Source organism: Ictidomys tridecemlineatus, chromosome 2, assembly GCF_052094955.1.
Source record: "Ictidomys tridecemlineatus isolate mIctTri1 chromosome 2, mIctTri1.hap1, whole genome shotgun sequence".
NCBI lineage: Eukaryota > Metazoa > Chordata > Mammalia > Rodentia > Sciuridae > Ictidomys > Ictidomys tridecemlineatus.
This window is the reverse complement of record NC_135478.1, coordinates 121280132-121352220: the sequence shown is the minus strand read 5'-3', so window position 1 is coordinate 121352220 and position 72089 is coordinate 121280132. Positions and strand designations below refer to the sequence as shown.

Here is a 72089-nt window from a genome sequence, read left to right as displayed (position 1 = left end):
TGGTCACTTGCAGTTGCCTGTCATGTCTCACCTCTGGTCTCCTTGGGAAAAATTGCCAGAGCTGTCAGGACCCAGCAGTGACCCAGCACTCAGGAACGGCCCCGATTCAGGGCTTTTCTGAGACTTGAGCATCCACAGATCAGTAGACAGGAACTCTTAGCACTGCGCTTGCTGTCTCAACACCAGTGAGCAGACTGGGACTGTGTCTGATTGTTGGTGCCTAGCTACTAGGGTTGCAAGTTCTATATGTTTTGTGACTAAAAAGTGAGGTCACTTCCTTGGGGATTCCTTAGCTGAGTCCTATTCTCACATAAGATGGTTCCAAAGGCCCCCTGGGATGTGGGCTGCTCCCATATTCTCATGACACATGCACCAGTGGACACAGTTACACCAACACACCCTGGATCAGGTCCACAGATAAGCCAGGAATAGGCAGCTCCTCTGGTTTGGAACAGAACGTGGTCCACACCCACCTCCTCCTTCAGGTTATGTGTGTGACCCTGAAAAAGTCATTGTGGCTTGCAAGACCTCTATGGCTCCCCAATGTGTCCATCAAGGATTATTAGACCACCTGCTTTTCAGGTGGTCATCAGGGGGAATGAACCCATACATACATGTACTCCCTGAGATACCCTAATGCTAAAGTTTTGAGTCTGTAATACACAAATCTACAGATGACACAGCATTGGAAGGTGAGGAAAAAAGGATGACATGGAACTCTACCATGACCTGAGTCCCACAATGAGAGAGAGAAAGTCAAATCCTGTCTTGGCCATGGTCCCCTCTCTGCACCACTGGAAGGCTATAGTGACTGATATTCAGACATAGCCTTCCCTTTGTCAGAGACCTGCCAATGGCTTCCTGTGAGATTTAGAATTGTCCCAAGTTCTCTTCCCATTGTATTATGTGGGTACATTACAGGGGATTGAAAAGACCATATTATAGCATTCTGGTGCCCAAGGCCTGTAGCTCCCTTCCCTCCAAGTGGATCCACATCAGCATCTGGTTTCTAAGAAACAGAAATCAGCCAGGTCATAAAGATCACTTCTAAGTTTGAGTCAAGGGAAGTCTCATTTCTGTCTGGCTCCATAGCCCCACAGCTGGGGGCACTGCTGGGATTCTAGAGCTCTGGGAGAAAAGTTTGTGTGGTAGCAGGCAGAGAGATCCAGGGATCCCATGAAATGGCAAGGGGATGGTATTTCTGTGCTTCCCTTTCTGAGTGCCTCAAAGAAGAGAAAATTTGTGGGTTGTAAAATTCACTGATGCACAAAACATATCAAGAAGCAAGAATGGTGTGAAGTGGCCAAGATTTTGTCCAACAGCATGGTCCTAACCACAGGAGTGGACACGCTATCTTCATGACTTTAGGGAAAGGCTACGTTGCTTCTTTCAGGGAGGCAGCAAGGCACTACCCTTTGTTTTGTGTGCCATTCAGGACAATTTACTCCTATTCTTTCAACTAAAATATTGAAACAAGGCCCCAGAAATATGAACAAAGAAGTATCTTAGGAGGCAATATTGACTCAATAGCTAAGGATACTGGAGCCGAGAGAAGGACAGACAGTTCAGTTTTGAGGACTGGACAGAAAAGAGGAGACCATTTCCTGCAGGGAACGCTCACTAAACTAATACATGACCACTGAGCACCCTGTGCTCACTCTTGAATAAAACTCAAGGAGCTGACAACTCTCCCCCCCTCCTAAGGAACCTCAAGAATTAGCTAACTATTTCAGGAGACTCAGGATCATCTTCCTTGTACACAGGGAGCAAAGTGGCTGCTCATTACCTTCCTACCAGAGGTGACAAGCACATGATTCTAAATTCTTTTAAACTATACCAAACTTAAAAAATTGTTTATGCTCTCCCAAAAATAGCAGTAGAATCATCAACTCAGAATACCATAAGAAAAACTAAATGGGAGAGGATTACTTAAGCAGGTTAAGAAATGATCAGGATTCAACTTCCAAAAGACCTAAATGCCCTTGCAGCTCCTAGTCCCTTTGCTGTGGCTTCCAATGGACAGCAGACTCCTTATGTGCTGATTTTGCCTTACTGACACATGACCTAACAGGAAAGGCTTTATGTACACAAGAGCTGCTTCACCCAAGCATATGGACATACACAGCTGCAAATGTTGAAAGTAGCACTAAATAGTGTCTTTCAAGATAAATAGGTTCTCTTTTCAACATACTAAAATGAGATAAAATGCTACTAGAATACAAAAATGTAGACACTAAGCTGACCTAACACAATATTTATTAAGCATATTACTTACTGACCCAAAAATTATATCCTAAAGCATTTCTAAAAGACATGATTTTTATTCTTTCTTGAATTGTTTCTGTTCATCTGAAAGATCCCACATCCTCAATTACTGGTTGATTTAGTGCCTTCACATTGGAATTTACTCAAAAGTGAATTAAATGTCTTAAATTGAGAAGCCAAATCACAAATTTCCACCAAATCATTTATAAGAAGGTAAAATGGCCTTTTCCACTCAATTCTACACAATGTGCCTGAAAAATACCCCAACAAAACCAGAAACACACTGAAAAGTTTCCATAAGAATTGTGGAATGATACAGCACCTTCCAAGAATTGAAGAGAGCAGCTTCTGTGTAGTAAGTGTCTGTACATTTGTTTTAGTAGCACCATCTACCACTGCGTTTCTGGCCCACGCTCAGGGTCATGGTTTCTTCAATTCTTCATAGTAACTCAATGAGATGGGTACAACCCTCCCTGTATAGTTGAGGAAATTGAGTCATAGACAGATTAAATGACTTGCAACAGAATACTCAGCATGAAGTGCCAGGGTGGGAATTCAATTCAAGCCTGTCCCACAGCAAGTCTGGAACAGAGTGCACTTATTCACTCATTCAACAAACCCCTATGGGTGCCTCCTGGAAGTTAGTGCTTACCGTGTAAGCCCAAAGATTCATAGCACTATGCAATGTAGGTGTCTCTTTTAGCATTCCCAAATTCCCTATGAGGCTGCTGACCTGGAGAGGCAAGGCCCATCAGGCCTGTGAAGAGACTTCACTTTGCATCAGTGAAGCCCCACATAGCTTCAGGTTGCTCTGTTCAGGTGGCTAACATATCTGCTTCCTCAGCTCACTGCCAGTAAACATCATGGTCATGGCCAAAGGCAGGTTCATGTCATTCTACAACTTCCAAGCCCTAGAATGTGCATCAGCAAGAGGAAAGATTAAGGTAAGCCCAAGATTCTAGGTGACAATGATGTGGGTTTCTGAACTAGAACAAATGTGTTCTTCTGTTGGGCAGTGGTGGTGACAGAAGCTGAGGCTGTGCAGGGACAGGGGCATTCAGAAAATCTCTGTCCTTCCTCTCAATTTTGAGCTTAAAAGTGCTCTAAAAAGTTATCAAGTAAAAAAACAAGAAGAGAAAGAAGTGTGATTTGTCACTCTGCACTGGGGAAGCTGAGGGCAGACAGCCAGAGCTCGGGGCAAACAGACCCAGCACCTCCTTCCCAACTTGCCTCTCTCCAAGCTCAGCACAGCATGGCCTTCAAGGGGCTTTGGGGTCTTTACAGAAAAGGTGTATGATGGTCACAGATCAGAAGTCCTGCCTGCAATCTCCTCAGGAGGAGGCCATGGGGGAAGACTCAGATTTAGGGTGGCCCACCTCTCCCTCTCTGTCCCTGGGCTGTCCCTACTTATCTCCATGTCACCCCTGCCCCCTCAGAGGCTGCCAGCTGCTTGCTGCCTGAGCGCCTTTGTGCTGCACTTCCCACTTCTTGGCCCAGCAGCTCCTGTCCATCAATAAATTCTCAGCTCCCACAACACCTCCTCTGAGAAGCCCATTCTGACTACCACCCAGGAACACCCTGACGCTCTCTTCCCCCTGAATTCTGAATTCTACCTATTTCTTCAGCAGTTTGCTTTTACTTTCTAGGGCCCTTCTTCTAGACCATGGAATCCAGGAGGGTAGGGGCCTTTCTGGTGCTCACTGTGGTTTCCCCAGCTCCCCCAGGACTGGAGAGGAGGGCTTGGAAGCTGTGGAAAAGGCACAGGGTGAGGATATAATGAGAAGTGTGCAGGCTGCCACCTGGGAGAGGGCCCGTACAGACCCTGCCATCCTGGCCCCCTGATCTTGGCCTGCCAGCCTCCAGATCTGTGAGAAATCAGTTTCTGTTGTTTCAAAGCCACACTGGATGGTTCTTAGGTACACCTGCCTTCACTGATTCAGACCTGGGCAATGTGAGCCAGATTTGGGTAATGCACTCTGGACACTTGGAGGTACCCAGGCAAGCTGGGGATGCTTTCTTCATGCAGCATGTAGGTGTCTCTGTGCACAATATCAGGGTCTTCTCACCTGATCCAGTGGACACCTGGCAAACCTTAAGCCTGCAGGCAGCACTTAGGACCAAAGACAGGCACAGGGGCAAAATCAGCCACCTCTACTGCAAGGGGCTGTGTTCTAAATGCAGCTGCTCTCACCCCTTCAGTGAGGACATCTGTGGCTTGCCTGCTTGGCTTTCATCTCCCTGTCTCATCATTTAACCTTGAATATTTTTGGTGACAATTTCTTTCTCTTATATGGTGACTCAGTCCCTTGAGGCTTGATCACTGAGATCAATCCATTCCACCATGATGGGCACAAAGAAGCAGTGACCCAGGCTGGCCCAGCCACACTAATCCCATGACTTTCATTATCATCATTAGGCAGGGGATACTGTCTTTTCCTCCAATGTCAAACTAGCAGATTGTGCCCCTAAAGCTGCTTGGCAACATGCCACCACCCCACTGAGAGAGGGTGAGCAGGAGAAAGCAGAGCAGGGAGATGGAGAGAGGTAGTGTCATGATGACATCACTGCAACCTCTGGATAAAGCTGTGCCTGAATTTGTATTCACCCCATACTTCCCACACACGTGAACCAAAACAATCCACTTTGCAGCCTTTTTTTCTCTTGTAAAGTTATGCTGGTTTACTTATTGTTCTGGCTAATTTTGTTAGGGTTTATCCAATTTGAAAGATGGACCCATTTTGCTGCTTCACAGCTGTGTGGCCTTGCCTCAGTCCTTAAAGCCTCAGGGCTTCAACTTCCTTGCTTGTAAAGAGGAGTTGCTACCTCCACCTCCACAAGAGGAAGTCAGCCTTGTAGATTATATGAGACAAAGCAAAGCACTTAGGATTGAGGTTTGATGAACGGAAGATTCTATAATTCTAATCTACTAATTAAGCATAATTTACTGAAGAATAACTATAGGGAATGCTTTCAAAGGCCAATGTATCACTGAGTGTCTGACTCCGAGGGCCTCAGCTATCTGATTTTTCATTGTGGCCTCAGTGTGGAAGCAACTGTTGCATCCCTAAGAACACCCACAATCTGAGCTCCTAAAACATCAGCACAGAAAAAGCATAAAAATATGGATCTTCTATTTTCTCATATCACTGAAGGAAAAACACAGTGACCCATCTAAATTTAGAACTCGGAAACCCCTCACCCAAGGGCTCAGGACAAGTTCACAGCAGGGCTAGAGGCTCCCCCCAAAGGGCTTATCCCTTTGGACATCAAGAAATACCCCTTGCATTCAACATCTAGCACAGCTCTGGGGCCTGCAGCACCCCTACCAAGGGCTTATCCAGGTGATCAAGCTCATGCTCTGAGAGCATCTGCAAAGTCATCTGTGAGCAGAGGGCAGAAACTGACCCCCTGAAGCTGAGTCCATCTTGCTCCCACTGGAGTGAGCCAAGCACACCTTCCTGCATACAGATGGTGCCACTAGGACAGGTCAGCAACACTGCTGCATAAGGGGAAAGAGACTGTCATCCCAGAGGTTCAGGTGCTACTAATTGGGCAGGACCACAGTTTGAACCCAGGACTGTCTGATTCCAAAGTCTGGCTCTTTGCCAACTCCCAGCATAGGTCACAACCACCTATGGGCTATTGGTTCCAGCTGCAGATCAATGGAAAGCAGGGTTTGCAGCCAGACCCCTGGGTGAACCAGTCACCATCTCTGGGACCTTAGGCTAGTTACCTGCCATCTCCTTGTCCCAGCCTCCTAATTTATAAGTGAAGGTGTGTTCTTCACTGCACAGAGCATGGAGGTGGTTAAATTAGATTCTCTATAGAACAGGCTCAGTATCATATGGTGATTTTTGTTTTGTTTGTTTGCTTTTATGCCTTTATTTACTAAGGATATCTTTAACTGAGCCCTGGGCTTCCTGGCAGGGAGCAAGCCTTATCAGCTACTGTTTTATTATATCTTAAGTGCATCTTTGGCAAATTCCACGGAGGGCCTGGTCACAGAGGGTGGTTCCAGGCAGTGGCTAGACCCTAGGGTCAGCTCAAGAACCTCTTCTGCTTAGAAAGCAGGAACAGGGTGATATGAGCAGGGACTTTCTAGGAGTCACATAATTTTTAGGGACAGAGGCCTGGGAACAAGGACTCAGGCCTTTTCCTGTTCCATCAAGTGTCTGCAGCCTTAGCAATTGCAGGCCCATGGGGGTAACAAAAGTGCCCTTTTCTACTTGTTAACCCATGACAAAATGCTCTCCCCAACTACTACAGCACCCCATGAGGCTTTGGCAGGGAAACCCAACAGGATGGCACAGGAGACACAAGCAAACAAGAAAGTCAGGCCCCTCTTGCTACCCTCACTACTAAGAACCATGGAGATCAAAGCTACCAGACACCCATCAATATCCAAAGCACCCAGGAGCTGTGCTGCCAGAGGCATGAAACAGCCTCAAAACACATCCTGTGGGTGGGACTACATTATTCATGAGAAGTTCTGCCCCATGAGCTGACACACAGGCTCAACTGAGTGAATCCTACAGGACTCAGGGGACCCAGAAATGTCCTTCTTGGAAGTTCTGCACCCATTCAATGGACAAGAATTTTGCAACACCTCCTCCGCATGCTGGAAAGTGGAGGCTGGGCCTGGGGTTCCCAGCCCAGAGTCAAAATTCTACAAAGAACAGGCAGAAGTTTCCTCTCTAGCCTGACACCCTGGGGACCGTGCTTGCTCCCCACTGGTCCCTGATACTTGCATGTTCCTCCTCTGGTCCAAACTCCCCCAGGGCTGTCATGTTACCCAGAGTGAGGACCAAAGACTTCAACAGCCAAGAGGCTCGGCATGGTGGGCCCTGTTCTTTCTCTGACCTCATCATCACTCTCCTTCACTCTGCTCTGGTTTCATTGGCCACCTTGTTACTCTGTCTTCCCAGCTCAAGGTCTTTGCAGGTGTTGATAATTCTGCCAGGAACTTCCTGCAGAAGTATATGTCCTCCCTTCCTTCAATGCTCTGCTCAAACATTATCCCCTCAAGAGGCCAAGCTGACCACCACCACCGGTGAGTCCTTTCCCTTTCTCTGACCTTCATTTCTGCCATGGAACTTATGTATCTACCTGTCCTCAGACTGGATTGTACTTTTAATGAAAGCATGTGAGTAAGTGCTCAATCTGCATCTGAATGGGAAGGAGCTCCTCAGTGGTGCTTAGTGCATCCACCACATGATGCCACCCCTAACACACACACACACACACACACACACACACACACACACACACACACCAGGCTGGCCCAAAATGTCTACACCATGCAAGATCTCAGGCTGACAGCTCACAAGATGCAAACATGACAGCAAAGTGGTGCCAGGATGAGCGATGGTGGGGGGTGACAAGAGAAGGGCAAGTCACACACACAGACACACACACACACACACACACAATCATAGCCTTATTTATTCATATATACTCATGCATTACACAAACACAGACTCATAAAAACAGTTCACACAGATTCACATACAATGCCTGGAAATGAACTTGGACATCTGCAGACAGGTGCACATACATTCTCATACAGAAACACTCCAGCCACAACTCCACACACATACACACACAAATGCACACAAACACACACACACACCACACACACACACACACACAGCCATGTTTGCACCCATGCACACTCAGTCCAGGCATGCAGATGCCATTATTAGCCCCCAGAACTCTAAATATTCCCCACCTCTACAGAGACCTCAGAAGTGACTGGCTATAAATCCAGAGGCTGGACTAATCTCCAGGGTGGCCCAAGGGACAGTAAAAGGGCAGCAGGACAGCAGGAGTCTGTCTGTCATTCTCCTGTGTAAGGTCGTTAGGATGAGGGGACCCTGCCTGCCAAAGTAGGAGTCCATAGACCCTGACCTGTGACCCCCAAAAAGTGGTCTCTGTCTCCTGGTGGTGGCTCTGGGGACTAGGAATGTGTGGGTGCAGGAGGGAGTCTTTTTGTCCCTAAACTGAACCTCTCTCCTTTGCTGAAGGCTGGGCCCTCCTTGGCAGACTCACTCAACATCAACCTACCCAAACAGACCTGCCTGTCCCCAAGAGCATGTCTTTCATTTTAGGCCCCCTCACTGAGACACACACAGCTGTTCCTACAGAAGATGGGGTCCCAACCAGACACCTCAAGGTATGCCCCCAACCTGGAGGATCCTCACACTGCATCCACCCCTGCCACTCCCAGAACCCTAAACTCATGGGTAACACCTCCAGCACTCCATCCTGGGTGAGCCTACCTATAGTGTGGCAGGGCCTGTCACCAGGGAGCACCCCTCCAGGAGCCATTGCCACTCACCCAAGTTGGCTGTGCTTTCCAGATATGCATCCTGCACCTACATATTTCTTCAAGGTCTGCAGAATCTTCACTAGTCTTCAGCATCTTCTGCCTTGTGCCAGGTCTTCACCCCTGGGGGACAAGCAGGTGGGCATGGGTGAGCACATGTAGGGGTAGCCAGGGTTGTCCTGCCCCCAGCCCACCTGAACCTTTCTTACCTGTGAGAGCAGCAGCCATGACTCTCACAGCTTCCTCTGAACAGAAAGGGATGGGAGACCCTTGAGAATATATGCCTGGTAAAGGCAGTGTGGTTGGTGTGCTACCACTCAGGTGGGCATGGGTAGAGCCAGGGACTGCCAAGTTCTGAACTCAGAGTCAGTACCTTCCACTACAGTTGGACCACTCACAAGGAGGGCATCATCACCTAAGATCAGCTTGGAAAGTGTTGGAAATTTTTCTGGAGACCAAAGCCTTCCTCAGGATCTGAGGATCTCCTCACCTGATCCACACTGCCCTCACATGGACTCATACAAGCATCACAGAGCAATGGTGCAGAAGCTTAACCACAGAGGCCTCTGCTTCCTGCAGTGTAACTTCAGCGCCCTCTACTGAGGAAGCCCCCATCGTGCACCGTGTAAATGGGAAATGGTGTAAAAGCCAGGCTATGGTGGAGGAGCAAACACTGAAGGAAGGAAGGAAATAAGATCAGAGCCAACATTAATGAACTTGAGAATAAAAAATAACAACATTAAGGACCAATGAAACAGTATTTCTTTGAAAAAGTAAACAAGATTGATAAGCTCCCATGCTAACATAACCAAGAGAAAAGGAGAGAAAATCCAAGTTTATAAAATTAGAGATTAAAAAATTGAAATCACCATAGATATCACAGAAATTCAGCAGATGATTAGAGACTACTTTGAAACTTGTACGCCAATACATTGGAAAACCTAGAATAAATGAATACTTATCTAGATAAATAGGATCTACCAAAACTGAATTAAGAGCAAATGAAAACCCAAACAGATCAATGAGTTGTAATGAGATGGAAGGCTTTTTATTACTGTCTCTAGCAAAGAAAAACCCAGGGCTGAATGGACTCCCAGCTGAGGTCTACCAAAAACCTTTAAAGGAGAGCTGATGCCAAAACTCCTCAAATTACTCCATGAAATATAAAGGGATGAACACATTCCAAATTTATAAAGCCAGCATTGCACACATACCAAAACCAGATGAGGAAACATCAAGAAAAAACCTACACACCAACATCCACAAAGAACTGAGATGCACAAATATGGCATGTATGCTTCCTCTGATATGCAAAAAAAAGAACAAAAAAGAAAAGAAATGTGGGAAAGATGAGTGGAGAAAAGGGACCAAGGGATAGGGATTGGAGGGAGGGGGAGCTGAGACATACTGCAGCAGTAAAAATCTGGGGAAATGATAAAGATTTTCAGGAAATCTCATTTTGATCCTAACCCCAACAACTGAGACAACCAGTCATTAAGGGAATGGAACAGCTTTCAAAAACTGTTCCATATCATATTTCACATGAAACCAATGTTTTTTGTTTGTTTGTTTGTTTTGGTAAGGGGGGCTTGTCAATAAGCCTACCCTTTAATATAGAAAAATGGCCACAAGGTATTTGTATGATGAAATAGGAGGAAGAACTAGAAGAAACTCCAACATTAGTCTTTACAAGGATCAGCCTTCTGGGGCAGGCAACATGGCTCTCGGTAAATTAAGTAGAAATGGGAAGAGATGGAAGTCAAGCTAAAGGAGAACTGGAATCCTAGAGGTGATGACACAATCAAGAGCTGCTCCTTGGCACTGCATTCCCCCCACCCCCACTTTTGGTAGTAGTATTAATTTTCCCTCATGGAATTTATAAAATAGGTGCAGAATAATCATCTTAGTGTATTCTGTGGTGACTGAGGGAAAAGGACAGGTATTTAGGAAGCCAGCTTACATATTCCATTGTAAAACATGTCACCACTCTTCTGAATGTTGTTGTAGTCTGTTTCTCCTTTTAAAAGGAGGCTTTTTAGCCATGGTTGGCACACGTGGGTCCAGAAGGCTGTTCTTACTGCTCATCAGTTGCTTTATGGACTTTGAGATCAGGCTCATTTTTTTTTCAGGTATTTTGTCCTTCAGATCACTTATAGTCATTAGAGGGACTTTGGCAAGAAGTCATTAAGGATGTAGCATCTTTCTGATGGACACAAGCAGATTATTAAAGAGTAAGAGAACTCTGTTGTAGAAATTGTTTAGCATGCATGTTTTGTGTCAATGATTTTGCTAATGTAACATGCATATGGTTCTAATGATCGTGAAGACTTTCTACTTTGTTTTCCACATTGAAATATGGCCAGTTTATTCACTACTGTTCTTATACTCTGGTAGTTTCAGTGTAGTTTTAACATTTGCTGAAAAGAGAACCTATTTATTGTAAGAGATGGCCCTTCATGTTGCTTCCCCATGTCTCCTACTCTGTTTTTCTTTATTCCTACTTCATTTTCTTCCTCTGTTTCTCCTCTCTTAGGTGTTTAATGTGTTGGAGCTCATGGTTATTCCCTCTGGGCAATCAATTCTGCTAGGAGGCTCTGTATGTTTGGGAGCTCATTCACTGTAATTCTCAGGGGCAGAATTCTGGAGTGATTGGGAAACTTAGTGCAATCCCTTGCTCACCTGCTCTGGCAGGTTTCTGTATTGCTTCTCTGTATTCTCAGAGTTTGTTCAGTTCACTTCAAATGACTCTTTTGAATCCTTGGCCACTGCCCAGTCTATGCAGAAGCCCATGTATGGAAGGCCCTCTCCTGTGAGGAGATTTTTAACAACTAACCTTCATGTTTGTATTCTCACTAGAGTTTTCCCTGTCCCCTTTCCATCCCTCATCAGTTCTTCCACGCTGTCTTTCACTTTGGATCAAGGCATATATTGATCATAGTGATTTTAAAGTCCTGGCCTTACCATTGCAATATTTCTGCCAAATCAGAACCTGGTTCCCAGGCTTGCTCTATCCACACTGCACATTCTCTCTGTTCATATCACATGTACCCTATGTGTCCTTTAGAGCCCTAGCATATTAACCATAGTTGTTTCTCTTTCTCAATTGTCCAAGGCTCTCTTCACTGCATGTTCCAGGATGGTTCTAGTGCTGCCTCTGTCTCTTCAAATGATGCCCTTTTGTTAGTACACTATTCACATTTAGTCCTGCTGTGGACATGATGTACTGGGGAAAAGGAACTGAGGCCTGTAGGCCTCTAGAGCTGCTTTATATTTTATTGGCTCAGAGTTGTGGTGTGATGATGAGCTGTATTTTTTAAGGGCTTGTGACTTTGGTTTTCCTAGTGATATCTTGAAAAGGTCTGAGTCTTACAATTCTTTCTTGTGAAAACTGCCATTAGTATATTAAGGTCCTAGAGTTGCAGGGTGAGGTATGGAGGGAGGAAGTTTTCTTTCATTCTGAAACCAGTCAGTAATTGAGCCTGAGGCCCTGGGCTGTGACTTTCTCAAGTCCTTGTCATTCCACCTCTTCAGATGTGACTGGAAGTGCAGAGGGAACTGGAGGTAGATATTTCTATTCTCCCCAATAAAAGGCCAGACGGGACTAGATTTGGAGCCTTCCCCTCCCCCAGGCCACAGAGACTCTGTGGGAACCCAGGGTGATTAGGCTCTGCTCAGATGGTTTCTTCCAAGGGAATATGTTGTATTAATGAAAGAAGAATGGATCCAGGTAGACCTAGAAGCCAATGCCTCCGTTTCCTCTATCCCCAGTGGAAACATGAGGAAAGCTTTGTCTGACCTTCCTCCTGGGCAGCTTGTGTGGTAACTGGAGGGAGATGTGTGAGGTGTGAGGAGCTCCAGGAGATTGGTTCTTCCCTTGGGGCCTTTTAGTTATATAGTGGGACCACACTGCACCTCCAGCCATTCAGCAGTGACAGTGTCAGCTTTCCTACCCAGCTACAGTCTCCAGCAGAGGCTCCTGCTCAGTTAAGCTGATGGTATGAATTTCCAATGACCCAATTTCAGGAGCAGTGGTTGGCCCTTGGACCTCCATCTACTCTGGGGGCTGAGAGCTATAGTCATTTTCAGTTTAGACTTCCCTGGGAGGACTATGAGCATGGGGATAATGACCACAGAGCTCCACATGCATTGGTCCACATATTGAAAACCTTTCAATATTTTCCTTAACACTAACATTGGATTAACTTTTATTTTTTTTTTTTTTGTTCACACAGAAAACACTCTACTACCATCCCAATTCCAGAAAGTGGGAAGATGTACTCAGGGAGCACTCCTCCTTTGTCAAAGAAGAATGACACAAATGCCTCAAGAATATGTTACACCCTTGAATTAATTTTTCCCTAGGTTCAAAAAAAGAGTGAGTTTTCTTTTCTTGTTCTTCCTGGCCCAGGTGTTCTGATGCCAGGCCTGCACTCTCTGTGGAAGATGTTTTGATGGTGATTGGCCCAAGACTCACAAACTGCACAAAGGATCAAAAAGAAGAGGCCACCCTCAGAAAGGGAAAAATGTGGGCAGTGTGGCCCCTGGTGGATGTGACAGATGATGTAGACCCTTCAAGACCAAGGAAGTGGGTGACAGGTGGCAGCTCATACAGCAAGTGTGAGTCTTTCCTTTACACTTCCAGTTGGGGCACTAGATCAGGGACCAGCATCCCTTCAACTCAAAAAACATTTTGAATAGGCCAGAAAAGGAGATTCTTCATTTCCCAAGAATGCATCTATAGGCCAAGGCACATGGTCTCCTTTGGAGTGATGGTTGCATTCTACATCTTTTGGAGAGCCCAATCTACTCGGTGGGGAGTCCCACAAAAGTCATGTAGTGCACAGTACATGAGGTGGATCTCTCACCCATTCAGCTTGTCCTGCCAATAGCCATCTGGCTCCATCACCTACTAATGACCTTTGTCTGGAGTGGTGTCAAATCCTTCTCTTTCTAGAAGAGACAGGTTTTCTCTTCTCAGCCTTGAGTTTGAACATCTCAGGACTCTCCTGGTTAGAAGGGGCAAGGAGGCATTTTTGGTTGAGCATGGCAGCATTCCCCCTTGATCTGAGCCAGTTAGGAACCTGCTGCCATGTACTTTGATTGGCTGCCTGAATTTTCCAAATTAGTTAATCAGTGTCCAGCAGAGGGAGCTCTCCACAGTCCCAACCATCCACCTGATGATGGAGATCAGAAACTGAGAGCCCAATCTGTAACCAGTTGGAAAAGACTCTGACCTGGTTTTAGGGAGGGACAGAGAAGGTCAAGAGGAACAATCATTGAACACATGAAAGCTTGATATATTCCATCTAGGGTTGTCTCCTGAGCAGACATGTGAGATTTATAGAGGGGTTGTCAGCTAACCAGGGACCGTGGGTTCCCAGGATGAGAAGGGCAAATCATCTTCTGCTGGTGATTTTTCCTCCTCAGATGTGGTGAATGAGGGTTAGAAATGTCTGAGCGATGAGGAGGACTTCATGAGGGCCTGTCCATTTATCCATGATTTCTGCTTCTGATCTCTAGTTTTTCTACATCATAAGCAGGATTGAGTCTGTTGTCTAGAAAGTATGGGAAGGGCACTGAGGAGAGGGTGTTGTCCTAGAAGAAGGAAATTCCTGCAGGGACGTCAGAATTAGTTTCAGCAGCTGTACAGAATATTGGGTGCTGCCTTCATATTTTCAAGGTGGAGAATGCATTCTTCTTAGTGAGATCTGAAAGGGTCTTCCCTGTGTGATCTCATAAGGGTTCAACTGCAGCCCCATTCTGGGGACAGACAGGATGTGGAGATGGGCAGTAGGTAATATCACTTCCCACATCAGACTAGTTTCCTGACATAATTAGTCTACAGTTATTTTGTAACACACACCACGAAGTTGAGTGGGTTATTTGCCTTTTTAATCCATTAAAAGAATTTCAGACATAAATAGTGGAAGAGTGAGGGCAAAGTGTCAGAATTTACAAAAACAATATAAAAAGGCAGAACTCCTGCATGGGTGGGGTCCCAAGAGAGGATTGCCAGTGAGTGGCAGTTGTCTCAGGTTTTATAAGGATCTAAGGGTTAAGAAAATTAGCCCCCAGCCCACTCCTGGGTAAGGCATTCAGTGACAATGTGCTCTTCACGTGCCCTTTCTTCCATTCAGGTTAAGGTCACTGTGTTGAAGTTTGTCCCTTTTCAGAAAGGTCTGGTCTCTGGATAACAGATGTCTCACCCTTTGTTTGAAGCTCAGCCTTGCATCTGTGGTCTTTGTATTCTGTTCCACGGTGGTCTTTCTGTTAGGAGAAACATGACCTTGGTGATCCCAAGTCTTTCATCTGCTTACCCAGCTCTTTCCCTACCTCCATTTTAGAGTGTGAGTCATTTTTGTGTGTGTGTGTGTTCCATGTTGATTGAGGTCTCCAGGCATCACAAGTCTCTAAAGTTCTCAAGATTAAATCACATGGTGAATAAATCTTATTTGGAGACAAAGGTGAGAACATAATTACATTGAAAGGAGTCACCTATACTCTACCTGGGGAAGCTTTCTCCCAATAGTTACCCTCAAGGTGCTTCTGAGCCCCTTTTTATTCAATTTTCTACCAGTCTTGGATATTTAGGTGAAGTTCATTGCCAATCCTCAAAACAATATGGCCCTCAAATTGGGCCCACTATTTTTGGCAGTTTTTTTTAATTTTCAGTCTTTTTTGTGCACAGAATTGGCATCTTGAGTCACCTCTTTTATTTTCTGTCATAAGCATTCCAATTTCACAGAGGAGTGGTCTGGATAATTGCTTACACATACATGGCCCAAAATGAGATTTTAAGGGACAAAACCAATGTCATCAGAGCTCAAGGAAACCTCATCTGGTGGTAGGCCCTTCCCTACCAACTGCAGAAGAAAATAGAGAGGCATAACTCACACACCCTTCTGTCTGCATCACACCACAGGAATACTAGAGGCTCCCCACCCTCTCGACAAGCAGAGAATTTCACTCCTTCACACTGTGGAACTTGAGGCCCAGGGTCAGGCCTCATATTCACAGCTAGAGATGCAACAGGGAAAAGAGGCAATGGAGTACATCTGGAGTGAAACTCAACACCACACAACAAACCATTCCTAGCTGACTGCACCAGGAGAAGGCAGTTGATAATAATGGATCCAAAACAAGAGTGAGACACATCTGGGCAGTGCCTGCCTTTAATCCAAGCAGATGGGAGTCTGAGGTAGGAGGACTGAAATTTCAAACCCAGCGTCTGTAACACAGTGGTGCCCTATGCAATTTAATGATAGCTTCTCTCCAAATGAAAATTTAAAAAAAGGACTGAAGATGTGGCTGTCTCAGTGCTTAAGCTCCTCTGTTCCATCCTAGATTAAAAAAAAAAAACAGAGACATATCCATCCCATTGGCAGTACAAGTGTCAATGCAAATATGAGAAATTTCACAATGCAAGGCAACCTGATGCCACCTATGTTCCACAATTTTCTTGGCACTGATGCAAAATATTTAAACATGCCAGACAAACTATGCAAAACATTAATCTTAAAAATATCAGTGGAATTTGAGAGAATGCAACTGAAAGAATGAAGGGGGTTAAGGCAGAACATGAACTCAGAGAGAGAGAGTGTTTGAAAAAGAACCAGACTTAAACAATGAGTCACAATGGCCCCCAGAAGGAACTTTTGATTTGAAACCCTCACTGAATTGGACCATTTCTGTCTCTAAACAGGTAAATGGGCAAAATGTTCAGGATTTTTGAGATATGCTCCAGTCCTTCCCTCTGCCCTCTGCTCCCGTCCTCTCTGTTCTATCTGTTCTCCTGCTCCATGGAGTCTTCCTTGGTAGGAAAATCCCAAACTCTTTCCCTCTCTTTCCACATTCTCAGAACCACCCGAGCTGCTCTCAGCCCTATCTTACCCATCTTCCTCCTCCCAAAACACACCAATCTGCTCCTGCTACCACTCCCACCCCTCCACCCCTCCTCCTGCCACCACAGCTCCTCCTCCCTCACTCCCCACAACTCCCTCTTCTCCTGCATCCATGGCTTCCCTGCCTACCTCTTCTACTGACACAACCTTTCCCCTCCTCCTCCATCTCTCTCCCCCTTCTCTCCTTCCTCCTCTCCTGCAGCCATGATCACCTCCACCCACTCATCCCTCATTTCTCCTGTCAGTGCCCACACCCAGTCCCACTAGACCCTCTTACCAGATAACCCAAAGTTCCTTTGTCCTTTCAGGGAAGTGGCTGATGCTGAAGGAATTGGCCAAGTACCTGTCCCATTCTCACTTCAAGATCTTTCCTAGATTGAAAAGCACCTTAGGTCCTTCTCTGCTGACACTTCTACTTATATTAAGGAATGTCAATACCTCTCCCAGACTTATGATCTTATCTGACATGATGTCTATTTTGTTCTGTCCTTCCTCCTTACCCAGGATGAGCAAGCCCACATCCAGCAGGCTCAATCAATCTATGATATTAGAAAAAAGCTCAAACAGCTGAGGAGGGCCCTCAGACTCCTATCCAAGATCTGGTGAAAATGGTCTTTAAAGTTTATAATGCCCAGGAGGAGTCAGCTGAACTATCCAGGCAGGCTCAATTAAAGAAAAATGTAACACTCCAAATCCAGGCCTTACCAGTGGCCCTGAGGCCTAGAGCTCAAGCAAGAGCTTCATGGGGGATTCAGTATTCCTCTCTGCCAGGGACTTGCTTCAAATGTGGATGTGAAGGTCACTGGGCTCACAAATGCCCAAGTCCACACCCTCCTTCCAGGCCATGCCCCATCTGTAAGCAGACAGAATATTTGAAATGTGACTGCCCCATGGCTGGCCCTTCCTTAGTGACTCTACATGGGGGTATGACCAGCTAAGTGGTCCCTTCTCTTGAACTATAGGTGTTCAGACTATAAGCCCAGACTCAAGGATCCCAATTTCACACATGGAGCCCAGGATAATGGTCCATGTAGTTTTTAAGTCTACAACCTTTCTTGTGCACACAGGGGCTACCAATTCTGTCTTGCTTGCTCACTCTGGGCCTCTGTTTTCTTCCCAGGTCTCAGTTATGAAGATTGACAGCAAACCTTTCTACCCAAACTGAACTGCTCAGTTGACCTGTGCCCTGAAGCGATACCCATTCACAAACTCTTTTCTGGTCATTCCATCCTGTCCAGTTTCTCTCCTAGACAGAGATGTTCTCCAATTGCTAGGAGCCATAGTCCAAATATACCACAAAATACTACCTCCCATGTCATTCTCTGCTAATCCTTACCCTCTCTAATAACCTGAAGTACCTACTGTGCCATTGCCCCCTGACCTAGTCGATCCCCAGGTCTGGGACATCTCCAAGCTGGTCATAGCCTCCCACCAGTCCATACTTGGCTAAAACTGCAAACTAAACTTCCTTTATGTCCCCAATTTTCCATCTCCAAAACCCATAGGAAGGAACTTAGACCCATCATAGACTGGTTACTTGCCCAGGGACCCCTTCCTACTGACTCCCCCTGCAACACTTCCATATTGCCAGGATGCAAACCCTCAGGAATCTATTGCTTAGTTCAGAATCTCCACTTAACTAAAGAGACAGTTATTCCCATCCACCTGGTGGTTCCCAACCCTGACACTCTTCTCATGTCCCCCGTTTGAACACTCACTTTAATGTCCTGGATCTTAAAGATGCATTCTTTACAGTGGCCCTCCATCCTGACACTTATTAGCCCTTTGCCTTCACATGGGTAGACCCTACATCCTTTAGGTCTCAACAGATGACATGTACAGTCCTACCTAAAGGCTTCAGGGACAGTCCCTATGTATTTGAGAAATGAGAACTAACTGCTTGTGACTTGGGGGACAGCACGCTCTTAAAGTATGTGGATGACCTTCTCCTACACAGTTCATCACTCAAGGCTTCCCGAACTCACACCGCTCAGCTCCTCAATTTCTTGGGGTCTCTGGACTACCTGGTCTCTCCAGCCAAAGCCCAGCTTACTACCTCTTCAGTTATCTCTTTAGGTATATTTCTCACTCCAACTTCTAAAAGCCTGACAACGGACAGAATTGAAGCTCCTTGTGACCTACAGCCACCCAAAATAGTGAACTACATCCTCTCCTTCCTGGGTATGGCAGGCTTTTTCTGGCATTGGGTTCCCCACTTTGCACTTCTTGCCAACCCCTTATACAAGGCTGCTAAGGAGACCCCTCACAGGCCCCTCACCTCCCCTATCCTAGTAGCCAATTCCTTTCACAAGCTCAGGGATGCTCTTATATCTCCTCACACTCTCTCTCTTCCTAACCCTAACCATCCTTTCTACCTCTTTATGGATTAAAGACAGGGTATCACCAATGGTCTCCTCACTCAACCAACTGGACACTCCTATAAGCCAATTGGATACCTCTCCAAGCATCTTGACTCTATGGTTCATGGATGACTACTGAGAAATGTTATAAAATTTTATATTCCTTTTTACTGAGAAGTCAACTTAAATATATTTCTAAAAGACAACAAAGAGAGCCTAGCTTATTTAAAGGTTAAAAATATGGGATATAAAAATATTTTACCACTTTCCCTTAAAGTGGAATTAAAACTACTCTTATCTGTTTCATGTTTCATATATAATGACAAATTATTTTCACTAATTCATATTACTTCAAAAATTATATATATATAAATTTCTATAAAATAATATTCATGCAAAAAAACTAAGATTATTTCAAAATCAAAACATCTTGCCCAAGGTTGACCAAGAGGCCACCTTACCTAAGTTAAAATTCTTTCATCTTATTCCAAGGTAAGATAATTATTCAAGTTATCCTTACAAGTTTTAAAACTATTATCTGTTAAAGCCTTACACAAGTACAAATTTTAATGTAACAACTGAAGTTAATTTATAATAATAAGGTCATTACCTATAAGACAAACAAGTTGTAAAACTGTATTTCAGTATCTATACTGGCCCCATTTTATAATTTTATTGCTTAGCCCATTAATAGACACACAAAAATTATAAAACTCATAAAAACAACAAAAATCTCCTGTGGTGCCCTCTTTGGCTTGACAGCATGGACTTTAACAATCCTCACATGCATCACAGGTCACTTTTGCTAATTTTCCTGGCCAAATAAAAATATTTATTGTCACTTCTTGCTGTTTAAATACTTGTAAAGTCCTGGGATATTCTCTAATTTAAGCTAAGTATGCTCCAGCTTATATCAAATTTTTCTACAATTTTAAAAATAAAAAGGAGGAAAAAAAACTCATGTAACCCCACTAAATCTCACAATTATTTTACAAAGTTTCAAAATTGTGATATTAAAATCTCACTCCTGCTGAGTAACACATGGAGCACTAGAATAAATCAGATTCAGTAATAACATAGGGTAGAGGCTATGCCTGTATGTTTCCAGAAAACCCAACCTGTCATTGGGGAGACAACTGAAGGACCTGGCCTTTCAGGCTGAGCAGATAATTTAACAGCAAGGAGGTAATAAGTCTCAACCACAATGTTTGTGGCTATGCTGGTTCTGTTGAGTGTCCAGGTGAGTGGAGGCTATGAAGAAACTTATTGGACCTATTTCCCAGATCTACCTTTGTGGACTGGAGAATCCATCCCAGTATCTATTAATGATATTCACATAATGGGAGGTTTCACAGATGAATGCATGTGCCTGGATTGAATTGCATTGGCTACAGTGGGAATCCACCTATGTTAGTCCCATGATAAACATGGTGGCTGTTTTAAGGAAAAGAGAGCATACTGGCCCCTGGGACTTAAGGTCAAATGGATGGACAGTTATTAAAATGGGAGTTGCCCATAAAAAGCCAGCCATTCCCATGGAAAATTCACCAATAACTTACTGCCCTAATTATTCTGCAATAGAATTTGGCACCTGTCCTAAATCCACAGAGTTTGTTAATGTCTTGCCATCACAACATAATGCTTCTAGAAATGTGGATATACTTTGGATTGGTCTCCAAGAAATGATAACAACCACATCAGGATGCTATGACCCCTGCAGGTTACCTTGGTAATATTTTAACTTTCAAAAGGGTGGTATTCCCAAAGATCTCTGACATTTATTTGCTGCCTCAGATTTTCTCAATTTTACTGATGGCTCCATGTCTGACTTTATAGAAAACAATTGCAAAGAGGGCTCCTATTACAGACTAGGAGCCTGAGTTCAATCTCCTTAGGCTTTAATTACTGGAAATGTAAGAATGAGGAGAAAAGGTGATAAATATCATGGAACTTTTTAAGAAATGTAATCTAATGAAGCTCATTGCTTCAATAATTTGGCTCAAAATACTTCCAAAGCCCTTGCAATTGGGAGACTATTGAAGAAAAGATTAAGACTAAATTAATGCTTTGAAAATTTATGTAGGAAATGAACTTTCCACACTCAAATTTGAAGAAATGCTTAGATGCCATGCTGGCTATAAGCATATCTGTCCTAACTGCAGACAAATAATATGGTTTCCAATGGGGTTGGGAAAAATTATCTAATGGTATTTGGCATAGCAATAATAATAGCTTGGACCTTATGAACCTTAGCTCACAGCCCTAGGATCAAACACCACCACCCAGAGATAATAAAAACCTGTGAAGCTTCAAACAATTTGTTTTACCCACTCTTATACTGTTTTTCTTATTTTCTTGCTCCTCACTGAATACCTTTGGTTTGTTTCATTATAAAGGAAGCATTCCCAGGCTTTTCTCCTTGTTAGCATCAGACCCATCAGTTCTCTTCTACTTGTCAAGCCACTGCTTCCAATATTGTCCTACATCTTTTGTTTTTAGTTCTTAATATTACTATCCCGGCCTTTATTTTCAGCCAGCCCACACTTCAGTGGTTACCTCCTCCATCCCCATTCAGGTCCCTAGCAGGAGTGATGTATTTCAAGCACTGAAAAGAACAGAGGTGCCAACCTAGATTACTGCACCCAGGAACATAGTACTAGCCTTCAGAACTGGAAGAGAATTAGAGACCTTCCAAGATGAGAAGGTCCTAACAGAATTCATGGGCACTAAACCAGATGGACAGATACTTAAAGGAATCTTACACACAGAAGAGGCAGAAAGATGAACACAACTGTGAAAGCTCAGGAAGTGTCTCTAGGAGAATAGATACACAATTGAGAAATGAGAGTGTCACATGTTATCAATTTAGAAAACCCTGAAACATCTGAGCATTCCATGTTTCCTTCTTCACCAAAATGACAAGCAAAAAAAGAAAGAAAGAAAGAAAGAAAGCCAACAAAAAATAAGAAACATACTATACCTTTCAGAATAACCTCGAGTACACATGGTCTTTATTTTTCAATTTAAAGATAGACGGATAGATTGAATTTTTCAAAAAATCTACTTCCCACAAGAAACTCCTCTCCCCTGCAATAGTGAGCAAGAGTGAAAATGGAAAGATGGAAAATAATTTCCACGCAAGTGGAGTGTGGAGGCAGGGAGAAGTCACGATGCTTATATATGACAAATACACTGAAGCCAAAGGCAGGCACAAGAGGCAAACAAGGTTAATCTATGTTCATCAAGGGAAACACAGCAAGAAGGTATCACAATGTTATATATATATATATATATATATATATATATATATATATATATACCAATGTTGGAGCACCTAATTTTATCAGACACTATAGACAAAAAGGAAGCCATAGGCTCAAAAAAAAAAAAAAAAAAAAAAAAAAAAACCAAAACTGGGGGACTTCAGAGCCCTTTTCTCCAGGAGGTAGATTTTCCAGATGAACAATCAGCAAGGGAATGTCAGAGTTAAGTGGCACTATGGGACAAGTGGACTTAACAGACATTGATAGAATAGGCCATGCAACAGCTGTGGGGTACACATGCCACTCACCAGCACAAGGAACATTCCCCAAGGTATATTATGTATTAGGCCATAAAACAAGTTTTTAAAAATCTTATATGCTTTCCAATCATGATGAAATGAAACCAGAAACTAAGAGCAGAAGAACCTACAGAAACCTCACAAACACTTGAAGATTATGCCTCACACCATCAAACAAGTGAAAAATCCCTAGAATCAAAAGAATATGGAAAGACAACATATCAGAACTTGTGGGATCCAGAAACAGCACTATGAAAAGGAAAGACTACAGGAAACTGTACCTAAAGACAGAAGAGAGAGACCTCAAGTAAATTTCCTGGTGATGGCTCAGGAAAACAAAAACCAGTCTAAAGTCAGGAGAAGGAAAGAAATAATCAAGATTAGGGTGAAAAAATGCAATAGAAAATAGAGAAGCACCAACAAAGTTCAAGGGAACAAAGAGTAGTTCTTTGAAAGCATAAAGCAAAGGTGGCAAAACTCTAGCTAAATTAACAAAAGAAAAAGAGATTAGACCCAAACCAATACCAGTTTCATGTTACCCAAAATATTCCAAAGTCTAGAAGTGGAAGGAACTTGTCTAAACTCAGCCTCCAAGTTCACTGTGTTCCTGATTTAAAACCTGACCAGGACAGAACCACAACGACTATGAGCAGAACAATGTGAGGGGGACATTCCTGCCCAGGAATGAGACCATGTGTTGTGGGGGATGGAGACATTGGTAGTGCAGTGCAGATCTACTAAGTGGTTTTAGAGGCTGCAGGGGAACCTGCTCCTGGGGCTTTTCTGCTGCTCCTGTAACAGGCACAGTCTAATTAGATTTCTGTTGGACTGGGGAGTATTGGGGTGTCAGCCTGGTGAAGGACGAGAGCCTCCACTGGGCTTTCTGAAGAGATGACTCTTGTCTGCAGTTTGTGAGCTATTATTACGACAGCATTAGACAAAGATGTGCCAAAACTATTCCATCATTTTCAGGGTCATCATGGTTAAGAAAGTTAAAATTCTTTGTGTTTAGAGACAAGAAGAGGAGAGGGAGTGTAGGTTGAGACAGAGCAAGTGCCTAACCTTGGGATTGCTCCCATGGGTTGTTGTCTTAGGGGACATGTCACTGCCCCACTGAGGTGGGTGCCCTGGCCAAAGTGTCCTCACAAGTCTTCAAGGGGCAGAGCATGCCAGACTCACCATCCTATGGTGGAGGTGATAGGATGCCCAGTGACCCCATGGAGTGGAGGCAGCTGAGGCCAGCTGAGGCCAGCTGAGGGAAGTGGAGGACTGTTGGCATCTAGGCAGTGTCAGTCCTTGAAGCAGTTAGCATCACCCTATCTGGGTAATTGCGGCTGAAGGTGTTAAAGCCCAAGTGTGCTCTTAGCACTTTCTCAGGCTTCTTGTTTCTCCACTGGGGCTGATGACCATGGCTCCAAAGGCAGAGATCAGATCTGGGAGCCAGTCTGGACTCCCAGGTCTCATAGATGGATTATGGGTTGACGTCAAAGTAAAGGTTGATTTTGAGGATGTGGTGCTGGTTCCCCCAGGAGAGCTTAAGCCTTTCTGTGTGGGCAGTCTTTGGGGGAGGGCAATAACTGCAGCCACACCAGTGGTTACTTTCTCTAGTGTGTGACTTGCTTTCTGTCCCTTGGTCCCCATGGTGGTGCTCTGGCTAGGGGCATTGGAGGTTTTCCATTCTAACCATGCCCCATGTTGCTGCCTGTTGCTTGGGGTCCCTTTACTTTGGGAGGAAATACACAAGGCCTCAAAAGCTGTAATGAGTTCAGGGAGCAAGTCTGGGCTCCCAGATCCTCTCGATGTCATTTGAACCAAAGGGAAACTAGAGATATCCTTTCTGGCTGTACTGCTTGTCCCACAAGGTGAGCTTAGGTGTTTCTGGGTGGGCAGACTTTGAGGGATGGCAGTCAGGGTAGGAACACCAGTGTTTCCTTGCCCTTTTGTTCCCTTTTGTGTGTGTTTCTCTGGTACTATGTTGGTGCTCTGTCTAGGGGCACTGGAGGTGTTCTGTTCCAACCTTGCCCCATGTTGCTGCCTGTTGCTTGGGATTTCTCCTCTTTGGGAGGAGCTACACCAGGACCCAAAGGCTAACATCAGTTCAAGGAGCAAGTCTGGGCTCTCTGATCTCCTTGATGTCCCAGGGACTGAAGGCAAACTAGAGATACCCTTTATGGTGGTAGTGCTTGTCCCCTGAGATGAGCTTAGGTGTTTCTGGGTGGGCAGGCTTTGAGGGATGGCACTCAGAGTAGGAGCTCCACTCTTTCTTTGACCTTTTTTTAGCCTCTTTTGTGTGTTTTCTGGGTGCCATGGTGGTGCTCTGGCTAGAGGCATTATAGGTGTCATTTCCCAAATTTGCCAAACGCTGCTCTCTAGTTTTGGTGGTTTCTCTACTTTTTTGAGCTTCATACTTTCATGGTTGATGTCCGACCCAAGGACAAGTCTATCCTCATACCTGCCCTTGAGGTCACTGAGTGTGTCTGGGTTCTGGCATGAGCACCCACGGTGATGATTCTATGTTAGTCAGACCCAAGGGTTGAGTAGTTTAGGCTGCCCAAGTTTTGGGCCCACAGTCAAGGGTGGCATCAGAGCTGCACCTGGACCTGGAGCTCCTACGTGTCCAAGCTGATGACAGCTGACAAAGCTGGGGGCTCTGGGCTTCATCCCACCAGGAACCCCAGGGACTGGTGGGATGGTGGCTTCAGGGGTGAGAGGCTGCTTCCCCTGTGGAATGTGTCCTCGCACCCTTGGAGCTGGAGAGCTGGAGCTTGCTACAGGTGAGGGCCTGTGAGTACAGTAGGGCTTTGGGCCCTGGTGAGAACGTGGGAAGCTCCTACCCAAGGTGGAGGGAGGCCCCCAATGTGGGGGCTGTGAAGGCATAGTGGTGTTCAAGGGTGTGACCCCAAACGGGGCCACTGGCTGTGCATCCAAGCCTGCCAATGTGCTGAGAGAGGGCCTGGGAGGAAGGGCCAAAGCAGCAATTGGCAGGCTAGGGAAGAGCGGTCCTGTAAGATTGGAGATGGGAGGATGGCTCTGGGAAGAGACAGCAGAGCTGACCCACACTGGGGTGTGGGCCACCATGGTTGTGCTGCTGGGGGGATGGGGAAAGGTCTGGCTGAAGCCCACTGATGCCAGAGGCCTGGCCCCTCTCAGTGGAGAGGGATCTCCCAAATGGGCTTGTGGGGCCATGGCACAGCTGTTCCCAATGGCCTGAGTCTCACCCATCAGAAGACGGTTGATGCGCTGCAGAGCTTTCTTCTTCTCCCTGTCTAGGTCCTCAACAGTCACTGGACAGGCCAGTTGCAGAGGTGGTGGCAGCTTCAGAGGTTCCCCTTGACGGTGTCGCAGGAGAGGAAACTTGCATTTCTGTGGCCTACCAGTGTCTCTTGTGGGTGAGGATTTCTTTCTGGGCAATGGCTGTCCCATCCTTCCTTCTGCCATCTTCTCATCCTGGGACTTCATTGGGGAAATCTGTGGGGATGAAGAGCATCCCAGGGGCGGCTCCCCTTTGGATGGGTCTGGAGCCCTCCTCTTCAGGGCTCAGAGACATCACATAGAGCTGTAGGAGCTGCTGATGGGGTTTCTTTGGGGGCAGGAGCTCATGCAGGTGGCCTGGGAGCTCTCTGCTCTGTCTTGGAAGCTCTGGGTGCAGAGGAAGATGTGAGCTAGCCTTTGTATCTACTCTCCCTCTGGTGAGGGTGGGCAGGGCTGGGTTTGACAGCCAGGAGCTCTTGCAATGGCAGAAATCAGCCATGCCCTGCCCTTGAGCTCTCAGAGTTCTGTCCGCTGTCCTGCCTGGGCCTGGCCAGTCAGAAAGGGAACTGCTGGGGGGCAAGTTTCTTGGTTGATCAGCATTTCAGGTGGTGGCAGCTTTAGGTTCATGGCCTGTGTGTCTTCCTGCACTTCCTCTGGGAACAGTGGAGGGAACAGCTGCTGAGAACACATCTAAGGAGCCACCCAGAGTCTGACTGAGGGGTTCAGCAGGGCAGGTTGGGAGGGAATAATACCCTGTGTCCACAGTCCTTTCTCTCTGCATGGAAGTCAGAAAAACCCAGCTGTGTGCTAACAAAATCTTGTTTTATTCATATTTGGCTTGCTTTTTTGAATTTTGGTTATCAAGATTCCCTAAATTTATTTTTTTAGTTGTCAACAGGCCTTTATTAATTTCTGTGCAGTGCTGAGAATTGAACCCAGTGCCTTCCACGTGCTAGGCAAGTATTCTGCAACTGAGCCTCAACTCCAGCTCTACAGTTTTTGACTGTGTCTTCATTGCTTAGCTGTTCTGGGGACAATACTAGGCCTCCTACTGTTCCTACAGTGTAAGATATGTTACCTTTCACCAATCCAATCCAACACAGACACCTGCAGGCCCAGAGATCCCCTCAGCATTCACTCTTGGGAGGTTCCAGTTGTCATGGGTCTTGGCTTTCCCTGGATGGAAGGGCACCCTGCCAGAGTTAGCTGTGAGGTTTCAAGCTCAAGCTTCCCATAACCCACCAAGCAGCCCTGCATGCTCCTCCATGCTCAGCTATCAAGAACTGTCCCTCCTTCTCACTGATGAAGTTCTGGGCCGGTTTCTAAACTGGACAAAATATCACTGAGTGGGGACCTGGAGGAGTGAGGTTGGAGGGAGCCTCACCTGGGACTGTTGTCCAAAGTGAGTGCTCCTCGGGCCCCTTCCACTTCCCATGGGCTTTCCTGGGTCCACTGGACCTGCAGTAATCACAGTGCTGGGTGGGGTTGTGGCAGTGCTCATCTCTCCTATTGGGATAACTCCTGGAATTGCATCCTCCTGAACCCAGTAGGTGGTGCTGCCCAGTAGGCTGCAGTGGGAATCAGAGCCCTGTAAGCAATGGGATCACCAGATGTCCAGTGCAGCCACAGACTTCCAGTGGGTAACAAAGTTGGGGTCAGGTTGCCAAGAACATGGTCCTGGGGCTCAGTGTCTAGGTCCTTCCTCATGTCACACAGCTGAAGTAGAACTTATCTTGGACCTTCCTCTAGAGTGGCCAAGACCAGAAGCTCCTCCACTTCCCGAGTGTCTTGAAATCATATTGCTTTTGAGAAAATGGCTGGAAGATGGGTTTATGCCCCACACCCTAAGCCTCCCCACATGCTTTCAGGCTGGGAAATTCTCACTGTGCTCTTTCAGTCACGATTTCCTCCTGCATAGGGAGGAAAAATGGACACCCTCCTAGATCATGCCTGCCTCTGGACTCGGGGTACTGACTGCCTGGATGAAGGGGGTGACCGAATGTGGGCCACACCTGAGTGGTCATGGAGCCTGAGGTTGGCCAAGCTCTTCATTTTCTAATAACCAAGGTAAACACAGTCTATATTGCTTGTTTTATTTCTTATGAAATCAGCAATTCGTGCTTGGGGTAGATCAGATAGAAGGTACAGATCATCAGGATTCCTTCGAATGTGGCCTTGTGTTTGAGCCTATGGATAGTGTTGTGTACAAGTGCTGTGGAGTCATTTAAAAGGAATATACATAGTGGTGTCACAAGCATGACCATGTAGGATGAACTTGCAAATACATTAAGCCACATGAAGGCCTCACTGTGGTTTGTCAAGATCGTCCTGATTCACAAGGACCTGTCTTTCCCTCTCCTAAGAGGGAAGAGAACCCGTATCCTTGAAACTGTATTTAAGACTCCAAATTTGTTTCAGTGAGGGAAAAAAACACCAATGTTGGAGAGGACTATGATGAGTTTTAGTTAAAAATTGATATCTAAATGTGGAAGCAGAATAAAGTAATACATGTATAATATAAACATAAAGCAAGCTAAATTTCATAAATATGTATTACATCTTTTTAAAAGTTGATATTATCAAGACAAACCCCCATTTTATCCTCTTGCTGGGAAATATTTTTTATTCCCAAGCTGAAATGTTTTCTTAAACCTGGTTTCAGATTTTATTTTGACACTTGTGTTTTTTATATTCAGGTTTTTTTAGATCTAGGATCACTTTCATGTATCATCTAATCACCTGTTTTAAATTCAATGTAATCATACACACATACACACACACACACACACACACACACACACACATGCACATTGATCAGGTGTTATTACCGTCCTTTTTATGGATGAGGCAGCAGAAGCACAGAGAAGATACAGAATATGCCCAGGACCCCACAGTGGCATTCCCTATTGAATGTTTGTGTCTCCTCCAAATTAATATGTTGAAGCTCTACTGCCAGTGTGATGGCATAAAAGCCGGGCCATTGGGAGGTATTTAGAGTTAGATAGGCCAGGGGGGCATGGCTCCCAAGATGTGATTAGTGTTCTCAGAAGATGTAAAAGAGACCAGAGCTCACTGGTTCTCTGCCGAATGAGGACACAGTGAGAAGGCAGCCAGCTATGAGCAAAAAGAGGGCTATTTCCAAGAACTCAACCTATCAGTACCTTGACTGTGAACTTTGCACCCTCCCAAATGGGGAGAAATAAATGTTTTGTAAGCTTAGAGTATTTTGTTGTAGCAGCTGGACCTGACTAGAACAGTCAGGGAAAGGACTTTGTGAATATTCAATGAAATAATGTATGCAAAGTGGTCTATGAGTATTTGCTATTGCATTATCACCTTCATCATCATTACCATTTTTTATAACCAAGTGGCACAGGAGCTATTTTTCACACCTACTTCAATTCCAAAAGAAGCCACTGATATTGCTCCAGGAGAAAGAGGCTATGGACTGCCCCAGATGAGGAAGTACCCAGATTTGCAGGTGGCTTGTGGCCATTTTATGGATCTACATAGTCCTTTGGCTGCTCTGTAAATGAGTTTTCTGGCCCATCATGAGATTTATACCCCTGTGCCATCAATACCATCCCCTTTTAGGGTGTCCAAGTCAATCATGACCAGTCATTTACATCTTGAGCCATTTCTGAAATCCATGTGGATTTTCTCTTCCACAGAGTTCTGTAAAAACATGAATGACAGGTGATGTCACTGAATAACTGACATGGGAGTGGACAGCTTGAAGATCCTGGAAAGGAGCCAGGTAATCAGAGAAAAAATAACACTAAAGATGGAGGAGGCCAACCTCTGTCTAGCTCTGGGAAGAGTCAGCCCAATTTCCTTCTGGGACCTGCTCAGTATGGATTATGGGTAAGGTATGGGTAAGACAAGGTCAGCCATGAACTGTGAAGAAGTAGGATGTATTGGGGGTGCTGATGGAACCAGATTTGTATTTCAGGTTTACAGATTTTACTAAGAAACTCTGAAGAATTAGGTTAAATTCCCTGAGATTCAGTTTTCACATCCAACAAATGGGCCTAGTAAATGCACCTTCTTCACGATGATAAGGTGAAGATGTCATGAGGTTACATTTGCAAAGCAATTACAAACTCTGGAACCAAACTAGATGCTGTTCAAGAGATGAATTAATAAAGATAATGTGGTACATATACCTAATGGAATATTACTCATTTTTGAAGAATGAAATTATGACATTTACCAGTAAATGGAGGAAGCTAGAGAATATTATGCTAAGCAAAATAAGCCAATCCCAAAAAACAAAATGTCTAATGTTTTCTCTGATATGTGGAGCCTAAATCACAATAAGGAAGTGGGGTAGGGAATACCAGAGATACTTTGGATTAGACAAAGGGAAGTGAAAGTGGAGAGGGTATGGGGGGAGGAAGAAGAGTAGAATGAATTGGACTTTATTACCGTATGTGCATATATTGTAAAAAAGAAAAAAATCAATTTTGGCCTCCTCGTGATTCTAATTCAGATAGGCCAACTCTTCAGTCAGGTCCTTAGTCTGCATCTCCAGGTCAGCTCTGGCTAGAGTCAGCTTATTTGGCACTTTTTGCAGGCCATTGATGTCAGCTTACACAGTCTGGCATAGAGTCAGGTCATTCTCCTACCTGAAAAGTAGTTTAGGGATGCAACACACTGATTTGGACAAGGTCACTGTCATCTTCAGGGCTATCTGATGCACAAATCTATGCAACTGTTTTAAAGTAGCAGCACTGGAGTGTGTGATGTGGTTCTTGCTTTTATAACTCCCTTCTTTCTCTCCTGCCTTTCTTTTTTTCCATATCATGATTAATTTTTCAGTTGGAAGAAAGGAAAGGGAAAAATCATGAGGCGGTGCTTTTCTACCAGCAATGAACCGCACTAGAACTGTGCATCCCTGGAAGGGATTTCCCTTTTTCTAGGTGTTGTGACTATAAAAAACAGCAGCCCCTGTCTTTCTGTGCAGTTTCTAATGGTGTCCTAAGATCAACTGAAAATTAAACAATAGTTATTATTTTGCACAATTTTCTTCAAGATTTATTCAAACATTGGTACTTCTTCATTATATTTTTCAAGATTTTATAGGTTCAGGACCATCATCCTTGCAACTTCCTATTTGAAAATTTTTTAATCCAAAAAGTTTGTATTCCTTATGTCGGGAAGTATGGGATATGAAGAAGGAAATGAAAATATAAAAACAAGTGGATGGATAATGTTTCAGTTGCATGTGCATAAGGAAAGCAATTGTTTCACTTAACCCCTTGTCAAATACATTATTAGTTCTTTTAATTCTTTGAAAATTCAAGTTTAGGACATAGTAGATTATGTTGAATTATAAGTCATTAAAATTATGGTGAGAAACCAATTTATTTTAACAATGTGTAGTGTGAATTGTGTTTGATTCTAAATACTTTTTGGAATGGAAATCCCATTTTCATTTGCCTAAGCATGAAATATGTGGAGAATGTGAACTTCAGAAGATTCAAAATATTTGCTATCAATGGAGGCAGGAAAACAGAAAATAAGCGGACATGGTGGGAAAGGTCAGTTATCATCCATCTATTCCACTCACTTCATTCTGAAGTCCCAGGCAGCCTGTTTTGCATTGCCAATCTGCAAGATGAGCTAGGCATTGCCAATCTTGGCAGAAATTATCTGAAAAAATAAAGAAAGACCTAGAAAATAAAATACTAATATGCTAGTAGATTACAAAGATATTTTTGACACAAAATTTGAGTGGTAATGTTAAATGCTGTTTCATTAAGATTTTTTTTTTTTAAAGTGGTGTTTAAACTATAAGCCATGGATGCAAAGTAAGGGATTATGGTAAAGCCCTACTTTCATTATGGGTTCTGACAACAACCCTTTAAGATAAGTACTATTATTCTCATTTTATAGAAGGTAGAAGAAGAAACTGAGACTCAGAGAATTCACCCAGCTACTATTTGGCAGAAGGAGAGTTCAAAGTCCAGGCTGCATAATGCAAATGGCAGTAACTGAAGAAGCTGTGTACACTCCTAAGACTTTATTATACTTTTGCTTTTTAAATTAGTCCTTGCCTGCATGCTACTATATTGATCAATGTTTCTGCCCTTCCTTAATGTTACTTCATTTCTTCCCTTCTATTCATATATTTTATTTCCTATTGTGGTTTCACACAACTGAATTATGCAAATGAAACATTAAGTCTAAAGTTACCCAGCACCTCTTTTTTTTCCCAGTAACTGAAGAACCTTAAAATGTTTTAATTCTCTAGACTTTTCCTGTGCGAATGTTGTAGTATTGTAGATCTATCTTTTTGAGTTTTTTTTTTAACACACACATATCAATAAGAATAGGACTTTACCTTGTTTTAACATACCATAGCAGTTACTCATTACTTATGAAAACAATGCTTTCCGTGTATGCCCTATGTATTCATGTAAGCATATTTGTATTTCAGACACCCTTGATGATAGCGTAGCTGGGAATCAAATTCTACTTTGATTACTTTGGCACAGTTTAAGGATACAATATAACTGTATTCTGGTTTCTACTAGTGGTATTGAATAATAAATAATACATTTATTATTTGTTTTTATAGAAACATTCTATTCTTATGATTGTTGTAAATTTTCTTGTTCCTAGTATTCTTTTTTAAATGTCTTTTTAAAAATATTTTTTAGATGTTGATGGACCTTTATTTTATTCATTTTATTTATATGCAGTGCTGATGATCAAACTCAGTGCCTCACACATGCTAGGCAAGCATTCTAACACTGAGCCACAACTCCAACCCCCTAGTATTCTCAAATCTATAATATGCCTAAGTGAAGACTTATTTTTATTGATCTTGCTGAAATTATGATTTTCAAACATCCCAAATCTGTTTTTGATTATTATTCCCAAAGACATTTTTAAAAGAAAATTCTATTTGATATACAGCAAGTCTTATTTTGTCTTATATTTTGCTGAAAATTTACTTTCTTCCCTTCCATATCTTTATGGCTCTCAACTAAATCATGGATATTTTCATGTATTTTCTAGATAAACATATTCTTTGGGTGTAAACTGCTCTTTGGTACTTCCTCCAATTTTCCTTCATTTTTGTTATCATTGTTAACTATTAATAGTTATCATTGTTAACTATTAAAATCTAAATTGGCCTTTTAATTCAACATTTCTTAGTTTCTTTTCTTATGACTTTTATTTCATTAATAATCTTCCCCTTTATGTATATTTACTATAGAAGGTTTGCAACCATTTCATTCTTTAAAAGTTTGGAATGTTTGATTCTGATGTCATTTGCCTGCTGATTCTCACTCATGGTGAGTTATTTTCTTACATTGAAAAAAAATTATAATTAACTGCTCTGATATATTGCAGATGTTCATGGATAGTAGAGCTGACAGTGTAAGAATAACTCTGTATTTTGTGGCTTATCCAATGTTCATATTACTGTATAATACATCATTTGTCCATGTTCTTAAGAATAAGTGGCATAAGAGAAACCTTTTTTTATATTGTCCCCTTTAAAAACAGTAAATCATTTTTAAAAACAGAAAACCTGTTCAGGCTATTCAATAATTAAACATTTTGATAGGGTATAATTCATATTTGATTTGTGATGACTCCAAATTGGCAACAAACACCTAACTTGCTACTTTCATATTTATACTTGAAGGGGCTATAGAGGCACACTAAAATTAACCTTGATTTTGCCATAGGCACAAATACTTGATTAAGAAACTTAATCACAAGACCAATCACAATTTCTAAATCTAAATGGAGGGTTCCTGGCCAAGGGTGAGAAACATATAGACCAAATTAGTTGTCAAGGATCAGAAAATACTCCTAAGTTGAAGTTACTGTAATTAAGTGATTTTGCCAAGGTAGATTCACATGTAAAACTAAAACTGACATACTATTGTCATCACCATGTCAATCACAGTTCCCAGAGATGGATATCTGTGGGCTCTCTCTCATCCTGTGAGGAGATCCATGGTATAGGTTAGAGGAGAGTGTGGCTGTACAGTCACTAATCAAGAACTTCAGAGACCAAGCAGGAGGAAGGTCTGATTTTATTGCACAATTACCATGTATATAAACTCAGGCAGTAGCTAAGCAGACCATAAGTAGCCACCAATATAATTTCTGGCCAACTGTCCTTGCAGCAACCAATCAAGGAGCGGCCTTGGAGTAAGTGCAGGTACTGCAACATGTGGCCTCATGCCTAGGGCTGTGCCTATGGGGTTAATGATATATTACTCACATGCCTAGCACAGGGGAGTTCTTTGCCCCTCAGACACCCTTAAGATATGCTAGGTATTCAGTACTCCATGCACTTGTCCCCACAGATTTCCAAGTTCATGATTGTTTTTAACAAAAAAGCTTGTGTTTATCTGTTTTTCACCACAATGAAAGTTAGCTTGATACTTTAAAAATAAGGATAAGATGTTTACTCAATCATCTTAGAAACATTCAAGGTGCTAGAACATTGTACACTTAGAATCTATTCAAAAGCCTGTGGACAGCAGCCATACACCCATACAGCACAGTTTCCAGTCTTAGTTGCATTTAAAAGGGGAGGAGTCTCTTTAGAGGCACCCATATCCTAGGTGAAGGGACCATTCCTCTCAACATCAGGACCACTCCTGCTATCCCTGCTAGACAGCAGGCTCCAAAAACAGGAGAGGCCAAGGAGACAACTGAGATGGAGCCGCAGCCAAGGGACTTAAAATCTCCAGGATCATTGTTTGATACCTGCAAACAATGGACCCTGTGTTCTTGGACATCTGTGAATCTCTAAGGCTGAAGAGCACTCCACACAACACTCTATGAAATAAAATAGGAAAAAGATGCTGCCACCACACTCAACTCTACACCCTGACTCAGTGTGAACCACAAATTCAAAGGGATGGGTCTATGATCTGCCCAATCAGCCACTGAAGCCCACTGTGTGTAGCAAGCTCTTTCTTTCTCTTCACTTTACTTTTGCTTTTTACTCCCCAAAACAATTTTTTTTCAGTACAGCTTGCTTCATTTGAAAGGGACAATTAATGTACTTGCCTATGTGTTCAATGATTTTCTAAGTAGCCGACAAGCTGGGGAATTTCAAGCAAGGCAGGAAGCTGACCATCATCCACTCCATTCTGATAGACCACAATAAATTGTGGAGCATGTGGTGCATTTCTAAGTCAGGAACTCAGCACACCTGAAAGGAACCCAGAAACATGTAAGTAAACCTCAACTTGGGACAAACTGACCTCTGCTACTTGGCAATGTCAGAGTTCCCCCTATAGGACTGTAGCTTTTAGGACAGTTTCATTCATGGCCTCCAATTTCAGGCTAGTCCAGGGGTCTCCTTCATCCATTTATTTATTTATTTTACTCTGGAGTTTCTCATCAACAGTACCATTGCAATTTGAGACAGACAACACTTGGTAGTATGGCTGTGTGTGGTTGTGTCATGCACAGTGGGGTGTTTTGCAGCATTGCTGGTCTCTACCCACTAGACTACATGCCAACACAACACCATCCTGGTGTGGCAACAAAAATTTTTTCAGTCACAAGTGAATGGTCTCTGGGGGCACTGTCTCCACTTGTGGAGAACTACTAATGTACAGTTCGCACAACAACCCAAGGCTGATCTTGCAAACAGCTCTTCAATCCATTCATAAGCTCCTCTCCTGGTTCCTGGAGGATACATTGGGGGTATTGCCTGTTTGAAGAAAAAATAAATCAGATGAAATCTTAATATTTCTTCATATGGATTCTGAATTAATATCTGACTAAATATATACATATGTATGTGTACATATATACACACATACACATACCAGTAACTAAAGAATCCAATTAAAGATCAGTCTTTTCACATATCTACAGTGATCAAGTGTAAGTCTCTTCTGATATCTTAGGCATCTTATAAGGGTTTATGAATACACATAAATAAGAACTGTTATCATTACTAAAATATTACTCATTTTATGGATGGTGGTGTGGCTTAGTAATAGAGCACATGCCTAGAACTTGTGAGGCACAGAGTTCAATCCTCAGCACTACATAACAAAGTAAATTAAAAAATAAAGGTATTGTGTCCATCTGCAACTATGAAAAGTATTTTTAAAAATTACTCATGCATGACTACTGTTTTTTCACCTGCTGGGGAATGCGACCAAGTGAAAATTCTAATCCTACAGATTCCTGCTTTGGGGGACAATGTTTTAGGAAGAGGGGATCCAGAATAATCATCTAAAGAAGAAACTTTCTTTGAAAGAGTAATAGATATTGTGCCAACTCCAACATGTCTAGTAGAATCAGTACATGGCTCAGCTTGTGGCACACACCTGTAATCCCATGGCTCAGGAGGATGAGACAAGAGGATCATGAGTTCAAAGCTAGCCTTGCCAAAAGTGAGGTGCTAAGAAACTCAGTGACTCCTAGCTCTAAAGAAAATACAAAATAGGGCCAGGGATATGGTTCAGAGGCTGAGTGACTCTGAGTTCAAGTCCCATAACTCCCCACCCAAATAACATAAAATTTCTCAAGTTTCTATCCTCTTACTCTTTACTCTAGAGTGATCTCACCTGACCACCTGACATTATTTGCTATACTTACTTCTCCGCCTCTTTATTTCTCTGCCTCTTTATAAGGATTTAACATCCATTAGATATAATCAGCATTTGGTTATACTTTTTCACTTCTTTACTTCCAGTATTTGCAAATATATATATATATATATATATATATATATATATATATATATATATATATATATAATGTTATTGTGTTAAAATAGAGAATGACTGAAGAAAATGATATCATAAATGGAAATGAAATGTATTTTCCCTAAAGAATATTTTGGAATTATTCTCTAGTGGCCCACAGACATCAATCATTGGGGGGATCTTTCAGAGCCACATATCACATAATACACAGAAACTGCAAACTCATTTTAAGGTGTGGTATGGTTTCTACACTAAGGATGGAAATAAATGGATCCAGGAGAAAAATAAAGTGTGGAAATAGAGGCTCTTCTTTATTTGTGGGTACATTACATAGAAAGGCCTAAAGAAGCCAAGATTCTATACTTCCAGGTGTCTGGCAGAAGAAGGATTGGTGAGCCCTGGCTGGTTGAAAGATAGTAGCAGCTTGTGGAAAGGAAGTTGAACAACATCTAAGAGCCAAGATTGGCCTGCAATTGACAGCCAGCAAGGCATTAGGATCTCTGTGCTACTGCCACAAGGCAATGGCTTCTGTCACACCCACAAGAACCTGGAAGAGGACTACAGGCCTCCAGAAAAAAATGTGGCTCATGTAATATCTTAATTTCTATCATAATTTTAGAGTTTCACCCAAAGAACTACAAAAAAGCAGGTATTTTTAGCTGCTAATTTTGTGCTCTGTTAGGCAAAAACAAAAACAAAACAAAACATTGAACCCAACCATTCATGTAAAATATTTCAAGAGCATAAATTGGTAAAGTTCATGGACAACAACTACTTGTCTGAATTCCCCCTAAAAATAGGAGTCTGGAGCATCTCCTATGTTTGGTGCACAGATGGCTATCAACTAAATATCTGCCAAAGCTTACTCACTTGGTTTATTCCTCATCTGTGCTTGCCCCAAATCCTTCACTTGTCTTCCATTGATTTACCATATGGTGGAAACAATCAATACATATGAACATTGTCTTTCAAAAAAATGGTAGATTTAGAACACAAGAAGAACAAAACTTAATCATTAGATGAAAATGTAGACACTTAAGGCCAATTTTCTACCCTCAAAATTAGCCAGGTCAGGGTTCAACCAATGGACTCCACTGCTAAGTACTGAATAAAGAAAAGTTTGATGATCTGAGAAAAAAAGGTAGGCTCTTAAATCTAACTAGGCATAAATAAAAGAGAAGGTAATGAAATCCAACATACCCCTGTCTCTGCCTTCCAGAGGGTTTCTTCTGTCATGCTATTAATCTCCTGGGCAACCTTTGTGGCCATGGTTGGTAATGACCAGGGTCTTTTCATGGAATGTGCCACCATGTACTGCCTTGGAGTCAAGCATTGAACACATAAGTTTTATCATTTTTTTAATTTAATAGTACCTGTTTTTCATACCATCAGGCAATATACACACCACTATGGAAGCAAGCAGACATGAAACACTATTTTTAAAATAAAGTAATGAAAAGAGAAATGCAAATCATCTCAAGGCAGAACACTGACAAACTAGAGTCTATTAGGTGACTACTGCAGTCTAAGAAAATGGAGGATACAGAATCACATTCTATCTCCAAACTATGAGGGGTGGAAGGAAAAGGCTACAGGATTGGCAGTTTGGCAATATGCATCCAATGCTTAGGCATGCAAAATCCTTTGTCCAGTGACTCAATTTCCAAGAATTTAGGGTGAAGTTAAAAAGGATGGGTTGAAAGTGTTTCTGGAAGTATACCAGGATCAGGATAATCTCCATTTGCAGGTTATCATTGTATGTAGGGCAATTGCTAAATAGTTTACTTGACTTAGTTCATTCTTTCAGTGACCCATTGATAAGTGCTATTATCCCCATTTTACCACTGAGCAAACTAGCTTGGGAATTCAAGGAAACTGCCTGACTTACAAGGTGTCCAACATTGCATATGAACTCCAGAAGGACGCTAAACAGTTAGGAAAATGGGTCCCACTAGGTCTGTTCCTTACTTTAATGGGAAAAGTAATTTTTTTTAAATTTTAAACCATATCATATCTATAGGAAATTTTGGGACATTATTCTTTTATCAGGTTAAAATCTTCATTCTATATTAGTGCAATTTTTCTTCATTTCACGTGAAAGGATATAAAATTGTAAGTACATTTTCACAATGATCAAGATAAATATTCTTCCTATTACTCATCACATTAGCTAATCATTCTTCTTTTTCAAAAAGTTACCTTTTTCAGATTTTAAATTTATGGCACACTGCAGCTTGTGATGTTCTCTTTAACATTTCTTTAAAATCCCAGTGAAATCTATTATAATGGACTCTCTACTTGCCTCTAATGTCCTTATTTTCTTCTATCACCACAATGTCAAATTTAATATTTTCTAAAAGTACCTTTCATTTTTTTTTAATTTGCCGTACTTTGGATTAAATCCAGGAGGCTATACTACTGAGACTCAACCTCAGCCCTTTGAATTTTGAGAAAGCATCTTGCTGAATTGCCCAGGTGGCCTACAGAGCTGTGATGCATAGCACTTTCATAGTCTTTCAGTTCAAAGTTTTCTCATCATTGGGTAAAGTAATTTCTAACATAGCTCTTGCTTGGAAACCACTTGAGATTTCAGATTTTTGCAAACCTGTCACCTCCTAAGAGGATAGAGTGAATCTGGATCAAAGTATAAGAGTGTGCTATTTAAGGTTCAACCTGATTTACAACAAATAGAGAATCACAGGGCTAGGGTAAGAGAGAACAGGGACTCAGAGAGATGATCCCAGCAAGTGAGGCTATGATTTCCAATGTATCTGCTAATACACGTACATGTGGCCAGGAGAATTTAAAGAAACTGACAAGCTCCATAGAGAAAGAAGTACAGAACCTGAAGATCAGGAGCTATCAAAGAAAGCCTGCTCAAGTTACATTTTGAACATTCACCACTTAGAAGTAACCAGATTAATAACACTGAGTGCTGAAGATGACATTTGGCAAGAGAAAAGAGTAAGCTGTTGGAGGATGTGAACACTGATACAACCATTTTGGAAAACTGATTAGTAGTATCTAATGACCTGGAACTTTCTGCTCCCAGGTGTATCCCCAACAACAACAACAACAACAAAAATGCATACTTTTGTGCATACAGACATGTGCACAAGAGTATCTCTAATGGTGTTATGAGTCACAGCAAGACTAGAGATATCTCAAATGTTCACCTGCAACAGAAGTGTTACAGTTAGTACATGGAATACTAAATAAAGCATGAAAGGAATTAACTAAGGCTATGCCTAAAACTGAATTCCAACATTGAACAAAAGACAAAAGAGTCTATGCACATAAGATTTTGTTTAGCTAAAATTAACAAACAAGCATCACTAAGTTATAGTGACAGAAATGGGGGTAGTATTGTATTTGTTGGTTGGGGATTGAGGGGGACAAACTAACCAAGAATGATAAAAGTAAAATATTATAATCTGTTAAATATAAGAACCTAGGGCTGGTCTTGTGGCTCAGTGGTAGAGCACTTACCTCGCACGTGTGAAACATTGTATTTGATCCTCAGAATCACATAAAAATAAATAAAATAAATTTATTGTGTCCATCTACAACTAAAAAAATAAAAAAGGATACATTATTTTTATAAACAAATGAGAAAATAAAGCATGAATAGTCGTGCTGTTCCTTACAACAGAATACCAATAAATACAGGAGGAAAGTTGAAAGCAGAAAAAAAATATCATCTTGTGGTAAACATAGTTATAGTTAGTAGCAGTTGCTTCAGGCAAGAGCCAATGAATGCTGAAAATGAGAGAAACTTTAATGAGAAATGAAGATTTGCATTGCCTTAAATTGTCTTCCCTCAGGAAACATCATAAGATAGAGAGAAAAAAACTTCAGTGAAATCTACCAGTCCTCTTGTCATCAATTGGCCAAAATAAAAATTACCATTTAAATCAACATCCTGTGTTTCCTGGTATGATGGATTGAGAAAAAACAATCACCATGTCTATGGTATTCTGCAAGAATGCATGACTTGAATCTAATTATGAGGAAATGAGCAATTTCAAATTGAGAGACACTCTTCAAAATAACTGGCCAAGGGGCTGGGATTGTAGCTCAGCCCCCTGGAACACTTGTTGAGTACATATGAGGCACTGGTTTCTATCCTTAGCAGTACATGAAAATAAAAATAATAACCAAAAAAATAAATAAATAAAAGACATGTCTGTCCTTAATAAGACTTTTAAAAAATAACTGGCTAGCATACTTCCAAAATATCAAAGCCATAAAGATAAAGACAGACCAAAGAAAATTTCCAGATGAAAAATGCCTTCAGGAATAGAAGTTTAGTGGATTAGACACAGGAGAATGAAGGGAAGGGAGGGAAAGTAGGAAAATAGGACAGTGGAAAGAGTTTTGCATAACTTTAATATATACATACATGAATACACCACAGTGCATCTCACCATCATATACATCCACAATACCGGGATTCTAATTATGAAAATATATTTTATATATATTTGCATAAACATATCAAAATAGATTCTACTGTCATGTAAAACTAAAGTGAATAAAAATAAAAAACAGTTTGAAAATGTCATTTGGAATCAATCATATTTTATAAGCTGATGAGCTTAATGTTTTTTGTCTTACAACTAAAATTCTAGAATATGAGCTATAAATTGTGTGTATATGTATTTATGCATCTTACATAGGCATACATGGTGTGTGTTGTTTCTTCCTTCCTTTAAAAAATTCTATTCAAATCAGCTTACAGATTAATAAATAGCAACATAAATTAAAACTGTCAAGATTAATTAACCTAAATACCTTTTGAGCTTAAATGACTTAAATAAACAATACCAGCTTGGAAAAAACCAAACCACCTTCAGAAGAACTAAGAAAACCAGCTGAGAGGTCCCAGCACCTGACCATAGCATCACAGGATGCACTGGAGAGATGGAAGGACAGCTGGGCATCACTCACATCTCCTCTCCCCAACCCTGAGTAGCACAGCAAAAGATGCTGTCTGATGAGGAGAAAGAGGAAAACAAGCACTGGCCTTTTCCCTGGGTCAGGCCTGCTGAAAAGCTTCTGTGAGGCAACCTAAGAGAACCTGGAGAGCAGGGGAAATATTTGTAAATTATCTGTTAAATTATTTATAACCCTAATATATAAGGAACTAAAAAACCTAAATAAGAAACCTGATGAAAGAATGGACCAATGGCCAGAATACACACATCTCAAAAGAAGACCTACAAAAGGCAACACACATGTGGAAAAAATGCTCAACATTACTAATCATCAGGGAATGCAGGTCAAAGTCACATGAGGTATCACCTAACTCCAGTAAGAAGGGCCATGATCAAATTTGTGAAGTAGGGGACCCTCGCACACTGCCAGTGGGAATGTCAACTTCTCCAGCCTACCATAGGAGACAGAGGGGAAGTTCCTGAGAACTAAAAGCAGGTTTGCCCTATGATCCAATGAACCCACTCTGGGTATATATGTAAAGGAAACAAAATCAGTTCATAAAAGAAGTAGCTCTCCTCCTGTGTTTAAGGCAGCAACTTTTACAATAGGCAAGATGTGGCATTCCAAGAGATGAATGCCCAAAAATGTGGTATACACACAATTAATGCTATTCAGTATAAAAAGAAGGAAATCTGGTCATTTATGATATTATGGGTGAACACGAAGGACAGTGCATTAAGTGAAATAAATTAGGCACACAAAGAAAAGCACCATATAAACCTCACTCATGTGTGTAACCTAAAAACATTAATCTGAAAAGTGGAAAGTCGAAAAGTGTTTACTACAGGTGGCATGAATAGAAAGAATGAGGAGCTTGTTGGAGTGTTAGTCAAATGTCTCAAAATTACAGTTAGGCAGGAACAATAAGTTCCAGAATCTAGTATGTAACACAGCAAGAACAGATAATGGTGCATATTACATTCTTTTAAAAATGTGGATGTTAAGTGTTCACCACAAATACAACTATTTAGATAATGAATGTTAATTAGCTAGATATAATCATTACACAATGCATTTATACTTTAAGACATGTTGTATCCAATTAATATATATATATCTTTATATTGATTTACCTTTTTTCTAAAGAGCTAGGTATTTATTTGAAAATGAATATGGATCACAAAAGGTGTTTCTTAGTGTAGCCTTCCAGGATTTCCTGTAGCACTTAAAACAAGAAAGTGTAGGCTCCATGTAAAAAAACAAACAAAAAAATGCTTGCTTTGTGATTAAGAAAGCCTCCCTAGCCAAACATTATCCTAGGAGCAAGAGGAGGATGCAAGATGAATTAAGGACAAAAATTCAAGGAAGGGAAAAAGATGGGATCTTTCTGTAGACATCCAGATACCAAGTAATGATAACTTGGTCTAAGACAATGGATGGAAGGAAAGATAAAGAATTCCATTGAGTAAGGGAAAGGAATCAAGCTAGAAGAAATAGAACATGTACTTAGATTATGACTGGGGATGAAAATTATGATTAGTATAACCCACATTTCATTAAATTTCTATGGTCTTTCTCTTTATAAAAAAAATTTCCAGTTCTAAAGTCTGAGAACATTAGCATAAGATGGTGATATTAAGGCATAGCTAAACCTTGACAGTGTGTATTCAACTAACTGTAAAGGTACATTGGTATTTGTTGGCTAGTTTAGGAAAACATGGGTAGCATACCAAATTTAAAGTACTTGTAAATGCAGATTTAGAACTAAATATATATATATGACACACTAAGTAGACACCATCTGTTTATGTCATGTGACATACTTCTGTAACAGAGTTTTCATTTACTTTGTACCTAGAAAATATGTGTATTATCTATTCTCAAGAGGCAAAGAACAGTGAAACACAATATAACACTTCATGCATGAGTCAAATGCAAAATGAGCCACGATACAAACACCAAAATGTGCATTTTAATTATTTTTAAAAGTAATCTGTAGATCAGGTTTCCCTTCTAATGAGCTTAGGTGTCACAATTTGGTTTTAAGAAGTTAAAAGCTAAATGGACCAACTGAAAACAATAATCATTCTGGGATATCTAAGAGAGATGGGGACACAGGGAAAATGGCTCCCTCCAAGGAGAACACACAGGTGAGTACAGAAGTCAGAGCTTACATGAGCAGCCTCAGAGCATGCAGCAGGACAAAGAAAGCAGACATCTAAAGTGTAATTGACAAATTATTAAAATTGATGGAGGCTCAATGTGAACAACAAGGGGAAATTAAAAACAAAATTTGTATGCAGGCTCAGGGAGGACCCCATCATTTTGAAATATTGAGTTCTAGATCAACCAGGTTTTCATAAAAAAATCAGAGAAAAACTCCTTTATGCCTCCAGAAAGGGAGAGAAAGAAGCATCCTTCTGAAACATTGTAGAGCAGTCTGCTTCCCAGCAAGGCTGGCCTGCAGGAGAAACCAGTTATCAGAGCCCGATACTGTGGGGAATACCAGCTAACCTACATAAGGTAAGGGAAATAGAAACTCTAGCAACTCTAGCCATTCAATCTTTCTTAACCAAAGGGAAGAGAAAAGAACTTAAGCACCTGTGAAGTTCACAATCCACAGGCACAACCTCCCCAGAGAATGAGACCTAATTATAGGTGTCTAGTTTCCCTTCAACTTGTTACCACATAACCATTTACAGCACACCATTTGACCCAGCACATCATATCCAGCCAAAAAAAAAATTAAAAGGTATACCAAAAGGCAAAAATAGAACCAGAAGAGACAGATTAAACATCAGACAAAACAAAACAATGGAGAGTGCCAGAACTCTCAAATCAGAAATTTAGCTCAACTGTCATTCACAACCAAAAGGATTGAGTAAAGAAAACTGAATTTTTAAAAATCCAAGGTGTCTGCACTTATAAATTTATTTAACATTGTACTCAAAGTTTCTTACTAATGTAATTACACAGGAAATTCAAATGAATAAACTTGTCTTTGTTTAGAGATGGACATCTGTGAAGAAAATCAGAATCAATAAACTCCTGGAATGAATAAGTTGTTACAGTAAGTTTTCAATATACAAAGGTAATATGTAAGAGCCAAATGTTTTTCTTTTAATACCAGAAATTAACAAAAGTAGAATTTGAAATTAAAAACTGAAATACTCAAAATGAAATACTAAGGTGTAAATCTGATAAAATGTGTACAAGACCTATTGGAGAAAAAACTAAAATTCCAAGGAATCAAAAATTAAATAAATGGAGTACTATTCCATGTTTCTGGATAGAAAGACTCAATATGGTCAAGATGTCAGTTCTTTCCCACTTAATTTATACAGTTGATGCAATGCTAATCAAAAAATCAGTGAATTATTTTGTAAATAGTAGCAAAATAATTTTCAGTTACAAGGAGAAGCAAAAGATCCAGTATAACCAACACAATATATGTTTTTTCTCTTTCTACATTTTTAATTTGTGCATTCAGCTAAATAATACAATATCAAAGAAGAACAAAGATGGAGGAATGAATTATTCAATGTCAAGACTTACTAGAAAACTACAGTAATCAATAAAATGGTTTTGGGGAAAACATCCACAAATTGGTAAATGGAGAAGACTATATAGCCAGAAATAGACTTAGGTCAATAATTGGACAGAGGAAAATGGCAATGCAATAAAGATAATCTTTTCAACAGATGATCCTGGAACAACTAGACATCCACATGCCAGAAAGAAAATAAATGTAGACACAGACCTTACACCCTTCACACAACTGATGTGGAAATTAATCACAGACCTAAATGTACAACACAAAATAACAACTCCCAGGAATGATTAGATTCAAGCAAAAAGTAAGGCACCTGTTATGAATTTAGTGAAATAACTTTCATTTTTACAATAAAATAGTTAGGTAACCAAAACTTATTTCAAAGTGGGAAACAAGTGCAGGGATTGATTTATTTACTGGGTGAGAAAGGCAGTTATAACCTGCTGGCTCAAGGTTGGCCAATTCCCTTCCTATTGTATCAGTTGTGTTCCTTGATGCCCTTACCCACTCCTCTCTTTTACTCTCTTCCTTACATGAAGGTATGTCAGAATTCCCCTGTGAGTTTTGTTGTGTATATGTTAGGTAGCAGATTTACCTTCTGTTCCTGTTAAAATAGCTTATTTTTAAAAAAAGATATACTGAGGCAATTCATAAAGCAAACATAAGCAGATTTTACCAAATCAATAATACACACACACTGCTCAGGCTTTTTGCACCAAGTTATTGCTGAGTGTATTTTAGACTTGCAGTTTTCAACAGTACCAGAACACTCAAAATCTGCTTTATCACCCTCACCCTTAGTAATAGGAAGAAGAAAATCTGCTCTAATCTATAAAAACATAAAGGGAAGACTGAAGAATGATCCTTATGAGTAAATCCATTTATTTTCAAATGCCACTCTAAACTGATAAATCTAGTATCTATCCTAAGGGCATTTTAATTATAAAACTAGAAAAACCATTTTCAAACTAAGTGTAACTTTTTAGTTGACATGCCTTTTTTTTGGTATTAAAAAGTGTTATGAGTGTGCTGAGATTTCTTATGGCACACTGGACTCAAGGTATGATGGTATGTATGTCCTGATGATGCACATATTTCTAGTAGTATTTTTTCCCAAAATTTTGTCTAGTGTAGCAAACCCCTTTGATATATTAAAATAATCCTAGTAAAATCAATGTGACATAAATCTTCCCTGACTTCACTTCCCTTATGGTAGCTTTCAGTGAAACCTCAGTGGATGATTAAGTGACAAAAAGCTCAACCAAGTATTTTTCTTTTCTTTTTTTTCCCTAATAATGATCCTTTAGGTTATGCTCATTTCTGCAAAATCCAAGAAAGTGAATTAGAAATAATGTCATTAAAATAGATATGGCTTACCTATAAGCATCTCTGCTTATATTATGCATTCAAAACATATTTCAAAATTTCAAGGTGCTAATGGTTATGGTAAATCCAGGCCATATTCCATTTATAAGTACTTTATTCACAGGACAATTACATTACCCTATAATGCAGTGTGCTTTTGATTGGAGAGTGATAAAGTGCCTAGCTCTATAAAAATCTGTTGAGAGCCACAGTCGAAGGGGCCCCAGCAAACTTCCAGCTGCCAGCACACTTCCAGCTGCTAGAAACTTCCAGCTGCCAGCTGATGATTGGCTCACAGCAGCCCCAGCAAACTTCTAGTTGCCAACTGATTGGCTCCTCTGCGGTGATGCTCATTGGGTTGTTTCCTTGCCCTTTCAGACAAAGGAGCTGCTCATTGGGGGACTTTTTTGGCTTCGCCTAGGCCACCCAGCCAATCAGCCTCAAGATCAGGAGGAGTGGGGGAAGTTGAGAGGCTTGTGGGAAGCCGGTGGTGGCAGTTGTGCCCAGCCAGACTGCAGCATTAAAATCTTAAGATTCCAAATTTTAAATTAAGCTAACTACAAGTTAACAAATTCTAGACTCTTTCTACACAGAATTAATCTAATTACTCATATTGCATATTGTTTTGATAACCACATTAAAAAAACTTGCTTTTTATTAAGTAGGGTCCATTACCTTAGGACAACAATTGAATTTGATTACTTTACTCATGTGGTGCTTTTTGCAAGGCACAGTGGTATGAACTAGAAAACCTGAATGACTTGTGTAAAAACATTGGAATGACACATGAAGGATGTTATGACAGTCATTCTGAGGTAGGATGCTTCAATGAATTGTTTTTAATCAGGATATAGAACATCAGGAGGGAATTCTAGTTAAAATTCACAGAATAAAAACATATTAAGGTGAGTGACTTATATGTCCTTCTTGATGCTCTTAATAATCTGGAAAATTACAGAGCCACAGACTAAATGAATGAAGGAGTGAATGAATGAATGAGTAAATAAATAAATAAACAAATAAAGTAAAAAGAGCCAATAACTAGGATGATTATTGATGCCTCCTCTTCAGGGACATTTTGTGAGGTCTTGGGGACATAGCCATGCTCATGCTGCATGACCTTCTTGCTGTACATATTCTTTGCCATCTGGATCTGGGTGGTCAGACCCACCCAGCCTCCCCCCTAGGCTTTGTTCATTCCCCTCCAGGGTCTGCTGTGAGGCTGGGATTCTGCTGCTCCCAGGACAGGTGCTGGCTGCGGCCACTGTTCCTAGGTATGGGGGGCCAGGCACAAGGATGGCTGGGAACCTGGCACCAGCGGAGGAGTGTTGGGCTAGCCGGATGGGCCAGGAGGGCACATGGAAACACGGAGCAGATGGCCAGGACATTCTGGAGCAGCTCCTCTGGCTGCTGTCCTGAGCCTGAAGAAAAAGAGGAAGGAAAGGCAATGCCCAGACAGTGCAGCCCACTGCCTCCGTGAAGCAGGTTCTTATAAAGAATGTAAAATTATGTTTTACATCAAGTTATATATGGTGTTGACCAGGATAAACTTCCATCCTTGGATTAGCAGGACAACAATTATGGCCTATGCCAAATATCCTTTTTCAAAAATCATAAGGATATTTATTATTCAAAGAGAATCCTATGACCAGAGTCTATTAGATGTAATTGCTATACAGGGAATTGACAGTTTTTTTTTTTTATATGTGGGATCAAGGTTGGGTCTCAACTGGTCCCAGGACTGAGTAGATTCAACACTGTGGAAAAGTGAACCCAGAAGTGGATGGTAGGGTTTCACGCCAAATTAAGAATGATTTATCTCAGCACCAAAGTGGGCCTTGCTTTCCTGGTGGTGCTACACCCATTAAGATGGGCATGTACTCTGAAGGGATGGTCAGTCAGAAGCCACTAACAGTTAGTGCTGGATCACCACATTGTTAATTTTGTAATGATTCTGTGGGATGGAAAATCTATTTCCAAAGTCACTCACCACAACCTTATTGTACTGATTATTGATTAAAGCCCATCTTTAAAGACATCATAGCAATTTACTGGTAGAATTTCTGTCAGCATCACTGTAATACAAATTAGAATGTGCCATTAGACTTCTGTTTACTTTCCTTATATGCCATTTTAAGGCAAAGATTAATTTTTTGGCCTCCAAAAATTTGGGATATCTTGTGTATAGAAATGTAAGAAAGAATAAAATTAAGTCTCTCTTTAAAGGATACATGTGCAATGTGAGGTGAAACCAGGAGTTATGGTGGATGGAAACGGCAGTGAGGTCAGTTTGAGTCTCTTAAGTGGCATTTGGGAGCTGCAGGAGAGCTTTCCTGCTACTCTTGTAATAGGCAGAGTCTGGTTAGACCTGTGTCTTGAGAGAAGCTCCCACTGAACTGGTGTGTGTTTGGGGAGTCAGTGTGGTAAAGAATCTGCATCTCCACTGGGCTTACTGAAGAGGAGATGGCACTGGTAAGCAGATTGAAAGATATACATGGGATGTCAGGAAGCAAAATTGCTCAAAAGGGTCCCATTATTTCTCAAGGTCATCATGTGCCATAACTAGCATGGTTAAACTTGTGGGTTTCATCAAGGAGCAATGGGGGATTAGAAAATAAAGATTCACAGATGCATATTTTGAAGAAAAATAGCTGGGATTGGGTGGAGTATTGCTCACTGATAAAGAAGCAGATCCAAAAAATTATATCAGGAATATTTATTTATACATGGGTCATTATCAGGTTAAAGACTATGCAAGAATTATTCTTTGTACTCAGAAAGTTACAGTAACACTTACACAGCTTTTCCAAAGATTTAATTTACAGTTGCAGCAATGTTAGGAGCTTTGTGTAGCTCTCAAGAAAGTCCATTGTTTAAAGTTACTGTTAATCAGGCAGCTTCAGAAGTAATGGAGCTGATGAAACATTGTGGTTGTCTAGCAGGAGAGTTCCTCTTTTCCCAGGAGCAATGTGCCTGAGATCAATGTCAAGGCAGATAAAACTCTTCTGCAGAGCCTCCTCATGCAGGACATTATCACAGCAGCTAGGCATCCTGCATCCTTGCACAGGAACATTCCCAGGCAACAGGCTTGCCACAGTTATGAGGTCATCAGAGACCCGAATCTCAAGACACTGCTCTCCCATTATCTGTCACTACTCTCCACCATCATGGTTAAGAAAGTTAAGTTTCTATGTGTTTAGTATACCAGAAAAGGAGAGTAGGATATAGATTGACAGAGGGCCAGTGGCTGATCTTGAGATTGCTCCCATGAGCTGTTATCTTAGAGAGGATAACCTTGCCACACTGGGGTGGGTACCCTGGAAAAATTGAGTGCCCTGAGAAACCTTGAAGGGGCAGAGCCATGCCAGATTCACCACCTTGTGGTGGAGGAGATAGGGTGCCCAGTGGCCCTGTGGAGTAGAGAGGCAGGGCAGGCTGAGGCCCAGATGAGAGGAGTGGAGGACTGGGGAACTTCAGGCTTTAAAGCACTTAACAGTATTCTGTCTTCCCCTTGGACATCTCTGCTGTTGTCCAGCAAAAACATCTCTTTTGGCACCCAATGACTTTGCACCATGAGAAGTGTCTTGATTATGTAAAAGTAGGAAAGATTGAAATATGGCATTCCATTCCACTTTTGTGCTCTCAGAACTTTCCTGCTCTCAGAACTCATATCTGCCTTTTGGGCCATGTGCCTCTCCTCCCCAAGAGGAGGGACCCAAAGAACCAGACAGAGCCATGGTGCAAGCTTGGGGCAAAACAACTACACTATCCCTAGCCAGAGCACCAAAATTTTGACCTACAATTTAAGCTAAAAAAAATTGAGCTATAAAGTAGTCTTTTATTGACCCATGTCTACTGGTTTAGCACATACCTATGGATTAGCCACTATCTCACCAATCCTTGGGGTTCTTGATGGGAAAAAGCTCAGAGCACAAACCTTTCCTAACTGTCAGCTGTTTAGACACCTGGGAGCTCCAGTTCCCAGTGTAGCCCCAATTCCACCCTTGATAGCAGGCCCCCCAACTTTGGACAGCCCAACCCATTCAGCCCTTGGAGCTCAAACACAGAAATCCCACAGATGGGTGCCCATGCCAGCACCTTCTGCTTGGGAGGAAGAGCCAAAGCAGCAATTGGCTGGCTGCAAGGTCCTCTGGTGCATCTAATACATCTGCCTCAATCTCTATAGCTGCCATGCAGAGGCCAGGGTCTGTGGCCAGTGTTTGTCTTTGGCAGCTCCAGTCAACTTGGGAAAACCAAGGTTCATCTCCCTCAAGCCTGGCAGTGTCAGTGACCTCAAAGGCAAGTGGGAGGACAGACTTGTTCCCAGGTATCACATCGTCCATGGCAGTAATTAGCATCTACACAAAAAGTAAAGGGACACCCAAAACCAGACAGCACCTTGGGGCAAGCTTGGGACAGAAACATCAATAGGAGCCCCTAACCAGAGCCCCACTATGGGGACCAAGAAACACAAGACAAAGAGCACATTGGGGCAGGGAAACACTGGTTTTCCTACACTGAGTGCCATCCCCCAAAGCCTGCTCCAACCCCTAAGCTCATCTTGGGGAACCAGCACTAGTCCCAGAAAGGCTACCTCTTTACTCATCTGTGCCTCAGTGGGATCTGGGAGCCCAGACTTGCTCTCAAAACTCATATCTGCCTTTTGAACCATGTGCCTCTCCTCCCCAAGAGGAGGGACCCAAAGAACCAGACAGAGCCATGATGCAAGCTTGGGTCAGAACAACTACACTACGACTAGCCAGAGCACCAAAATGGGTACCAAGAGACACAAGGCAAAACACAAATCAGGGCAAGCAAGCACTAGTGTTCCTATTATGATTGCTATTCCTTAAAGCCTGCATATGCAGAATCCCTTGGGGAAAAAGCACTACCCCTAGAAAGGCCACCTCTACTTGCAAGTCTGTTCCCATGCCATCAATGGGATTTGGGAGCCAAGACTTGCTTTCAGGTCTCATATCTACCTTTGGGGCCATGTGCATCTCCTTCCAAAGTGGAGGAACTCAAAGCAAAAGACAGGGCCAATGGATATTCTTGGGCTTCAACACCTTCAGCCCATTTAAGCAGACCATCTCAATGGTAACCACCTTACATGGGACAAAGAACAACTGTGCTCTTGGAGCCATGGGGCCCACTCCTTTAAGTGCCAAAGGCCACTCCTTGCAGAAACTTGCAAGTCCCCCTCATGGTACCAAGACCATCATGAGAACATCTGCTTCTAGGTTCACATCTGTTCTGTCCTCTTATCCTGGAAGATCTGCTTCACATGGGTGAACAGTGAAGAGGAAACTGGCCTTTAGGGTCCCATCCTTATCTGGTCAGGGATCTCCTGGAAACAGGATCACTGGGGCAGCCACCAGATCCTAGATTGTAGGTCAGGAGCTACTCCTGTGGGGTCCAGAAAGTAAATGCTGCCTAAGCCAACTTCCACCTTCTCCCATTAAGGACCTGGTGTGAGCCCTGTTTAGATGCATACCACAGGGCTTGCTCTGACCTTTGTGATTCTGGAGCAAATCAAGGCTCAGAGACAGAGTATCCCATCCCCACCCACTTCCTAGGCAGCTTTGCTCTCAAAGTTGGCTAGGAGGAGGGTGGGGTCTTATTTGGGCTCATTGGTTGGGGTCATTACCACTACAGGCACAGGCCCTCAGCCTGGCTCTCTCTGGTTTCCTTGTAGTTTTGAGCTCTTTGGAGCTATTGGGCTTTGGCCATTTGCTTGATTGGGGAAAGTGAATGTTGGCAGATTTGGGGTACCACAGAGTGAGAAGGAATGGAAGGTATACAGAGGAAGCAGGCTACTGAGGAAATCTCTATTGTCATTTGTAATTGTGATCCATGTTGAGCCCACACTATCAGGAAGCTCCCTGGGGAGAAATTTCACTGCCTGCTCTGCCTGTAGCTCTGAAGCTGTGAGCACAAACAAGATGATCACCTGCTAGAACACAGCATGAAGGCAAAATGGTGTGCATGAATGTGGCCCCAAAGGGAGCCAGGGGCTGTGGCACTAAACCTGCCAATGTGCTCAAGGAGGAAGGGAGGGAGGAAGGGCCAAAGCAGCGATTGACAAGCTGGAGGAGAGGGGGACATTGAGGTTGGGAGTGGGAGGGTGTCTCTGAGAGGAGACAGCAGAGCCTACCCACGTAGTCTGGAGGCCTCCATGGTGGAGGTGCTGGGGTAGTAGGGAAATATCTGGCTGAGGCCAAGTTGAAACCAGAGGCCTGGCCCCTCCCCATGCACAGGGGCCCCACACATGGGCTTGGCAGTGCATGGTACAGATGTCCCTGATGGCCTGGGCCTCAGACATCAGAAGGCAGCTGATGTGCTCCAGAGCTTTCTCCTTCTCCTGATCTATGTCCTCAGCAGTCACTGGAAAGGCCATTTCTGGAGGTGGTGGCAGTCTCAGAGGGTCCCTTTGGCAGTGTCACAGCATAGAAAATTTTCATTTCTGTGGCCTACTGGTGTTCCCTGTGGATGAGGACATTTCCTCAGCAATGGCTGTCCCAGCCTGTCTTGTACCACCTTCTCACACTGGGTCTTCTTCAGGGGAATTTCTGCAGTTGAAGAGCAACCCAGGGGCAGCTTCTAGATGGATAAACCTGAAGCCCTCCTCTTCAGGACTAGAAGACTTTGAGGGGAGATGTAGGAGCTGCTGATGGCATTTCTCTTGGGCAGGAACTCATTCAGGAGGCCTGGGAGATCTCAGCTCTGTCTTGATATCTCTGGGTGTGGAGGTTTTCATGCAAAGCCCCAGGCCTGGACACAAAGGAAGGCAGGGAGCTATGGGTCACCAAGGGCTTAAAAGCAGATTGTGCTCCTCTAATAACATGGGGGTTCCCCTCTGATGTTCTCTATCTGTGGGGTCTTCCAGTTGCTCAGCCACTCCTTGGCCACTGTCTTCAGGGGCTCTGGGCACAATCTCCCCTGGACGGGGGTCTTGAGTACACCATAATGCTGCAAGCTGGCAAGGAGCAACTTCCTGCTCCTGTGCTATAGAAGTGTTGCTGAATCAGTGGGGTGAACTGGAGGAAATGTGGAAAGGTGCAGCAGGCAGCAACATCTTCTTCAGGAGAACAGGCATGTGGAGGATGCAGGTCATGTCTATGTCTCCCAGAAAAGATGGAAGAGTCCATAGGACCTGGGACAAGCACCTAAGGGGCACATTTCCCAACCGCTGATGAGCAGTTGCAGGATGCCTGCAAGATAACCTGATAATGCTCCCAAGGCCCCTGGCATTCCAGAGCGATCAATAGTGGAGGGAAGCGGACATAGGTGACCTCTATGAGCAGTGGTCTCATTTGGGACCCTTCGAGCAGTTCTCTGCCTCCCAGGTTGGGGACAGGGGTGAGGAACAAAGCTTGTCCTGGAAACTACCCATGGAAGCATTTAGAGAAGGTGGGGTTCAGGAATTGCAGAGGAGGGCACAAAGGTTCATTCTTCTGCTTGTGAAGGTGGCTTCAGGCTAAAAGGCAATGTCAGACCTATAGCCAGGGCTCAGCTTTGGAAGGTATGAGTAGAGAACCTCCAGGCACGTGCAGAAAACCATCAACCTGGGCACGAGGCAGGGTCGTGCCAGGGAGGTTCGTGCGTTTGCAACGTCCTTTGTACATGCACCAGACACAGGAGGGACAGGCGCAAGAACTGAGTGCCCTTTGTCCGTGTGGGTCTTGGGTAGACTGGGGAGTGCTGGCACTGGGGCTGGGGATCCAGATCCCGCTGATTCACCAGCTGACCCAGTGAGGTTTCCTGATCATGTGGGAAGGGTGGAAGATGTTGGGTTTAAGGGTCAGCAGCCACAGCAATGGCCGGGATCCCTCTCCTAGGGCTGGTGCAACACCCCCGCCCATTCCCTGAGGTGGCCAGGATGGCTGCACAGATGGTCTGGTCAGATGGTGGCCAGAGAGCTGAGCAGTTTCTGGTTGGCAGGTAGAAGGCGGCCCTGGGGGTGCAGAGCAGGTGGGGTCTATGGTGTACTCGTGGGTGTTGAACAGGTGGTACCTGCACGTCCAATACAGGGTCAGGCTGCCGGCGTTTCCTCTGGGTGCTCTATATTGGGCAAGATGGGCCCTAGTACAGGGCCCCAATATGAGCACCATGCATGCCACCAAGGGTGGAGCAGGGCAGAGGAGCAGAGCCACCCCCAGTTCTCTGAATGGGGAAGAAAGACTGGGGGTGGGAGGATAGACAGTGCACTAGCACAGGAATGGTGCTGCAGGTGTGCCACCAGTGAGCGAGTGTGGATGGTGTCACCAGAATCTCTCTCCCTGCACCTGGGCAGGACACTCTGTCCTCTCCTGTAGCAGTGAAGGTGTGAACTGGCATTTGTGTCAACCTTGCTCTGGTGAGAATGGGCAGTGTTATATTTGACATCTAGGATCTCTTGTAATGGCAGGGATCCCTCCTCCCATGTCATGGACCTAGAGCTGTCAGACAGCTGTCTACTGTCCTGCTTGGGCCTGGCCATAGGTCACAGGACTGAGGATAACAGAAAACTTTGTCAAAGCAGACAAGCATTAGGAAAATTCCAAACTCCCAAGAAAGTTAATTATAATACCTTACAAGGACTCTTGTTCAAGATTTCTTGTCACCAGGCCCATTGTGAGAGGTCATCACCAAAAACAGGGCACACCCACTTTTTGACCATCAGGACCCACACAGATTTTCTGAAGTTTCTACAAAGAGCAACAAACCACTTACTGGAGTGTGAAAAATTGAGGTAAGATGAAAGGGACCCAAATCCCTTTAAAAATCCTGGGCTCTGTAATCCTTATCCTGCTCTTTCATGATAAGGTCCCTTGAGTGCCTATCCTGTGTCCCTATCCTATTTCTAATTAACTTGCACCTATTACTTTATGCAACACACTTAAAATCATTTCTATGGGATTGCCAAGAACTGGCCCTGTCAACCCTAAAGTTACTTGGGCTCTGTTGGTCTTCAAGAGTTAAGGGGCATAATTAAAAGACGATAGCAATGCTGGGCATAGTGGCACACATCTGTAATCCCAGTGACTTGAGACTCTGATACAGGATGATCTCAAATTCAGAGCCAACCTCAGCAACTTACTGAGGCCCTGAGCAACTCAGTAAGACCCTGTCTCTAAATAAAATATAAAACAGGCTGGGGCTATGGCTCAGTGGTTAATGACTCCTGGGTTGGGTTCAATCCCTGGTTAAAAAAAAAAAAGACAAGACTAAGGCAACAATTAGAGGACATATGAATTTGTATTTCTTTAAGTTTCTATGTTTTACTTAAGTTTAAAGAAAATTGCTATGAATGATAGGAGGAAGTTTATTTTCTCCTAATATGAATTGCTATGAAGCATAGGAATTTTTCAAGTGTCAGTGAGCACTGTATATCTCTCTCAGCATTATTTTATTGCTGTCTTTTCAATGGTCATGGCTTCTTTGATTTTTTTGTTTGTTTCATTTCATTTTGTTCAGAAGATGTTTCAAATAAACTATATATGTTTTAAAATCTGGATATCATAAAACTATATTTTCTCAATTACAATTCAGTGAATCTACATATTAATAACAGAAGAACTGAAAATTAAAACAAAACACAGCAATTAAGGAATATAAATTAACCAGTATTTCCATGTTTTGTTTTAATTTTCCAGTTTTTCTGTTATTAGTGTGTAGATTCATTGAATTGTAATTGAGAAAAGATAGTTTTTATGAGATAATGCTGTTTTTGTTGTTGTTTTGAACTGTGAGGATGAGAATTCTTTTCCTACTTAATTCACTAGCATTTCTTGTCAACTGGATTAGACCCAAGCATAGACAGAGGGAGTCCAGTTAAAAAAAAAAAAGTTAAACTAAAAGAAAGCAAAAGAAGCAAAACTTCCATAAGCTATACAACAAGCATTATTCTTTGGAGTTTATGAAATACAAAACTCAGGTTTAGAAACGTGACTTTTTTTATTTTTTTAGCACTTTGCACAAAGCGACACAAACACCAATGGCAGAAGGGATGTTAGGATCAAGATGTTGGTTGAGGACTAGCTAATATTCCATTAAACAGCACTGAAATAATTTTCACATTAATTACTTTTAATTCATATGCTCTATCTAAACTGTGATACTGGCAGAAGTATGGAGATAAGGTTACCTTACAGATGGATTTGTCTTATCTATCCACATATCTATTCTCCCACTCATGCATCTCATATATTCTATAATACTATTACTAGGTATGGAGGACACTACAAATTTTCCAGCTATTAGCATGGATGTTTTAGGACTAAATATCCAGTTGCTCTAGATGTATAGGCTGTCTTTTTATATTTCTATTTCTTTCAACTATAAGGGTGCTTTTAGTAAGAGATATATACATGCACTTGCTTACTCTTCATGTGAGCCTAAGTCTGAGTTCCTTCTCCTGCATAATATTTTGTTTAGGTTTTATGACCAACTTAAATAGCAACAGAAGAGGAGAAAAGCAGTGACCTAGTATCATAATTTTAGTTTTTAAATTTTTTTTCAGGCACTTTCCACATGGTATTAAACATCAGATTTGCTGTTGGATCAAGAAACTATTGAGATAAATAACATATCAACATCTAAATTACAATCATAGCAAGTTGTTTCACAAACAACAATATGGTCTTGAATCCCAAGATAAATACCACTTATTAAAGAAAAAATATTTTGAAAAAAATCCCAATTCAAAGAAACACACACACACACACACACACACACACAAACACACACACACACACACATATGTATACATATGTATATGGTAAATGGAAAATAAGTCAAAGTTAAACATATTTTAAAAATATATCAGTATATATTATGTCTGTACTGAGACAGGAAATCAAAATCCTTAAATGCAGATGAAAATATAAAGGTTTAGGAAATCAGAAATAATATTGGAGGTGAGCAACAGTTGGTCTAAGGGTTGATTGGTTGAGCCAGATGAAGAGTAAAGCATTGATAGTAAATAATTTAAATTGCACATGAAGAAATTGTTTTGATACCATCAGTTAAAAGAGAGGGGATTAAAATTATGTGTGAGATTCATATGGCAAAATGGTTTTTGTTTTTCTTTATGCTTTTCTTGGCAAAGTTTATTGTGAGTTTTTCTAGTTATGAAGCAAAATTTCCTTTCTCCACCATACTTTAAGTGACATTATTTAAAAATTATGTGACTTATTATGTCAAAAACCAATATATTCAAGTAGAAATTGGTCTTTCTGGGCTGATTTTTCTATATTTTATAATTATACTAATTTAAAAAATTGTGCTTGAGAAAAAATGGGGCTAGGGATGTAGCTCAGAGGTAAAGCACTTGCTTAGCATGTGTGAGGCTCTGAGTTTAATCCCCAGTACCACCAAAAAAAAAAGGCTATTACAGTAAGATCCCAAAGACTGGGAAACTTATAAATACCATAAATATCTCTGTTACAGTTCTAAAAGCTGAGAAGTCCATTCTAAAGTATTAGTAAATACAGTGAGTTGAGGGTGAGTTGTTGAAGGTTCACTTCTCATAAACTGCACCTTCAAGGTTTCCTTGTAGAGTGTACCCTCACATGGTGAAAGGAACAAGGCTCTCTGGAACCTCTCTGGAAGGGCACAGTCCCATTTATGATGGCTCTGTGATGTGATCTGATCATTTCTCAATACCATCTTAATACTCCTTAGGAAATAGGACTTTGAAACTTGAATTTAGGGAATGAATGCACATTGGGACCACAGTACTAGTGTTTCATTGAATGCCTGCCATGTGCCAGTCTCTCCTGGCATTGCCCACAGTGGATGCAAGGTGCAGGCTAGTACATCTCAATAAAGTACCTAACACCACGGATATCAGTTTTACATCAATTAAAGGGAAATAATTCAATCCTCAGTAATATGTTATAGGTTGATCCATTAGAAACAGTTTAAAACTCAAATAATTGACAATGATCACTCACGGTAAAAGAAGTATCAAGATCCAGGGAAGTATTTAATTCAAATATGTTTAATTTTCTCAGTACAAAAAATATATGAACATATATATGCACACATATAGTATATAAACATGAGAAATTATTAATTTTTTCCAATTTACTTACAATAACATAAAGTACTCTGAAAAACACTTGCCTCTCAGTTGAGGCTTTAAATAGTAAACAAAACTTAAGTAAAAATTAAAACCCTTCTTATTCTAACTGAATTAGCATCGTACTTTGGTTCACTAGACCAAACAACTTCCCACAGTAGAAATAAATGGAGCTTAAGGTACAGAATTCGACTAGTACTGCAATACGAATAATAATATAAATTATAATACTAGTAATTGTATTAATGAGAGAAATAATCACCTTCATAAACCTCTGACAATCTGAGGTATGGGTACATAATAATAGTAGTCAATATTTAGGCAGTACTAAGCATGGCTTTTACAGTTACAACCTATATTTTTAGATGTTTTTAGAACTGTATCTAAGGAAAAATTAAAATTCACTTTTGAAATGAGGAAACTGCATTGAAAATTTTTGTTTTATATTAATCAAAGCAAGATGGCTAGTAAATGGAGACAGAAACTCACATCCTAGTGAGTAACATTTCAAACAATCCTTAAGATATAAAACTCCCCAGCCTTAAGAGTTTCCACTTTTCCACTGACATTTTCTAGTAGATTGTACTGTACATGAATAGTTCCAACCTCTGAGCAATATTTGATTGTCAAGGACTACTGTGGTGTCATGCCTCATGTTCAAATTTCTTGTGATGTACTGCTTCCCCAGGTTGAAATTTCCTATACAAGTTATTTTTCATAAGTTTTTAATATTATTTTATGTGACTAAGAGCTAGATTCTGTTTTACAATGTAGCAATTGAGTTTACATATGTTTGTATGGAAATTTACATATCTAAAACATTTTTACCAGTAATTCTCTCAATTTGTGGAGCTAATGATAGAATTTGCTAGTTTTAAATTTGGATCACTATAAATTGATGAAAGAAGTAGAATTGATAGTAATCACAGGAGAAAGAAATCTTATACATTCAGTTAGCCTAATAATGCTAAAGACATGAATTAAACCCTTTTGAAAACTGGGGTTAAAAAGGATTCTGTGAACTAAGGACAGTTAAAATTCATATCAATCCAAAGGACATTTCTAGAGTGGCACATTTTTAAAAGTATGTATAGAGATTTAAAATCAAATGCAATAATTACCAAGGGCTGTCTTGGTTTAAGAAGCACATTATGACATTTAGTTTCGGATTACCTTTTGAAATAATTACTCAACTGGCAAACTTGAATTGCAATAGCTAAATGTAGTATATCTTGCTGTCAGTAATTTTTTTTTAAGTTTCTCTTAATATTCTCTTCTAAAAAACGGAGAAATGTGAGTTTATCATAATGAGTGAGGTGATTTTAATTAGTTGAGCAAGCATAATAAAATAAACCTAGTCACTGAAATTGCAGACATCAATCTAAAGCTAATAAATAAAATATACTTAAAATATTTATACATATTAGTGACAGATAATGCATTAAAGTTCAGAGATGAAATGGTTAGATTATGAGAGCATTAACCTAGTAAGTGAATTAGTTCTCCAGTAGATCAACCGGGTGGTAACTGTAGGCAGGTGGGGTATGGCTGGAGGAGGTGGGTCACTACCACATACTTTCAGGATTGACTTTTTATCACTGGTAAACAGAACTCACTCTTTCTATTCCTTCTTGCCATGTACTGAGCTGTTTTCCTTCATCATACCCTTCCACCATGATGTTCTATGGCATCTTAGGCCCAGAGCCATGGAGTTGGCCATCTATGGATTGCAGAACTGAAACCATTACTACCAAATAAACTTTTTCTCCTGTAAGTTGTACTTGTCAGATATTTTTATTACAGAGATGCAAAAGCTCACTAAAACAACCTATAATCCCAGCTAAAGCAGGAGGATCACAAGTTCAAGGCCAGCCTGGGCAATCTAGTGAGATTGTCTCAAAATGGAAAAAAAAATATAATAAGAAAACTAGAGAAGTCGCTCAGTGATAAAGTGCCCCTGTTTCAATACCTAGTATGAAAAAAGAATAAGCAGCATCTAGGTTCATCGTAATCTAAATTTTGAAAACCAAAGATCAAGAGGAAATTCTTAAAAGCCATTAGAACAATAGAAAGTATTACCTCTAGGTGAATAAAGAAGTTGAATGATCACTGACAAGGAAAACAAGAAATAGAAAGATATTTTTAAAGTTCTGAAAAAAAAGAGATACATCATCCAGAACTCAATATCCAGAAAAAATATCAGCAGAAATCAAGGTAACATAAAGATGATTTTAAACAGAATAAAATGAAGAAAATCATTCTGTGGTACAGTAGCAAAAGCTAAAGGAAGTTATTAAGGATGCAGAAAATGAAATGTGGATCCTCAGGAATGAACAGCAAGCACTAAAGAGATAAATATATGAGAATATTTTTATAAAACGGTGATTTTTCTCTTAATTTATTTAAAATACATATTACTGTTTGAAACAAAATTATAACACTGCCTTGGTGGTATGTAATGTACATAGATACATTCAACCAGTCTCTACTCTGGAAACAAGGACCAGGCAAATGAATTTTACATGAGATACAGTATTAATGCTGTCTTGAATGATAAATTGTTAGAAAAAATTAAATGAACAATTAAACCTACATTTCAAGAAATTTTGATTTTTTTTTTGTGTCAATTCACTCTAAAAGCAATGATAGGAGACTTTTGAGAAGTACAGTTAAATAGAGAAGGCTATGGAACATGGGAACCTTAGATCTGTTTAAATATTGAAACACTTTGTGGATGCTACCTTTAACTTTGAACTTCCCTTCTCTGAAAATTTCCCATAATACATTTCTCCTAAATGAATTTAGATGGCTTTTTGAGATTGAATGAAGAATCATTTATTGATTGATTATAGGAGATCCCAGGTTTAACTCATAGAGTGCAGTGATGTGTGTGAGGAGGGTCTGGCATATTTATCTCTCAATTAAACATGCTGGCAAAGAGCCAGTCAGAAACCCAGGGTAATTGATATTTACAATCTTGTATTTATCTTGAAACATATACAGAACCTTTAAAGCAATCTCAGGGATCAAGGACTTTTTCATAACTTTCTACTTTTGTGTTTTTATTAAGAACTGGCAAAAGCTGCAGTTACTTAAAAAACAAATAAATAAAAAGACATCTAACCATGAGAATCCAAGCAGCCAAGTGAGGTTCATCCACCGGTTTTGGTAACTGACACTGTGACAAAGGCAAATTCAGACACTGACAAGAAGAGGTGGTCAAGAATACTGAATCAAGATGGAAAATATCACTTTGTTTTTAAAAGTTCTTGACTCATATAATCTTGTGAGGCAGAATGACATGGAATGGAGAAGGAGAATGGTTGCCTCAAATTACCAAGTTTATAGTAATAATCAGCGACTTTTAGAAGGCATTAATCTGTGCACATACACTTAAGCAACAAATATTATCCCATTTACTCTTCAAAGCAATGAATGGACTAGATACAGCTATTACCATCTGGAGTTGGCCAGTATGGACAGCATTCCAGAGTGTGGGCAATGGTGGAAAGGAGACCCCATATATGCCTGCCTCAAAAGCCAGTGTCTGTAAGCCATGTGCTCATCAATGATGCCAGGACACTGGGCACATTTTCAAAAGCAGTATTCTCGCCCCTTTCTTCACAGGAGGTAAAAATGATTACTCCTTGTATCAGTTCCCTAGGGCTGCCTAACAAAGTACAACAAACCAGGAGACCTCAAACAACAGAAATGTATTCTCTCACCCTATTCTGGAAGCAAAAAGTCCAAAATCAAGGTGTCAGCAGAGGCTGGTTGCTTTTCTAGGCTCTAGAGAGGAATCCTTCCTTGCCTCTCTCTAGTTCCCAGTGGCTTCTAGCTATCTTGGGTGTACCTTGGCTTGAAGCTCTATAATGCCAATGTCTGGCTCCTTCTGCACATGGCCTGCCTTTCTCTGTCTTCCTGTATGTCCTCTCTTCTAATGAGGATGGCAGTCACAGGATGTATGACCCAGCCTAATCCACCATGACTGCATCCTACAAGGTTACATTCAGAGGTTCCAGGTGAATGTGAACTTGGGGACACAACATTCATCCCACAAAACCTTTAATAAATGCACTGTTCTTACAAAATGTGTTTATACTTTTTGTAGAAACTGTTAAATCTTGCATTGCATTAGCATTTTGTGGATTTCAAATGGTTTGATCTGCATCTCTCTTTTGTTAAATGTTATACATAATAGAGGCATGTGTTAGCAATCTGAGTTTGGGGTGATTAAACCAAAATTTTAAATAATCTGCCCAAGTTCAAAATTCAGTTAAGTGACAAATTGGGTACCTACGATGTATGACTTCAACTCAGGTTACTTTCTCAGATGCACCACTCTGTCATAAGAGTTTCTTTATCCATTAAAGCTGTGATATGATCATATTTTGTAGGGCACTCTTTCAGGTACAAAGATATTGAAAATTGACTACCTGAATGCATTTAGTTTGCAACACAGAAAAAAAAAAAACTTTCATGAAACTCTTATATTTCTTAAGCAGAGCATATATACTTGTGTGCATAGTGTATGTGCATGTGCATAGGTATGTATCAAATCTGTGAAGTAACATTTGAATATGCCATACACACACACACACACACACACACACACACACACACACATACACAACTTTTGTAACTACAGGGTTGAAACTTAAACCCTTATCTGTCCTCTCAATAATGTCACTATCATGAAAGGAAAAAAAGAGTCATGAAATGGACACTCTGATTTTAGCAGCTGAGCTTCACTCCAAAAGTCTAAGAATGTGAATGAGTTTGGACATAATTCAAGCTGCTGATTTAAGTATAGCAAATGTTCTTCATCAACTTCTATCTTGTTTATAAAGGTATAAAGAAAGTGTTAATATCCTACACCCCAATAAACCTAAGCTTGGCAAGCTAACACTACACTAAATATTTCAGATGACAGGCTGATCCCATCTAAGAATTGCCTACCTTTTAAAGAGCAGTCAATGGGCCATCCCTACAAGTTGTCTAGCCCCCTTACCACTGATTGACACCTGCCCCAGGGCCCTTGCTTGTACCCACTATTGCCACCCTTTTCAGTCCCACTCTGCAAATGACTTATGTGATAAAATAAAATCCACTATAGAGTAACCTACCCAACTACTGATATAATCTTAAAAACTAACATAATGCTCTCATTCTTAATATAAAGAAATAAGCAAAAATTATTCCAAATGAATAAGAACTGGTAAAGTCTTCAGATGCTTATACAAATGAGAAAGATCACAGTGAATGTTGCACACTGGCACATTCACATTACACCAGGACTCAAGTGCCAGAATTGGTGACATTCTAAAATGGTGACTTGTTTCTGGTAACATTCTCAATAAAGAAAGTGTAATCATCCCTGAATTTACAAGGCAACTGCAGTCCTAGAAATCCGGTGTACAATAAATCTCAGAAACAACCTAATTGAACTTAATAAAAATATGAACACTTTATTACATATCAGATAGAGTGATATAGCTTCAGATATTTTAAGTTCTTCTGTGACCTGCATGAATGTGTGCCAGGGAATTTTAAACTAGTACGGAATATGATTTCCCAATAAGTGGAAAAACCAACCCCCAATGAAATTCTAAAACATGCTCTAGGATTATCAAAATGCTCATAATTATTAAAATGCTGGAAGACGTCACAAACAGTATTCCTTCTAGGGAAAAACAAATAATTTTGCCAATTCCAAAATGAGGAATAAGATGTCTGTGCAAATTCTGACCGTTGCCAAGACTAAGATGCATATAGCATTTGTGGAGTCTATCAGCATGGTGTTTACTGCTTATTTTCAATGTTCAGGGCCAATGCCATACTGGTTGTAAATTTTGTTTAGCACACCCCTCTTTACAATGATGCAAAATAATTATAAACATTAGGAACCAAAAAAACATTCATCCTGTCATAGAAAAATAGCCAGAAAGAATTTTACCAGTAGCTACTGATGATTGCTACATTGTTCCCTAATTAAATTTTATATATCTCAAATTTTCTGTAGTGTAGTTTTTTGGTTTTTATTTTTCTTTATAATGGAGAATACAATAACAACAAAAATCTTTGATGCTGTAAGGTGTTTCTTTCCAATATCAGATTTTATACATTTTAGTGCAATAATTTCTTTTATATAAACATCATTTTCAAATCTTTTTGTCTTTCTCTGTCTTGCATACAAACACATACACACACACACACAAAAAAAAAAAAACTCAAACATGCATACACACAGACTATTTTTACTTGATTCACATGACCCAAGTTTGGATTTAACCTCTTCATTAATTGATTTTCATAGTTGTTATTCATATAATGAAACTTTTGCTTTGACTTTATAATTCATTTTCATTTCTTCACTGTATCATCATATCATTACCATTTGCAGTGTTACACTTCACTGAAATGAATGATTTTATGCATTTTTTAATGGCAGGGAGACACATAAACACTGGAGAGTAGAAAAAATAATTCTTTTGAATTTTGCTATTTTCATTCTTTCAATATGTAATACTTCTCAGTTTTTCAGAGATACTACCAGCATGTAAAATAAAAATATCCCTTAATCCTTCGTAAATTCTTTTTTTTAAATTTTTTTATTGGTTGTTTAAAACATTACAAAGCTCTTGACATATCATATTTCATACATTAGATTCAAGTGTGTTATGAACTCCCATTTTTACCCCAAATACAGATTGCAGAATCACATCGGTTACTTATTTGACAAAGTGCATTTCTATTTTTCCCATGAGAAATTTGGAAACACATATTAAAACATATATTCACTTAAATTATCCTTGTATGATAGCAAGAAAAATGAAACAACTTAAAATAAGGACACACCCTATTCTTTGAAAAAAAAGGTGGCATAATTTGCATTACTTGGGAGATAAATGTAGAACATTCTTGCTCTTTCAAATGAAAGATGGTAGATGAAGAAAGAAAAACATAAACCAGAAAAGTTAAAGCTGCTGCCACTTCTCCTCAACTGCCTTGGAATTTCACTTTATTAAGCAGATTAAAAAATGCATTTTAATTTAGACTTCAGTGGCCATAAATGTGACTAGGGAATGCCAAGTTTGAAAGAGTGAGCAAATGTTTTTGAAAGGGCAAAGAAGAGCTTGGCTTGAGACCATATGCCCACAAGGTGACTCATGCTTTCAACACCCATCACAGGAAGTATATTCAGGACTCAGATTGTGATGTGACAAGCAAGATACAGGGCACTACACCCAGCATTATGCTTGAGTCTGATTAATTTTAAATTTCAAAGTAATCTAAGCATTTATGCTAAAAACTGAGTTTTATTTAATACTTTATCATTTAAATTGTATCTTTACATATTCTTGATATTACAATGAATTTTCCTTTATTTTATGAAATTATATTTTGTTTCAAAGCTAACAGGAAGAATACTATTTGAAATAAAATTGTAAATGTTTGAATACTGGTATAATATTGATTTCTAGAATACAAGCTCGAGAGGGCAAGACTTTTTTGTTTGTTTTAAAACATTTCTCACACCAAGTGAATATCTAGCAAATACTAAACAGGAAATATTATGAATTAATGAAGCAAGAGATCCTACTGGTTTATTTTTATTTTTCTTAATGAGATAACATTTATCTCAAATTTTCCTTAGTTCCCTTTAGTTGCTTTCTGTGTGTTCAGTAATTATTTTAATTTTACTGTGTGTCACAAAGCATACATTTTTCAGTAATTGTACCCCCCTTTTGCATTTTAGTATTTCTGTACTTTATTCTAAAATATTTATGCCCTTTTTATTCAGAATAACATAATGGTAAGTGGTGCATCTTCATGTAGCTAATCATGGGAGAACTGAATTCAAATCCAATCTCCACTGCTTAATAGTTTTATGACCTTAAGCAAGTTACATAATTGTTTCCTGCTTCAGTATCCCTGTTTTGAATGAAACAATAATTTTAACTCATATTATTTTCAAGAATTAAAGAAATCAAAATTAGCAAATTATGAAAACCATGATCAGATAAAATGCATGGTATAGTCTCTACCCCTTTATATTTATTGAGGGTTGCCCTATGGCATAATATATGGTCTATTTTTGAGAAGGATCCATGTGCTGCTGAGAAAAAAGTATATCCATTCGATGATGGTTGGTATATTCTATATATGTCAGTTAAGTCTAGGTTATTGATTGTGGTATTGAGGTCTATAGTTTCTTTATTCAACTTTTGCTTGGAGGATCTGTCCAATGGTGAGAGAGGTGTGTTGAAGTCGCCCATAATTATTGTGTTGTGGTCTATTTGATTCTTGAACTTGAGGAGAATTTGTTTTATAAACTTCGAAGCGCCATTATTTGGTGCATAAATATTGATAATTGTTATGTCTTGTTGTTTAATGGTTCCTTTTAACAGTATATAATGTCCTTCCTTATCCCTTTGGATTAACTTAGTCTTGAAGTCGATTTTATTCGATATGAGGATGGCCACCCCTGCTTGCTTGCGAGGAGCGTGTGCGTGGTATATTTTTTCCCAACCTTTCACCTTCAGCCTGTGTATGTCTTTTCCAGTCAGGTGAGTCTCCTGGAGACAGCATATTGTTGGATTTGTTTTTTTGATCCATGTTACCAGCCTATGTCGCTTTATTGGAGTGTTTAAACCATTAATGTTTAGAGTTACTATTGATATATGGTTTGTACTTACAGCCATATTTGATTATTTATCTCATTTTTTTATTTTTATTTTTTTAATTGCGTTTGTTTCACCATGATTAGTTTTCCCCCCTCCGTCTGTCTTTACTGAGGTACTTCCCACTGTTGGCTTTGGTTATTGTTTTCCGTTTCTTCCTCGTGAAGTGTTTTGCTCAAGATGCTTTGCAACGCTGGTTTTCTGGCTGCAAATTCTTTTAGTTTTTGTTTATCGTGAAAGATTTTTATTTCGTTGTCGTATCTGAAGCTTAATTTTGCTGGGTACAGAATTCTTGGTTGGCATCCATTGTCTTTCAGTGTTTGAAATACGTTATTCCAGGATCTTCTTGCTTTCAGCGTCTGAGTTGAGAAGTCCGTTGTTAACCTTATTGTTTTACCCCTGAATGTAATCTTTCTCTTTTCTCTTGTAGCTTTTAATATTTTCTCTTTGTTCTGTATATTGGATATCTTCATAACAATGTGTCTTGGCGTTGGTCTACTGTGATTTTGTATGTTCGGTGTCCTGTATGCATCTACAATTTGAATATCTGTTTCCTTTTTTAATTCTGGAAAGTTTTCTGTGATTATTTCATCTAGTAGATTACTCATTCCCCTTGTTTGAATCTCTATCCCTTCCTCTATCCCAATGACTCTTAAATTTGTTTTTTTTATATTATCAGCAAAGTGGCAGGAAATAAAATCAACACGCACAAATCAAAGGCATTTCTGTATATCTGCAACAAAACCTCTGAAATGGAAATAAGGAAAACCACTCCATTCACAATATCCTCAAAAAAAATAAAATACTTGGGAATCAACCTAACAAAAGAGGTGAAAGATTTATACAATGAAAACTACAGATCCCTAAAAAGAGAAGTAGAAGAAGATCTTAGAAGATGGAAAGATATACCCTGTTCATGGATAGGCAGAACTAACATCATCAAAATGGCGTTATTACCAAAAGTCCTCTATAGGTTTAATGCAATGCCAATCAAAATTCCAATGGCATTGCTTGTAGAAATAGATAAAGCAATCATGAAATTCATATGGAAAAATAAAAGACCCAGAATAGCAAAAGCAATTCTAAGCAGGAAGTGTGAATCAGGTGGTATAGCAATACCAGATTTCAAACTATACTACAGAGCAATAGTAACAAAAACAGCATGGTACTGGTACCAAAACAGGCGGGTAGACCAATGGTACAGAATAGAGGATACAGAGACTAATCCACAAAGTTACAACTATCTTATATTCGATAAAGGGGCTAAAAGCATGCAATGGAGGAAGGATAGCATTTTCAACAAATGGTGTTGGGAAAACTGGAAATCCATATGCAACAAAATGAAACTGAATCCCCTCCTCTCACCATGCACAAAAATTAGCTCAAAATGGATCAAGGACCTTGATATCAAATCAGAGACTCTGCGTATGATGGAAGAAAAAGTTGGCTACGATCTACATATTGTGGGATCAGGCTCCAAATTCCTTTACAGGACACCCATAGCACAAGAGTTAATAGCAAGAATCAACAAATGGGACTTACTTAAACTAAAAATTTTTTCACAGCAAGAGAAACAATAAGAGAAGTAAATCGGGAGCCTACATCATGGGAACAAATTTTTACCCCCCACACTTCAGATAGAGCCTTAATATCCAGAGTTTACAAAGAACTCAAAAAATTAGACAATAAGACAACAAATAACCCAATCAACAAATGGGCCAAGGACCTGAACAGACACTTCTCAGAAGAGGACATACAATCAATCAACAGATACATGAAAAAATGCTCACCATCTCTAGCAGTCAGAGAAATGCAAATCAAAACTACCCTAAGATACCATCTCACTCCAGTAAGATTGGCAGCCATTATGAAGTCAAATAATAACAAGTGCTGGCGAGGATGTAGGGAAAAGGGTACTCTTATACATTGCTGGTGGGACTGCAAATTGGTTCGGCCAATTTGGAAAGCAGTATGGAGATTCCTGGGAAAGCTAGGAATGGAACCACCATTTGACCCAGTTATTGCCCTTCTCGGTCTATTCCCTGAAGACCTTAAAAGAGCGTACTACAGGGATACTGCCACATCGATGTTCATAGCAGCACAATTCACAATAGCTAGACTGTGGAACCAACCCAGATGCCCTTCAATGGATGAATGGATTAAAAAATGTGGCATTTATACACTATGGAGTATTACACAGCACTAAAAAATGATAAAATCATGGAATTTGCAGGGAAATGGATGGCATTAGAGCAGATTATGCTCAGTGAAGCTAGCCAATCCCTAGAAAACAAATACCAAATGTCTTCTTTGATATAATGAGAGCAACTAAGAATAGAGTAGGGAGGAAGAGCAGGAAGAAAAGATTGACATTAAACAGAGGCACGAGATGGGAGGGAAAGAGAGAGAAAAGTGGAATTGCATGGAAATGGAAAGAGACCCTCATTGTTATAAAAAACTACATAAAAGAGGTTGTGAGGGGAATTGGAAGAAAAATAAGGAGAGAAATGAATTACAGTAGATGGGATAGAAAGAGAAGATGGGGGGCAGGGGGATAGTAGAGGATAGGAAAGGTAGCAGAATACATCAGTCACGAGTATGGCATTATGTAAAAATGTGAATGTGTAACCTATGTGATTCTGCAATCTGTATTTGGGGTAAAAATGGGAGTTCATAACTCACTTGAAACTATTGTTCGAAGTATGATATGTCAAGAGCTTTGTAATGTTGTGAACAACCAATAAAAAAAAAAAAAGAAAGAAAACCATGGATAGCACGTAATAAATACTCAATGGTGTTAAGTAATATTATGCTTTACTAAAACATTTATTTGGATATATTAATCTCCAGTTCTTCAGTATATTTTTTAAAATTTTTTCTTGTCTTTTGTACTGTCAGTTTTCAAAATTTTCATTATCCATGATCCATAATTTATAATGATTCAAATTAAGAATACTACTTAATCTCTTTAAAACCTAAATTCCCCATCAATAAAATGGGGATCATAACACTATTTGCTTCAATATTTGCTTAAGTACTTAATACTAAGATGTAGAATTTAATATGACTAATACACTTCGTTCAGTAAATTTTACCTATCATAATTATTATTGTTGTTTTTAAAGTTAATGTTTGCTAAAAATGGAGCTTAGATGTATGAATAAGGGCTGGGGATGTGGCTCAAGCGGTAACGTGCTTGCCTGGCACTTGTGCTGGGTTCAATCCTCAGCACCATAAAAAAAAATAAAATAAACATATTGTGTCCAACAAAAACTGAAAAATAAATATTAAAAAAACTCTCTCCTGAAAAAAAAGATGTATGAATAAAAGGGTAATAGTTCACTTCAAATACTCAAAAACAATTTTACTTGTTTTTAACTTCACTATTATCTAAAAACATTCTCTCCTATAATAAGCCATGGTTAAACTCCAAGTAGTATTCTTTAACTAATACTCTTCAATTTGTTTTCTTTTCTTGGCATTCCCTCTGTATATTACCCTATATTTATCTAAATTAAATCTCATCCTGTATTTCTATATCCCCCATTTCTCACTTTTCTTCACTCCAAAACTTGTGATGTTAGAGCTCTCATAATCCAGCCTGACTTACTTAATTGTAACATTGTCTTTCTATATTTTTAATGATTTATTTGTGTAGTTTATATTATCAGTAGTACTAATGGTAATGATGAAAACAAAGTGCTGATGAATGTGTGCCTTATAGACTACACAGTTTAGCTTACTTTTTTTTTTAATTGCTCAGAGCCCCAAAGTCTGGGAAATGGAACAAAGAATGGAAGTAATTATTCTTTTTCTTATTTAAGTTTTTCTTGAGTGAAATCATAGAGAACAGATTTAACTCCTTTTCCCCTTCCATCATATTCGCACCTTTAAATATTTAATTCATTTCTATTCAGGTAGACTTGTAAACTTGGTCATTGGGAGATTATATATAAATATATAATATTTGAATATTGTTTTATATGTTGAATAAAAGAATAAAATATTACCATATATTATATATATATATAATTTTATGCCTTTTCATGTATCACTGATATTTACATTTATCAATCTTTTTAAGAAGTTGAATCTTGCTTTATGCCTTTATTCATTTAAATGCTATCTTTTAAAAATAATTTAAAAATTAACCGTATTTTAAATTGACAACGACAAATTATATAAATTTTTACATTGTGCAACATAATATTTTGAAATATACATACATTGTAGCATAGCAAAATCCAGATAATTAACATACACATTACCTCACAAACTAATTATCAATGTAGTGATTTTGGGGAAGGGTTGATCAAAGGCTACAAAATTTTGTTTCAGGAAAATAAATTCAACAATTTTTTAGTGCTGTGTAAATTGCAATACAATCCATTGTGTGTTTGAAATTCCCTGAGAATAGATTTCAATGGCAGTCTTCTGCAATCTTGAATACCCTCTTTCAGTTCTTAGGTGGGAGTGATTTGAACCAGAGTTCAGAACTCAAATACTTGGGACATCATAGCTAACCGTTCTGTTCGTTGATCTTCAGTAATATTAATGGAATTATGAAGATGAAAATTTTCATAATATATGATTACATGTGTTAGTAAAATATTGCATTAAAACAAAGAATAGCAGCATGTTATAAATTAGTAGTTATTGAATTCAATCTGAAAAATTTTTCCCTGATATAAAATATTTTGTTGATGTTTTTTGTGCTTAGTTTTACTTCTTGTCCCTTTTCCTGTCTTCAGCTCACTTTCTTCCCCTTTTATCTTTCATTCTTTCTTAATGTGGCTATGTATGCATTTGAAATAATATAAATTATGAAGTATTTCTCAAAGGAATGTACTTCATAGTTTCAAAAGAACATTTTATACTTTTGATCAAATTCAGATGTTAATTTCATATAAATGTATCACATTGAAGCTGACCTTCAATTTAAAAATCAATTGCAAAATTTAAAAATTGTATAAGATGAAAATTGTGCTTATAGATTAATTCTGAGAAGGAAATATTGCTATCAACATATTTAAGTAAGCATATTTTATATATTTTTGTCTTAATATGTTTTTTAATGAAAAAGTATTGTTAATGTTAAAAAGAGCTAAAGT

The 72089-nt window shown here is 40.4% G+C and overlaps 1 long non-coding RNA gene across 1 annotated transcript; it reads left to right on the top strand.

The window, feature by feature from the left end:
* Positions 1-22217: 22217 nt before the first annotated feature.
* On the top strand, positions 22218-32572 carry LOC120892030 (uncharacterized). The gene is made up of 3 exons (XR_013435008.1): positions 22218-27732; positions 29337-29422; positions 31564-32572. It is a non-coding gene; the product is annotated as an uncharacterized LOC120892030 (long non-coding RNA).
* The last annotated feature ends 39517 nt before the right edge of the window (positions 32573-72089 follow it).